Source organism: Ostrea edulis, chromosome 9 (assembly GCF_947568905.1).
Source record: "Ostrea edulis chromosome 9, xbOstEdul1.1, whole genome shotgun sequence".
NCBI classification, from domain to species: domain Eukaryota; kingdom Metazoa; phylum Mollusca; class Bivalvia; order Ostreida; family Ostreidae; genus Ostrea; species Ostrea edulis.
In genome coordinates this window covers 32,811,752-32,883,840 of record NC_079172.1, presented here as the reverse complement: position 1 = coordinate 32,883,840, position 72,089 = coordinate 32,811,752, and the positions used below count along the sequence as shown (strand labels likewise).

General features: G+C 34.7%; 3 protein-coding genes and 1 long non-coding RNA gene across 4 annotated transcripts; 1 reads left to right on the top strand and 3 right to left on the bottom strand.

The window, feature by feature from the left end:
- Positions 1 to 23,066: 23,066 nt before the first annotated feature.
- LOC125659692 (uncharacterized) lies at positions 23,067 to 25,980 on the bottom strand. Its single transcript, XM_048891434.2, has 4 exons — positions 25,452 to 25,980; positions 24,955 to 24,991; positions 24,600 to 24,668; positions 23,067 to 24,387 (listed from the first exon to the last, which is right to left on the bottom strand). The coding sequence occupies exons 1-4, from the start codon at positions 25,932 to 25,934 to the stop codon at positions 24,002 to 24,004; spliced, it is 975 nt and encodes a 324-aa protein (XP_048747391.1). The 5' UTR covers positions 25,935 to 25,980; the 3' UTR covers positions 23,067 to 24,001.
- Positions 25,981 to 26,204: 224 nt separating this feature from the next.
- LOC125659691 (uncharacterized) lies at positions 26,205 to 27,567 on the top strand. Its single transcript, XR_007364163.2, has 2 exons — positions 26,205 to 27,152; positions 27,249 to 27,567. It is a non-coding gene; the product is annotated as an uncharacterized LOC125659691 (long non-coding RNA).
- A 9,220-nt stretch (positions 27,568 to 36,787) lies between these two features.
- On the bottom strand, positions 36,788 to 39,607 carry LOC125659720 (uncharacterized). The gene is made up of 4 exons (XM_048891488.2): positions 38,887 to 39,607; positions 37,813 to 37,873; positions 37,661 to 37,720; positions 36,788 to 37,328 (listed from the first exon to the last, which is right to left on the bottom strand). The coding sequence occupies exons 1-4, from the start codon at positions 39,436 to 39,438 to the stop codon at positions 36,919 to 36,921; spliced, it is 1,083 nt and encodes a 360-aa protein (XP_048747445.2). The 5' UTR covers positions 39,439 to 39,607; the 3' UTR covers positions 36,788 to 36,918.
- A 14,402-nt stretch (positions 39,608 to 54,009) lies between these two features.
- On the bottom strand, positions 54,010 to 56,853 carry LOC125658880 (uncharacterized). Its single transcript, XM_048890317.2, has 4 exons — positions 56,440 to 56,853; positions 55,516 to 55,561; positions 55,338 to 55,394; positions 54,010 to 55,123 (listed from the first exon to the last, which is right to left on the bottom strand). Exons 1-4 carry the CDS (start codon positions 56,809 to 56,811, stop codon positions 54,741 to 54,743), a joined length of 858 nt encoding a protein of 285 aa, XP_048746274.2. The 5' UTR covers positions 56,812 to 56,853; the 3' UTR covers positions 54,010 to 54,740.
- Positions 56,854 to 72,089: the final 15,236 nt, after the last annotated feature.

Sequence of the window (72,089 nt, the reverse complement as noted above, 5' to 3'; positions counted from 1 at the left end):
TCTGTGCAGTTTTGATTGAGATAAGTATAAAACTGTCTTGATTTTTTGCATCGTATAGAAGAGTATATATACTCGACATAATCAGAGGGTTTGTTAATTTAAATTTTATTTTTTTTTTATCAAACTTGACTTTTCTCATCCATGCTTTAATAGCATTTATAACACTCATATATTCTATAAAAAAAAATTAATTTTCACTTTTGGATAAATGTTACAGAAAGATTCATAAGTCAGGAACAAACCCTATTCATCAATAAGGTCATTTAAGTATTTAATATTATTGTGAAACATGGATTTATTAAGAAATGCTTTCCCACCCACTAGAAAGTTAGCATTGTAAAATATTGGAGTATCTGCTGTTACTGTAAATGGATTTTGTTAATGCTGTAGTTCAATCCAAGAATGAAACACATCAACCCAAAAATTTTATTTTTAGCGATGTCTTTATTTTTTTGTGTATGTATTCTATTCCACATGTAGTAACTTTATTCAAATCTTTTTGCAAACTCCTATCTGAAAATAGGAGTTGTCTCATCCAAAACAATTTCAAAGAGGCTATAAAAGCCTTTACATTGATCATTTTTAACTCACCATTCTCATATTGCTTTACGATTACCTCTATTTTTTAATTCTATGTTGAGAATGACTCCACAAGAAAGAAAATAATAGTTTATCTAATTCTTTACAATAGGTGTCATCGGGATTTGGAATTGCCATAAAAATATGATTTAATAGAAGCAAGACCAGAGTTTTGTAATTTTTCGAGGTGACGTAAGTCAGCCTCGTATGTCAGACCCCAGCTTCAATGGCGCCCTGTTTTAATCACTACCATTTGCGAAATCACTTTGATTTTTAATATAAAAAATTTGTTGTCACATATGCTAATGCAACGTAAAAGCTGTCACAATTCACTTTGAGATTGATATAGGATCCATATGTTTACCCTCTACGATAAGCGAGTTAAATAAGAATTTATGAAATCGCAATTTTTATCCCTTCGATATGAAACAAAGTCCACACATCAAAAGGAATCGCGAATTAGTGTTTTGGTTTGTAAACAAGATCAAAATTATTTGTCGTTTGCCAACATTTTATTCCACGATCTTAGAAAAACAGAATTGGACTGTAGGAAACGATTTGCATTGCTTCTGTATTCATTCGCATTTTCACATATAGACGGGGAAAACATGGTCTATTTTTCTCTAGGAATTCTGGGTAAACAGCTGTCTCCTCTTATGTCTGAAAATTATGTTAATTAGCCGATTTATCGCCTATCAAAAAATAGTTCACATTGATACTATGTTCCATTTTTACTAAATTGTTATATATAAATTCTGTTTTATGTCAGATTGAAGAAGTCTTCCTTGTATGTGATCTGTTGTATTTATCAAGCAGAAATTGTGTGTAGTTAGAATTTTAATATTAAACTCTGCACTATTTCTCTGTATCCATACGCGCCACGCTATCCTGTTTATCAACAAGGAGAAAACGTCTTGCCTGAGAGAACTGATATATTCTTGCCAACGCATTAACTCAAAGTAATTATCTGAAACCCAATGTGTTAATTTCGTACAATTTTACCAAAATATTTCTTTTGGACGCATTTTTTGAGATTTTAATACTAAATCTGGGTGTAAACATGTAATCTTCGATCGAAAGGGCCGAGCGCCATTTCCCGCGCTCTTTCATGGTCAAGTCAGATAACTGTACACATTGATTAAGAAATATAAATGAACATGTTTTTGTGAATATATTTGTTATTCAAGAAAAGAACTCCATTGGAAGTAATATATTGGAAATCAAGTTTACATTTCTTTGTCACGAAATATGATTTATCTCAAGAGTTGAATGAATTATCTCAAGAGTTGACACTTGTTTTCAAGAGTTGATATTTCAAGAGTGGAAATTTTCTTGGACTGGTTTAACTTTGACTCAAGAATTGAATGAGTTATTTCAAGAGCTGACAGTTGTTGTCGTCATCAGATATGAAGGGTAGCAAAAAAAGAAAAAATCATGATTTTGATAGTCATCAAAGGGAGAGCCCAAAATCTGTCAAAAAAAAAAAGAAAAAGTCACAATGTAAGAAAAGATCCCATAATTTTGAAATGCTTGTCTGCCAACTTTCATCAAGGGTCAGAAACTTTCTCAGAATATAGCAGAGGTAAACAATGTGTAGCAAATTCACTTGTGTGCATTGCATTTAATGCAGTTAACCAAAAATTGTTTGGAGATTGGGATGCGAATGATATTCATTTTGTTCTCGAAAAAGGTGATGTTTTATACAAGCATGCAAGACAGGCCTGTCCACATGAACATCTTAACCCAGAGGACTTGCCCAAAAATGTTTGCATTCAAAATCAGTTGCTTCATGTGTCTGCTTTACCAGTTTATGCAGGGGAAATACAATCCACTTTTAAAGATAACGGCCCTTTCCTCTCTCTTGCTACAGCACTGAATTTATGCTTTGCAAATACCAAAGATGGAGGTATATTTATATGCAATGGCAGTTCTGTTGCTGTATTCTGCTCAGGCAATCTGTTCCATGTTTTCGATCCACATGGACGTGATGCAAACTCAAATGTTAAGGCAGACGGTTGCTCTGTTTTGTTGACAGTCAGTGGTTTTTCAAATTTACAAGCTCTTTTGAGAAAGCTCTTTGGGCGTGAAGAGGGTGCAGCTTTTGAATTGTATGTAGTTTCAATGACAAATGTAGAAATGATGCCTCTTGTCCAAAGACAAGCTGAAGTCACTGCCAAACGTCACCTCGTTTCAGTACCTTCAGTACTTTGATTCCTATTGGTGTCAAATGTCTTTTCTCCCATTGATTTAAGATTGATTTTATTCTGCTTAATTTTGGCTGATAATTTAGTTTTGACATGTTCTGTAACTCTACATCAAAATTAATTCCACGTAGAGTAAACTTACAAGTCCCCCAATTCAGATGAAAGTCTTTAGAAAGAGTACCCTGACTATATTTTTGATCCAAATCCATACTGTATTGGTTTTTGAAAAATTAACTTTTAGTCCTGACATTTCAGAGAAGTGTTGCAATACTTTTAATGTTTCTAGAAGGGATTCCTTGTTACCATCAAGTATAATTGATGTATCATCGGCTAGTTGTGAAATTTTCTTTTCATTATTATTTATAGTTATACCCTTAATACGTTTATTTCTCTTATTTGTATAGCTAAAATTTCTGCACAAAGAAGAAAAATATAAGATGATAAAGGATCACCTTGTCTACATCCTCTTTGAATGTTAAAAAATGCTGAGAGATTGTGTTAATGGTAGGTATGATGTTGTGATAGAATACATGGAATTTCATCCATTTATGAATATCAGGTCCAAACTTAAAATAAGTTAAGGTCTTTTGTATAAAATTCCATGAGAGGGTATCGAAGGTTTTCTCAAAGTTAATAAGTTGTAAAAGACCTGGGATTTTTTTTTCTTCAGTACACTCTAAAAATGGTGTTTAGATCCTAAACACATTTCTTGTGTACAGTTTTGAACGCGTTCTAAATCTAAACATGTTTAACACTTTCTGTGTTTAGGTTTTAAACATGTTTAATCCAATGTGTTTAGGTTTTGAACATGTTTAATTCTTTTAATGTTTAGGTGTAGAACATGTTTAACCCTTATTATGTTTAGGTTTTGAACATGTTTACCCTTATTGTGTTTAGGTTTTGAACACGTTTACCTCTTTTGTATTTAGGTTTTGAACATGTTTAGTTCTCCTTGTATTTAGGTTTTGACTTTGTCTCAATTACAAAATGATTTGCTAACCTTCTATTTAAAACTCAATCCACAGCATTAAAGAGTCTTAAATAGTAGCTTTCTCTTCTATTATAGGAGAATAACATTGCAAAATCTAGCAAGAATATCCCTTGCATTACAAACTGTGTCTATGGGATCCATGATGTTTCAAATCGAACAATGCGGGTAAAGTGATTTCCTACACACAAAGAACACCGGAAAACACTTATAAACAGATATATTCACAAATACACAGAACAACTTGCAAGGGGTTAACAAATACAATAACTACACTGCTGCACTTTCTAAAACACGTCCGATTGCCTAGAGTTCGCGGGTAAGAGAGAGAGAAAATCACGTGCAGGCTCAGAGGACTCCGAGCCCGACCAGAAATACTAAAAATCCACCCACCCCCCCAAAATCACTACACGGGTTTGGGCGGTTCTTCTCAAATTACATTGCAAGTCTATTTCTATATTCTAATTGCCGAAACAACACGGTTGACATTTCCGCGATACATGTTAAAGACAAAACCATTAAAAATCACTTATGCACATATAAGAAGTAAACTATACATGGTTAAATATCACCCGGCAAGTACAACTTCAACAATTTTTTTGTCTTTGATATGCTAGTTTTCGCATAACAGGCACTGTCACATGTTGAATTAAAAAAAAAGGGGGGGGCATCAATTGCAACTGATGTTCTCTTTCACAAGATTTAAATGAATTTTGTTCCAATGCAAAGTAAGAGTGATGCATTGGTTTAAATTAACACTAAAGCCACGTCTAATACCAGAGACAATGAATTACACTATTTTTTAAAATTCAATATGTATGTGTCCAGACCTGTTCAAGTTGAAATGGAATTCCAGATAAAATTTTCTGGATACTCCTAAACTCTGCTCATTTCCAACAGGAAAGGGTTGAAGCCCATAGACGGCTCTTCTAATGGTTCCATCAATTTTGGATATCGACCTCGACAGTGTATACTTGCAATACGGCGTATGATGTACACTATGGTCACTATCGGGACCTGGTACACTATAGCAGTTTGAAGTATGGCAATTCTGACATGCAATTTTTTCTGCAATTCGAATTTCATTTACAGAAGACAGGAATATTCTACATGAAGACTGTAAAACTAATGTCAACAATGTTACTAAGCTTATCATGTTCAAAACCTAAACGCATAGACGTTTAGGATTGTGTTTAGACGTTTAGGAATGTGTTTAGCAAGTGTTTAGCATGTTATTTTGTGTTTAGATACTGTATTTTTGCATAGCTAAACATGTTCTCAGTCTGAACATGTTTAGGGTAGAACATGTTTATTACACTTCGCGTTTAGGATATAAGCACAATCCTAAACACGTTTAGACCTAAACACGTTTAAAAAGTGTTCCAAACCTAAACATTGTTTTTAGAGTGTACACTGCATAATATCATGAATTAGTCGAATATTTCTTCTATACACCTGTTAGAAATGAAACCAGTTTGATCAGGATTGATAAGTTATGGCTGTTCATCATACGAAGAAGAAAAACAAAAAGTTTAATTACCCATAGCTAGGCATGGCCGCCAGAGAATCAATTTACCTTGGAACATTTTGGGAACCTTTAAGAAAAGCAAAGTCAAGTGGCAAAAATGACTACTATGTCTAGAATCTATGCAAGTATCACACCTATATACGTATTTACAAATTACAATATCTTAAACAAATTAAAGTCGATATATTATCCCTACATGCTGATTGTAAGTATTCAATGTCATTTGTACCAGATGCTGTTCGAAAATGGAATATATCAAAAGAAGCAATGACTGTACGCTCTGTTCAATTAAAACATTTTTGTTACACACTCCGTTGTCTTTTAAGGCTTTTATATAGAAGAAAGTCCATTTGTAGTTAAAAGGTTACCTGTAGGTGCCCAATAAGTTGACAATTGATGTTCATTATTTTTAATAAAGGACAGATACTGTGTCCGTTCTTAGAAATAATGCACAGTAATTTTCAACTTATTGGACAGTGCCAGGTAAACCCAATAACTTATTAGACGTCTACAAGTAGGCTGAAAATAAGAGAAAGACAATACATTTGTCAAAGAGATACAAATTTAATTTTAAATTCCCTACAAGTAATAATCAACACAGATATCAGAAAAATTATTGAAACACCTTTTAAAAAACGATATTTCCCCTTAGTAGAATTCTCTGCTCCAACTTTAAGAATCACAATTCTTTTTTAATTCATTTGGCCATTATTATATCGCATCAAAACTTAAATTTCAAAAACATATTCCCATGCTGTATTTGAATTTCGCGGGATCCAGAGGCACATTCCGAAACTTCTTCACAACGCTTTTTCATGGTTTCTTTATCAGCATATCCTTTAATTCTGCATTATTGTTTCTGCTTTCATGAATAATTTCATTTCACGAGATGGACGTACTGGGGTTTTTTTGGCTGGCGTTAATTATTTCCTCATCTAATATTTTCGAAAACACAATGCTTTTCAGATCAAAATTTGGTTCCACAGTTTTCTCACTCTCCATATCCAGAATATGACACTAATTAAGATAGTATTCTCAGTACTTTCATTAAAATCCTTAAATTTTTATTGTGCTATGAAAATGTTCCCTCCATCCGAGGACGACATGTTGACATGGCTCAGTACTACATAGTGAGTGAATATAAAACACTTTCCAATAAGTGGACAAAAGAAACAGACTTCTACACAAGACTGGTTTATATTGTCACACTATTCAAAAATAGCTTTATTCATAATTATCATTGTCAATGGGTTTACCTGAGCCTGTCCATTCTTAGAGCAAAAGATGTATTGTTTTAAGTAGGATATAAGACTCAAACTGTCCATTCTGTGAGAGAAAGAACACGCCTCGATCAGTTCTTTCTCTTACAGAATGGACAGTTTTTGGCTTATATCATTTACTTAATTTCGATAGACCATATCTACAGAAGTTTCAAAACCACCATCATGTTTTATATTTGGTAAACGGTATTCCAATATTAGTCGCTCTAAACTTAGACACAACTGCTTATTTGATTACGATTTATTCAGATGTAACATTATGGAATACACTCTCTGCTCATGTTGGGAAAAGAGAGGATGCATGTCATCTAATCATGTTCTGACGATGCGTGTCATCTAATCATGTTCTAACGATGCGTGTCATCTAATCATGTTCTAATGATGCGTGTCATCTAATCATGTTTTAACAATGCCGGTCATATAATCATGTTCTAACGTTGCATGTCATCTAATCATGTTCTAACGATGCGTGTCATCTAATCATGTTCTAACGACGCGTGTCATCTAATCATGTTCTAACGGATCCTGTCATCTAATCATGTTCTAACGTTGCGTGTCATCTAATCATGTTCTAACGATGCATGCCATCCAATCATGGTCTATCGATGCCTGTCATCTAATCATGTTCTAACGATGCATGTCATCTAATCATGTTCTAACGTTGCGTGTCATCTAATCATATTCTAACGATGCGTGTCATCTAATCATGTTCTAACGATGCATGTTATCCAATCATGTTCTAACGACGCATGTCATCTAATCATGTTCTAACGTTGCGTGTCATCTAATCATATTCTAACGATGCGTGTCATCTAATCATGTTCTAACGATGCGTGTCATCTAATCATATTCTAACGATGCGTGTCATCTAATCATATTCTAACGATGCGTGTCATCTAATCATATTCTAACGATACATGTTATCCAATCATATTCTAACGATGCGTGTCATCTAATCATATTCTAAGGATGCGTGTCATCTAATCATGTTCTAACGATGTGTGTCATCTAATCATGTTCTAACGATGCGTGTCATCTAATCATATTCTAACGTTCGAAACAATCTTTTTAATAGTCTCTTTAAAATTTGACTTTTAAATATACTGTACGTTGTGGTGATGAACATTTGTCCTTAGACCTTAATTGTAAATGTTTTGCTCTTCTTTACAAATTCTTAGATGAAACATACAGGTTCAAATAGTGTATATATTGCACAAAATTCTGTAAAACAACCTGATTTATAATCTAGGGACTATGGACTTTCAAAAAATAGTTGTTTGCAAAAATCCCTAGGGGGGTCCCCCATTACCTTTACTAGCCCATGGTTGTTTGACATTTCTACGTGGGGGCGTTTACGAGTTTTGGGGCAAAAAACATGAAATTTGCAAAAATGATAGCCAAAAACTGGAAAAACTCTTCAGATCCGATATAGATGTCATTGACATTTGCAAACAAGTATTTTGTTAACGAATATAACCCTTTGTTTATATAAAAAGTTGTTTGACATAAATATGTGAGGGCATTTACGAGTTTTGGGGCTAAAACATGATTTTTTTTTCTTTCAAAATCGGCGAAAAATAGAAAAATCCTTCAAATCCTATACAGATGACATGGACGTTTGAAAACAATTAATTTCTGAAAGTCTGTAACCCTTTAACTATAAATCAGATTGTTAACATTGAGGCCTTTTAGATTTTGGGGGCAAAAACCAAAAATTGTGTAAAAATAATAGCCGAAAACTGAAGAAGAAAAAAACCTCTTCACATCCGATATAAATGTCATTGACATTTACAAACAAGTATTATGTAAATTTATGTAACCCTTTGATTGACAAAATGTTTGACATAAATAATTGGGGTCGTTTACGACTTCTGGGGCTAAAACATGATTTTTTTTCTTTAAAAATCGCCGAAAATGGAAAAGTTCTTTAGATCATTTATAAATGATATGGACCTTTGAAAACAATTATTTTTTGAAAGTATGTAACCCTTGAATTGTGAAAAAGATTGTTTGAATTAATGCAGGGGGACCTTTTCAAATGTTGGGGCAAACTCATGATATTTGTAATTAAAGGAAGTGAACATGAAAAAAATAGTTGTTGCATAATAAACTTAAAAGACCTCCTGAAACTGAATAGTGTGGCCTAAATCTAATTTGCTTGTTTCTATTACGAGATTTGATCAATTAAACACTCCAAGTTAAAGGTTTATGGAGGTCATCCATTATTTCCCAGTATGCATCTGTGCTCTGACGTAGATGAGACACATTGCTGTTGTTGACTGGGTCACTATTATACAGCAGAAATTTATGGATTCATATTAGAATTGATGGATAAGGTTTTGGAGCAAAAAGAATTGAAATCAAATCTAATTACAAGCATTAAGAAAAAGAAGAAAACACTAGTACTCCCACAAAATATCTCCAGCTCCTCCAACTTCTGAACTTACTCAGAAGCACTACCGGTAGTACTGTTATATTTCAAGATTCCAAATCAATTAATTTTATTAGATTTTAAAATATTTGGAGATAATTAAGGTGACTATCATAAATTAAAAGTACTGCAATATAGGCATATAGTTTATATATTTGATAATAATTGATGTACATGGACCACAGATAAATTTCGGAGATGCAATTTACAGGTATATTATTTATTTACACTAATAAAAATTACTTATTCAGAATCTGTATCAAAGTCTGAGGTTTCAAGAAATCCTTTAGAATTGCAGTGCTTTTAGGAAATGCTCCCTTAATTTGTGTCACAATAAATGAGGGTAAAACTACTCTGATTTTCCCCCAAGAGCTGACCGCGTCTGACTTAGTTGATAAACTGTCTGTAAGCCATAAATCTTGATAGCATGCCTGCAACAGAATTGTTACTGTATTCTATCACGTGTGTGTGTAATTGGAAATATTTACACACAAATGCCATGTTATGTTTAGATTTTTTAAAATACATGTGAATACAGAAGGTATTTTTCATTTTCGTGTTTTTCTTACTTGTTTAACAAGTTGTTATCCAAGTCCTCTGAGACCCTTCCTCTCTGGATACATAAATCCATGGATAAATGTAAGCTGTATCAATTAAAACAGGACTTAATAGACATACCATGTCAAAATATGGGTGTAGAGAACTGCACTTTATGTGTATATCCATGTGATCTGAAACAAAATGTTCAAACTCATGACAACAAAGACACCCCTTGAATGTACATAATTCCTCTCTCATTAAAATAAATAGCTGGTAAAGAAGAATTAATCTGAGAAATAATTTCTTCCTCTGTAACATCAGGGTCAAACTGATATCCCATATTTAATTCACTTTCTGCTGATATTTTAACGTTGATGCTTGCAATGTGCCAAAAATACACAAAGTGTCCTACTGACATCAGCATCAGTGCTGCCCTCTAGTGGATGCTAGGAGATAACCCAGCAGGGAGGTAATATTTTTTTCATTATGGCAGCTCCCAAGGATTGAAAAGATTAGTTAATCTTTATGAAATATCTCCCTACTAAAGAAAACTACATCTTAATGATTTTCAGAATTCATTATATACATCAAAATGACAAATTTAAACCCTTTTTCACATTTTCATGTCCACTTCCTTTAAAGTATTGTTTAAAAATGGAAAAACTTCGAGAATCTTACAAACACAATATGGACATTTGCAAAAATGTATTTTGCATTATAGAACTTAACCCCTTGCTTATATATCAAGTTGTTTGACATTAAGGCGAGGTATATGAATTACTGAGTTATTAGTAAGAGATATTCTTGCATGCAATATTAATCCAGAATTTGTAATCACATTGCAAATAGTAGTTTCAAACTCTTGAGTCTGTGAGTAACTTCTACAACCGGCCGTGACAAACCTAAGTTAAAACAGGTATTGACAGTTTCATCGCCACACGCTCGGCATCAGGTGTGAATGTCACGGGTCCTCGGAGATGACCTTAAAAACGGATGTCCCGTGTCGCAGTAGGTGTGACACGCTAAAGAACCCTCAGTGCTCAATGGCCGTAATGTGAAGCCCTTCATCGGTCTTGGTGACGTCTCCATAGGAGTGAAATATTATCGAGAGGGACGTTAAACAAGATACAATCAATCAATCTACAGTGACATAACATGTTTGATAGTGTAATTAACTTAGTACTTCTCGTCAGATGGTGCATAGTCATTTTAAACATGAGGTGCTTAGGTAATATCCATTTGCCATATATAGCTGAGACAGATTTGTCCTGAGAGTACGATTTGGGAAACCTTTTTGCCATTGAAAATAAGATGGGTTGTCTGATATGACTTGAGAGAGACATGCAATGATATATTATATACACATGTATTCAGAGATGATGGAGAGGTGACCATGGTAAGTTATTGCATGGCAATTTTGTGGCAGTCAGAAATCTGCCTTTTGATAATCATATCAGATTCTTGGACTTGAAAGGGCTAACGCAAATGCAGACTCAATTCAGTAGCAACACATATGCAGATTATATAAGTTCGCCTTTGGAGTTTTCCGAAATTCAATTTTGCTACCAAATTTTCTTTGTGTTTTTTATTTAGGTTTCAAGTTTTGTAATCACTGTTATATGAATAGTGATAAATGACAAGTATCTTTCTCTGAGGTTTGTCATACTTTCAACCACAATTCTACATGATATTTATCTCCATATACATGTACATATATTCTGATAAAGTCAAATGCCTTTCCATGTTGCTCAAGAATTATATCAATTTTAGGTTCTGACTTATTTAGATCATCGGACTTAGTGTACGTTTTTCTACAGGTTGGATAAAACATTCCCCCCTTTAGCAACCAAATCAATATACTGAACTTTACTTATAGTTGCCTCGTGGGTATCTGGGTTAGGTCCTCAGTACCTTTTGCTTTTCGTAAGAGGCGAATAATGGGGCAAGAAAACCATTGTCCCGTGGGAATCCAGGTTAGAATAGGTCCTCAGTACCCCTTTGCTTATCGTAATAGGTGACTAAATGGGGTGGTCATTTGGATGAAATCGCAAAAACCGAGGTCTCGTTTCACAACAGGTGTGGCATGATAAAGATCCCTCCCTGCTCAATGGCCGAAAGCGCTGAGCATATAGGCCTAAATTTTGCAGCCCTTCATCGGCAATGGTGACGCTTCCATATGAGTGAAAAATTCTCGAGCAGTACGTTAAACAATATACAATCAACCAACTAATTTATTGTGTTATAGTCACTTTTATTGTATACAGAGTTTTTTTAATGGCTTCTGCTGTTTTTGCCACACACTTAACAAGTTTTTGTTTTTTCCTTGTACTTGAATTTCTTCATTACAGAACAGACATTCATGGGCGGGGAAAGTGTCGATAGTGAACACAGGTTGAGTGAACGTCTCTTAGTCTTACAGTTCACTTGACTCGGCACAACTTCGTCAATGCTCAAGATATACTTCTAGTAACTAATTAGTATTTGTAAATTATTATAACACCAGCGATAGAAACCATGCAAGGCACCATTTAAAGCTAGTAAACAATGTATGCCTTTATTATTCTTGGGACTCTGTCTTATGTGACATCTTTATAAGTAAGCTGAAAATTGAAAAGGTGTTCAATATTACATGTGACAATATATTTATCTATTTTGCAATTGTAGATTAATACAATTCATTAATCTAAATTATTTATAAATTAGTTTATTGTTTGTAATATGTCATATTCTCAATAGTCGAGCCATTATTCATCAGGGTTTCCCCCATTTTGGCATTGTATACTCAAAAGTAATCCATGTGCTTTCTTTTTCTTGATTATAAACATTTATGGGCTTCCAGAAATGTGGACAACGATTTTTATGTTGAAAGTTATATTTATAAACTCAAGATTGTATATATACCATATAAAGATAGGGTCTATGGATTATAGTATCTAGGAATGAACTGTTTTTCATACTGTTTATTTAGTTTTGAACATGTTAATTGGTACATGTTATTTTGGGAATGTAGTACAATGTCTATACACTGTATAATTTCGTAAGACATAAATTTGTAGACATTTAAAAATATGTACCACTTTCCATAATACACCGTCTTCTATTTTTATACGTATTTCTCACAGAAGTCCCTATCCCGTTGTTTGTGTTTACAATGTGTCGTCTTTTGATGCGGTATGGAACACCGTAACAGCCATGTTGAATTTGCCAAAAATTGTACAAGTCGACTTCGAGATACATCCGAGTTATTTCTATTATATTATAGTAAGCCGTGAAACAATGGGCACACTTGTTTCATCACCCGGGTCAAGCCTGTTGTATTAATTAATATGTATACGGTGTGACCGTTGGACCGAGCGAAGCATGTAATGGTCATTGGAGTGTCCCAAGTGGTAATCATAATTCCGTTAAGTACAGTAGATTATGATTCATTTAAAAATATATATTTTTAATGAAATTTTCCTTGCGCTAAAAACCCAGTAAGATCTCAATATTCAAGGGGTTTATATGGGGAGATAAGTTTTACAGGATCCGCCTATTCATTGAACGCGGGAAATAAAACGTCAACTGTGCATTGTGACGTCACATTCAGCCTCGACTTCTTTTCTCTTTTTCAAAGCAAACAATTATAAACAACAATAATACATTCCGTATGCAATGAAAAAGACCGTTATAAAACTAAACAAAATTAACCAATAAATTCAAAATGGTAAAAAACTAACCGTAATTTTAACGTATATTCTTATTCAAAGAAACTCATGAACTCGTTCATCTATTTAGTCGTATTACGGTGTTATATGTAATTATTTGCTAAAACCTGTTATAATGATAATTATACTATTCATTTTGAACAAATTGGGTGTTTGAATCACGAATTGCACGTCAGAGTCTTCTATTAGAGGGCGAAGCCCTCTCAGGGCCCGAAGGGCCGTGAGAGCGGAGCTCTCCCTATAGGTAACACGTATATACATGTTTAAAAGGAAAATAATGAAAAACTAGAGCAAAGCTCGTTGCAAAGCAACGAGAGGTCTTCCGTCGGAGCTGCGTGACATAAAAACCTTGAACTTGACCATATGTCCTTGGGTCAGGTCCTAATGCAGCCTCAATTAACATGAACATCTGTTGTAAGTATGAAATCTAAATGTTTCTTCATTACAGCATATGGTCAGGACAGGGTTTGTATTTTCAAAAAAGTGAACTTGACAATATGAGCATGGGTCAAGGCCAGGACACTTTCTTTGATCATATGGAAACTTTTCTTTCAGTATTAATTAAAATTTGCCATTAGTTAGATCTATTAAGACTCTAATCAATTTTTAACTTTTAGACCTTTAGAAATGGTGCAAATGACCTTACATCAAGATTATTTATGTTATTGTCATTAATAATCTTTATGTGAAGATTGAGCTTACGGTGTATTTTTAAAAGTTACGGTCTGGGCACATTTGCACGGATAGGCGGACTTGGTGATATCTTAAACTTTGTTTGCTGGAACTGTAATTAGTGTTCGGTAATATTGCTATCTGTTCTTCCGGCTCGAAGAGACAGTCTCTTTTGTTAGATTGTCAGATATTCTTCTTGGTGAGAAATTAATATTTTTACAACTAAGATTTGGCAAGGCATCTTAAATTTGGGCTGTGCCATGAGTTAATTTTTCTTGTAACGAATTTTTCCCTTTATTTGGAGATTTGTGCTGCTTGAGAAAGTTTTCTATAGCGATTCATGAGTGTTTTTCTTTAATTTCATCATCATTTGACTTTTTTTTATACGCAAGATTGATAAGTTACATGTATTTTTATGATTCTTGACACCTGCGCTTGAAAGGGAGGGGGTGTTCTGTTTTTATAGATGGGGTAACGGATCCAGGAATTCTTTTCGGGGGGGGGGGGGGGGTCACCCTGTCAAAAAGGAAAATTCCAGTTTAATAGACAAGCAGAGAAAATGCCTACACTCTTTTTCAAATGTGAAAATCTTGGGGATTCGGGGGTTGTGTTGAGACACTTTTCTCATTCTTAAGCATTATATCTGGCTCTTCTAATAACTTTACTTGGGTCAGCGTTTTAACTGTATTAGATGCCCAAAATCAATATAATACAACACAAGAAACAAATTTTCAATCACCAAAAATGTTAATTTCCCCAAAGTGGTTAATTTTCGTTCATTTTGTTCACATCGTTTATGAAAAGTAAGGGCTAGCCAGAAAATCATTGACATGCAAAAAAATTTACAAAAAGGCTTCCCAGAGTCTAGTGTATGTGTGAGTGTATGTGTGTGTGGGGGGGGGGGGTCGATTTACTACTTTGTGACCAGAAAAGAATTCTTTACGTTAACCGCAATGGTACATTTCAAAAAAGTGGGGGACTGGACTGTCAATGAACATCTTCCTAGTAGAATAACAGTAATATTTATGTTTGAAAAAAAAGCAGAGGGGACAGGCCTCCCCTCTGACACCCCCACTCCCAACACTACGTGCCCGCATCCTTCAAGAACACATATTTTCGACATCATCGACAATGCAAAAAAAAAAAATTAATTAAAAGGCTTCCCAGAGTATAGTGTATGTGTGATTGTATGTGTGTGTGTGTGTGGAGGGGGGGTCATTAAATAAGGAAAATGTCCGTCATTCAAATCGTAATTAAAAAAGCGTAGGGGACAAGCTTCTCCTCTCACACCCCACCCCCTTCCCCCGATACTACGTGCGTACATCCTTCTAGAACACATATTTTCATTTCATTAGTATCAGAAAAGTGTCTGTCATTCAAATCGTAAGTAACACGTTTTTTATTTTGATATACAGTGCTTATGACCTATAGGTCTAAAGAATGTAATTTACAATATAATAGCACCTTTTTTCACTGACCCTATAGTTCTCACACTTTTAAAAAAATATCTAAAGGAAATTATCTTTCCCGCCAGATGACCGAAAATTGAAACTCTAATTATTGTTTTGAACATATTGACACAATCAATAGATCTATCAACTTACGAGTTCCACACTTTAATTGTGAGTGTGTTTTGGAGGTCCTCCCCCTCCCCCCCCCCCCCCCCCCCCCCCCCCCCCCCCCCTCGAACTTTGATAAGTAACAATTGCTTTTTTTCTCATTGAGTTCATCCCAGTGATTATATGATCTATTGTATATGTTTTACGTCCTATACAGGTCTTTGAAAATGTCGACATCTTTGTTGTTGAACTGCTCTGGCCTTGAATCTCGAAGCCCAGGAAGCAGGTTTTTTGAATTACTATAAATTAAAGTAATACATGTATGCAATTCAGAATCTGTGTTCAAATTTTCATGTTTCAACAGGAAAATATGATTAATCAATTCTTTAATAAGTAAATCTTAATAAGGTTTTTTCATATATAAAATGATGTATCAATTTAAAGTCCTATCTCAATTTTTATTTCTAAAAAATCTAAATCCAAACCTTTCATTGACCGGCAAGTGTATTCATTTTCAACACCGAAATGAACGCGCAAAGACATTTTCATCAGCGTACTATCATTATAAGAGTCACGAGTCAAGTCCGTAGAAAGCAATATAGTTAGAGGCAGGCAACCAAACAGAAAATCCTCAATAGGTAAAAACAAAAGAGGTAGACATAAGGCAGATTGAAAGCAGGCACGTAACATCGTTTTTGAAAGTGGGGGGGGGGGGGGGGGGGGGGGCAGCCAGAAAAAAAAATTCCACTTACCAAAAAATCTTTGACAAGCAAAAAAAAAAGAAAAGAAAGAAAACGGACAATTTCCCAAAGTCAAAAATCCTATTTCGGGGGGGTGGGGGCTGGGGTGGGGTGGGGGTAGGTTCCAACTTTTCTGTACACCAAAAAATTTGTTCTTTACATAACATTAGCGCATTTCACTACAAAAGTGGGGGGGGGGGGCAACAGGCCTTCCAATGACCATTTTCATAGTAAATTAACAGTAAAACGTTAGGTTTCCTGCCCCCCCCCCCCCCCCCCCGGGTTTTACGTGCCTGGAAAGGGCATGACCGTAAATTAACGATCTGTATTGTATACTGTCAAGCATATGTTGGCAAAAATATTGGAGGGTGGGAACTGGAACTTCCTGTCCTTCCACCAATCATTTGAAAAATCCGATTTTATTAAAAACATAATTTTCTGTAAATCGTTGTGTTTGCAAATTACATTAAAACGGTAATGTTTTTGTGTGTACATGTATTGCCGCTGATCGCTGGTACACATGCGATGGCTCCGAACTCGGGCAATCGAGCCATGGGTTACGTAATTGTAAACAAGAACAAACCCCGGTGTGTATGTAAAATGCTTGCAGTTAATGACTGAATGAAATGAGACTGATTCGATGTGGATTTCTGATGATTTTCTATACATGTTTAGAGTTGGTATAATCATGATAAGAACCCGTGATTTAAAAAATAAAGTTTATAAATTATTTGTTATGCTTACAAAAAGGATGCATTTTTTTCACTTTGTAGAGAATGCAGAAAGCTTGTGTATCAACTGGCTAAAGTAGAGTTAAATCACAGATTGCTTGTCCACATGTGATGAATCTCCAAAATTAAACACAATAAGACGCTTGAGATGTATATATATATTTGGGGCGCTCTTGTCTTTTTCATTTCACTTATAAAAACCGCATCTACTTGCACGCATGATTGTATTTAGATGAAATGAAATGAACCGACAAATAAATCCTTCTGTATGCAGACAATTATAAGTTAATAAAACTTAAAACTACTTCATTTTATTTAGTACGATTTTTTCTGACAATTAGAAACATTCATTCAATCTTTATTTATTTCCCCCTTGCGGAGATTTCATGTTGTAACATTTACATATATTTAGAATACATAAAGAAAATCAAAATGATAATATATATATATATATAAAAAAGACCAGAGATAGAAAATTATAACAAAGAAAACGTATGTACATGGATAATACCCTTACCGTAAACTTATTGTGAGGAAAATGACAACCCGATAAATGATCAGGAAAATTGTGTAGGTTTTTTTAAATGTATGTATAACTTGACACAAATATTATGAGGTCCATTGATCACTAACTCAAAATGTTTGCGGTAGCATCTTTACAATTACTTTATAATTGAAATAAAACATAATATAATTGTTAATTAAGTATGATATAATGTAAAAGGATTCAAAATGATTTCAAACATAATTTTCCAGTAATTGATGTGTTTATTTATGCGATGGACGAAAGCCGAGTTAGCTTCGATGTTTTTGTTTTGATTATGCAAGCTTGTCACTCTGGCCACCTGCGAGCGAGGCGAGAGTTGGGTTACATAACTATACAAAGAACGCGGAGCTCTCCCTATAGGTAACACGTATATACATGTTTAAAAGGAAAATATAGGAAAACAATGAAAAACTAAACCATACCTATGGAACTTGAAACTTTTGGTACTAATGGCGTCGATTCGAATACTATCGCGTGGACATGTATTTCTCCATTTTGAATCTCGTCTACCCTAGTTCACGTCGTTCTGAGATGTTACATAAAATTCGTAAAAGCATGTAAATCTTATTTTCTTAATCATATATAATCACTCCACCATTAACGCCATATTTGTTGTTGTGGTTCAAACGCTATGTTTGTAAATTTGCTAAATAACGACGCTGAATATGACGTCACAATGTACTGTTTCCATGATTGCGTTATATTTCCCGCGTTCAATATATAGGCGGATCAAATATCCAAAATTAGGATGTTTTGATACAGCTCCGTCCTCGTGCTAACTTCGGGTTGTTTTTGTTCTGTTTTGGATATAGATACCAATGCCAAAATTTGTTGGCTTCGTCCTCAAACACGGTCACGCCGTAAAACATATTATAACACAAGATTCGAACAAAATAACAATTTCATGAGATAAATAAGATGTTAAAGAATAACTTTTCTATCGGAAGCCATATCGAATTCTTTGCCGTTTTTGAGCTATAAAGCGAAAACTTTTAGGGCCGTAGATCCCCAATTTAAGGGGCCAGCCCCTGTTTACTGGTGTCAAATAAAAGCTCTTGAAATTCTACACAACTTTTATTCTACATGTCTTAACAAAATATTTTTAGTTTAAAAGATACAAAGGAAATTATGTGCAAATTTTCGCTCTTTCAGGCGTCCTGATTTTTGACCCCTCTCTATCGCCATTTTAAATGGCGAAATCAAAAAACAAAATATGATGTGCACAACTACAATGCTTCTACTTTACCAATTCAGTGTTTTCTCTGCTCCAATTATTATAGTCTCGGAGCCTTTATCTGGAAACCAAAGCCCCTAAAATTTCACTAAAAGGGAAATAACTCGCAAGCGGAAGAGAATATCCAAAATGTTTAAAAGTATTTTGAAAGTCTTTAGTAAACTGTATTAAAGCTAAAAATTTGAGCAAAATCGGTTGAGGAATGAGCGAGATATGAAGCTTCAAAGTTAGCGTCTAGGAAAAAAAAAAAAAAAGAATAATAAGAATAATCTTAACCAGCACAATAAGTAGAAGGTCTTCCGTTGCTACGGAAGACCTTAATTAAACCATACCTATGGAACTTGAAAAGTTTGGTACCAATGGCGTCGATTCGAATATTAGCGCGTGGACATGTATTTCTCCATTTTGAATCTCGTCTATCCTAGTTCACGTCGTTCTGAGATGTTACACATAAAATCCGTAAAAGCGTGTGAATCTTATTTTCTTAATCACATATAATCACTCCACGATTAACGCCATGTTTTTTGTTGTGATTCAAACGCTATGTTTGTAAATTTGCTAAATAACGACGCTGAATATGACATCACAATGTACTGTTTACATTAATTTGCGTTCTATTTCCCGCGTTCAATATATAGGCGGATCAAATGTCCGAAATTAGGATGCTTTGATACAGCTCCGTCCGCGTGCTAACTTCGGGTTGTTTTTGTCCTGTTATGGATATAGATACTAATGCCATTTTTTTTTTTTTTTTTTTTTTTTTTTTTTTTTTTTTTTTTTTGCTTCGCCCTCAAACACGGTCACACCGTAAAACATATTATTGGCATTCAAAATAAAACATGAATAATTGTTGAAGCAGGTAATGAAAAAATAAATGGCGGCGCCCATATGGATCACGAAAATTTAAGTGAACGTATATAGAGATTATCTCTTTTTCTTTTGCTGAATTTGACTTTTTTCTTTTACATACGTGTTACCTTTAGAGCCTTGCTTCGCGGACGGGCCTTCGGCCCGTCCGAGCTTCGCTCGGTATAATTATTTGTATCACTGTATGTATTAGTTATAATCATCTGTACCACTGTATGTAATATAATTATATGTACCACAGTATGTAATATGATTATCTGTACCACTGTGTCTGTTAGTCATAATCATCTGTACCACTGTATGTAATATAATTATCTGTACCACAGTATGTAATATAATTATCTGTACCACTGTGTGTGTTAGTCATAATTATCTGTATCATTGTATGTATTAGTTATAATCATCTGTACCACTGTCTATGTATTATAATTATATGTACCACAATAAGTATTATAATTATCTGTACCACTGTATGTATTATAATTATATGTACCACATTATGTATTATAATTATCTGTACCACTGTGTCTGTTAGTCATAATTATCTGTACCACTGTATGTATTATAATTATCTGTACCACTGTGTGTGTTAGTCATAATTATCTGTACCACTGTATGTAATATAATTATCTGTACCACTGTATGTATTATAATTATCTGTACCACTGTATGTATTAGTGACAATTATTTGTACCTTATTATGTATTATAATTATCTGTACCACTGTGTGTGTTAGTCATTATTATCTGTATCATTGTATGTATTAGTTATAATTATTTGTACCACTGTGTATGTACATGTATTAGTTAAATCATTTGTAACACTGTGTGTACATACATCGGTTATAATTAGGCTACAATTGTTTATAACACTGCTATATTACAATTAGGAAAGGAACAAGTAAGTTTTAAGATTTTTAAAAAAAATAATAATTTCATTGTTCAAAACAATACCTCTTTCTATAGATATACGAAAAGAAGTAGTAAATATTTGTTTCAAAATAAAGTTGTTCCTAGGGGGGAGGGCATACGTATACATGTACAAGTGAATTAACAGACTAATTAAAACCACCCACACCCCTTTCTTCTTAATCGGAAGTGTACAGGGAGAAGAAAGGGACATAATTCATAGAAGTGTAAGAAAATTTCCGTAGCATGCCCAGGGATACAACCTCAATTTCTTATTTCGTATTGGTTCATTGTTTTCAACATGCCGATCACTTTCTTTAAGGTATTCCATGTATAATGAAAGGATAATGAACAATTTTGAAGGATTTAGATCAACATAAATGTTTATTGTTAAATAAGGTTGAAAGTGAAGCAGATGAAATTCACATGATTGGTAAATGATTAGAAGCTGACCTTTTTGCACTTAAGACTTTTTGGAAGAGTTGTCTGCCCTTTGTAAAAATAAGAAAAATCTAATTTTCTAAAAAAAAAAATATTGTGGTCAATGATTAATTTTATTTCATATTTTCATTAAGAGAAAGTATATGTAACTTTCTACCAAGAGATTTGTATGAAAATACTATTTCTTCTTTAAAAAATATTGTAATAAAACATGCTTTTCCCATATACCTCAATGTTAAATTCTAGGTGAAATAAATCTAGCAGTAAACAAAATTTTGAAAATTCCTATGGTGGATTATTTTTATTTGATGAACCCTTCAAAATGATACCATGATTACAAAAATTCCACCATCCATTTATTAGATATGAAATATGGTCATTATACATTGAATTTTCTATGTTGTTTGTGATTAAAGTTCATTTTCTTGTTGCATACGTATTATCGTAGAGCTCGTTATTGAAAATAATAAGTGTCAACATCCGTGGTACATGTAGTAATATTTGTTTTTTTATCAAATGACTGCACTCCCAGCCCTATCATCCACCTTAATATGTGCATGTCTCACAATTCGGTGGATAGATTTATAGGGCACTGTGGTACATGTACTGCAATTAAGTTAATGGGGGTCAACTACTAGTTTTACTGCACCAATGACCTACATTGTAGAATACAATATCGACCAGGGACGAATTATTTTTCAAATACGAGATTTATATGATTGTATATGTGATATGTTATACGTAATTTTGTAATCTGGTATAATTTTTACCAATAGATAATCAAGAAAATAATAAATGCATCCTGTAATCCTATAATTCCAAAATAGTTAGATTATTTATCTGTATTTTTTTCGTAAATTGCTGGGTTACTTATACTACCATTTTTGAGATCCACCTTTAATAGACTGACAAGTCACCGAGTCGACTTGAGGCATATCAAAGAGAGATAACTCTGCTTGCCTTGTTCATGTTAACTCCAAAACGCATATCGTACGCAAGTAGCAATCGATAGAAATACGATTTCGTCGAATCTTGCACACTGTTGCAACATCCTACTGGTTTATGAAAAAAGGAAATCATGTTTTGTAATGTTGCAATATATTCAAATTAAGAATCGAACATATTTGGTATTGCTCAATTTGTAATGTTTTTTTGTTGTTTGTTTGGTTTTTTTTCCGTTTATCCCAAAAACAATCCATTGCAAAATAGTGCAATACTTAATGGGTGACCTTGTATTGGTGAGTTGCACTATAATGAGTTTCAGTACTTAACTTTTCGTTACATATATCAGCCGGATGATTAGAAATTCAACATTCCCTTTCTAAACAATATATCATACAACCAAATATATATGGAGTAACCAGTCAGATAAAATTCGGATATTTTTCCCCGAATCATCTATTCTCACGGTGTGACTCATATTAAACTACACAGGTAAACAATGGGAATTTTTACCGCCAGAAAATTTCACACCTCGGGCATTTTCAATCGCATTCTACTTAAATTGATTTCCATGCTTTCTGAGTCATTATATCTATATAACCGGAACTATTTGGACTTCTTGACATCCGGAGTCCTTTTATCAGGTGTTCCTTGTCATTTCCCAACCATGCCGTCATTGTATCACCTTGCTATGGAGACAGCTGTCGCTAGCGCAAAGAAGCAAACTTAAGTAAACAATGATCGAGAAATTTCAAGAAAAAAATTAGGACATTACGGCCCGCGTTCTGAGAGTAGACTTTCAAATTGATCTACAGAATTTACAAAATATAGTTACCAAACAATAAAATTCATTTCGAAATCAAATTTTTAAATATGGTTCAAAATGCCAATAAATACGTAATTTTAACAAACCAAAGAAGTAGTATATACAAAATCTCAATTTTGACTTCATTAAGATTATTATCAGCTTATAGTCATAAAGGAATGCACATTAGGAGCCTGACCTTGGATATATCGATACACGATATCTCAGTTCGATTGTACACTAATATTGTACTGACACACTGAACCTTTTCTAGAGATGCTTTTCTAGAGGCTCTGTGTTTGTCCAAATCGTATTACGTACATTACATAATACAATATTGTTTAAATTCAAATAAACAGAAACCAGATTTCATTGTTTTTATTGTTAAAATACAAATATATATTTCATTCAATATCAAACATACGGTAACAACCACTGAAAAAATAATAAACTTTGAAATAAATTAACAAGTATTTTGATAATACATGGTTGAGCCATTCACCAGTCTGGATAACCTGAAGTCATGTACTTGCAAACACATGAGCAATTTAAACAAAGCACTTATATTTTTGGCCATACACATGTTGTGTAATAATATACATGTAACGTAAATAAAGGATTGGACAAAAATTTGGAGCTGCCCTCTCCCCTAACAATATACATGTATGACAATAACGCACATACAATTGTATCTATACATGACTCAAATTTAAGAAACATGTGGGGGGGGGGGGGGGGGGGGGGGGGGGTTACGGAAATCGCAACCCCTCTTTTGGTTGAACATCTTTTAAACTGGGGTGTTTTGTTGGGGTTTTTGTTGTTGTCATTTTGGGGACTTCACAACACCTCCTTTTATTGGGCGTAGAAGGTACAAACTTAGGTTGCAAGCCCCCCTCCCCCTAAAAAATTGTCTGAATCCGCCCCTGATTCATATTATATATCATTTATGTCCTTATGGAAGACTATTATAACAAAAGCAGCGTGCCAGCACACCAGCAATGATTACAAAAAATTGGAGTTTCTTACTCGGTTATCACTGTAAGTAAGAGTTTGAGACTGAGTCTCAGATTGGATTTCCTTCAACGTGCAGATACACTGTAGTTTTGTCATAACATGTAGTAAATGCATCCAAACAAATAAGAAGTAAACAATAAATTCAAATATCATTGAAATCATGAAATGCAATGCTACCATTACAAATCTTGCATTATAATGCTTGGAATTATTTGTGGGGGTTTTATACAGACATCAAATGCCAAATGTTTGTCAAGAATTCCGCGAAATTCGTCCATTATGAATTAGCAGAACTTTTTTATGATAGTTAGTATGTTTCCGTTTGGATCCGGAAACAGCATCCTACGGTTTACCACAAAAACTGACAGTCTCTGTCCAGGATGCGCTTGGAAATCAGCGTTGACTCTGAGTGACATTCTCATCCATCTGTGCATGATAAGAGGGCGACAGACCTGAGATCTTCCCGTGATACTCAGACACACGGACTGCTGGTATGGGCGGTCATCAGAGAAACTGTCCAGGCTGTAGGTGTCCATTATAAAATCCACGTCAATGTCGTAGTGTCCCGGATTGTTGAAGATGACGGTCCGTCCATCCTCCGTCAGATTCACGCCCATATCTGTGGAGTTTACTAGCGTAAAGGGAACATTGGGTTGCTGGCTGGAGCCGACTGAAAGAAGACAATTCACGCTATATAAAGTCTTATGCCAATGTGGTAGTGTTAAATTCAAGATGCTTCTACTAGATTTGGCTAGTGTGTTATTAATCCTTTAGGTCAGCTGATAGTCTGATTAAAACTAGAGATTCAGTGTTGGATGCCAAAATGTAGTATATGTTGTATGTCTGATTAAATAGATTAATAGCAAGATCATAGTATCTAACCTCCAAGCTTTGAGGAGTCCACGACAAACACACTTTGTGACATGCAGGGATGTCCATGATTGGGTACCCCTGGAACGAATGAGATAATGACAACATATAAGTAAACATATGTAAATATTTTCATGTACAAATTTGATAATAAAATATGACAATAAAAGATTAAAATATTTTTCTGAACAAAACTGATATTAAATCATGATAATAAAAGATTACATCTATATGGGGCAGTATGTGTGTTATAGGATTTGATTTGCAAGATAATCAAGTCTGCACTTCCGTAAACTCAAGGTTGTAAACTGTGGTTAGCGATTACTCATAGCTAAATGTGTATCTAAATCATGAATGAACTGCTTACCTGTCACATTCCTGGGAGGGTTAAAGTTCAGGGGACGCTAAAAAAAAGAAAGAAAATCATTGGTTAATGATAACCTTTGCACTAGATTTCGGGGAATCAAGTTAAAAATAGTCATTACAAAATTACCAATGAATGGGACGAAAATATTTTACACTGTAACACTTTCATATGAAAACAATCGCGAACGGCGTCTTATCTATGGTGGGTTTCATCGCTTGAACTTGAAATGACATGTAATAGAATATGTTTATTCATCAATCAAGGACAGTTTCAACAATTTTAACAAAGTGCTATTGTGATCAATTTTAAATATATTCTGATACAAAATATGTTGCGCAATAAGTTTCAACATTGCTTTGAAATTGAATGATGGAAAAACTGAAAATATACAATACTGCAGAAGATGCAATTTGGAAAGACATACATGCAAGACACTTATATGTATACATTATATAATCATATGTTGTATAAAATTTCATTAAAATTCCTACACTTACCGAGGAATGGTGCGTGTGGTCCTCATCATTTGGAGAGTGTTTTACAAATAATATATATAGCAGCACGACCAGTATCAGAACCAGCACCAAACAGAGGATTACATTGAAAATAGTTTGCTTGCTAACCCGACCAGCGGGTTGCCTCGGAAACACCTCACTTGCATCAGTGTCAATGTCAATTTTTACATCATCCATGGAATCGTTTGCGTCATTTTCTTTATCCTCCTCTTGTGTCAGAAAGTCTATCACATTTTCACCCTCCGGCAGATAGGTCACTACAGAAACTTTGGATCCGGCTGGGCACGATGCACTTCGATTAAATTGAGGTCTATGAGAGGACGGGATATCGACGAAAGTTTTCTGGAGCTTCCTGCAGTACTGACATGCATTGTTTACAATTAAGAGTTGTTCGGACTCGGGTACAGGTGTCAGGGTTTGTTTTCTTCGACAGGCCGGACATCGAGGTACATCTTCCGCCGCCATTTTAACTGCGCCCACGGCTTGCTATATTTAGACTCTGGGTTTTTCCTCTGACGTGGGTGTTGGTCATTAAAATAACTGCACCGGTGTATCAATTTAGGAATCTCATCAATTAGTATGTAAGCTCAGTCCACGTGTGTAAAAAGTGCTTCTAGAATCAAATAGTGCAATTCTTCAATACATAATTAAATGTTTAATTAATGTGGACTCAGTTTTTGTGGGAATGTCCCTTTCGTTTCTGGGGTATTTAAATTTAGATGTTTTGAACCAAAATAATTCCCAGATAGCATGACTACGTTGGCCCAACGTTGGCTAATGGTTGGACCGTTGGCCGATGGTTGGCGTTGGCTAAACAACGTTGGCCCAACATCGGACCAATGTCAACATATCACGTTCATACTCTGATGCCGGGGTTAGTCGGGAATACAACATTGGCCCAACATTGGGCCAACGTTGTAATATTGTGACTAATTAATTGCCGGAGTATGTTGTCAACACAATGCTGGCCCAACATTGGGCCAATGTCAACTTATCACTTTCATACTGGTACCGAGGTTAGTTGGGAATACAACATTGGCTCAACATTGTAAGATTGTGATGAAATTCGACTAAAAAATAGATTTTGATATCTATATTTATGACACACGCACACACAAATGCGCATGACTCGCATGTTTTGAAGAAGAGGATGATGAGTTAATTAAAATAAGCTACGTATATATAGAATGTATAATTGATTTGAAATATTTATAATTTTTGTAAAATATATGCATACATAATTGATTTCTTTTTTAGAAAACATATTAAAAAATTAACATACATTCAATTATCATTTGTGCAGGGATGAAAATTAACCTTGCATATCAAAAGAATGAACTCAAAAGAGAAAGGTTTAACACATGCAAAGATTACATAAATGCTCTAAAGTGTTGGATTTAGGAAGCAGATTCTAAGATAAGAGCACATTTACTGACCAAGCAATTAGGACAGAGTTTTTCACAGCTTGAGACTGGCCAGTTTCCATGGTAATCTTGATATCTGATATGTTGGGATGGTCAATCCTGTATCTATTTTACGCGTCCAGCATTCTAGCTAATCTCGGAGTTTTACTGAGGAATAACGTGAAACAAGGCAACTGAAAAAGGAAAACTTATTCCGGGGAATCGTTTTTATTGTGAATTCAGATTAAAGTAATACGTCCTGGCATACGTATACGGAAATGTAAGTACATTATATATGTATATCTATCTCAAATCAGTTAAATATTTCAGATTTCAAAGCAGAGCCACAGGTTAATACTTTGACTTTTATTGAAAGGAGCTGCTCGAGCAAACCGATTATGTGCAGACGCAACACACAATGAGATAAACAATGTTATCAAAGAGTGGTTCCGGTACGCATGTGACCGTGAAGGAGGTCGAAAAGAAAGAGAGGAAAGAAAAAAAGAAAAAGAGAGAAACCAAAGCTCCCAGAATGCAACAGAGGACAGTGATTCATAATTGTGGAAGAATTAAAGTGTATGCACATGTATCAGACAAAGAGACAAAGTTAACTTGTTTACACTGGAATGCATTTATTGTTTTAATCATATTTTCATTTGACCAGTTGTTAACACAAATTAAATTCATTAGATGTCTTTTATTTTGTTTTGATAATGTGTAGAAGTTGAATAATCCTTATGTCTCTGGTGGAGATTTAAAAAAAAAATGGATAGATTTTCTACTGAGCTCTAACAGTGGTTAACCTTATATTGTAATTGAAGGAGGATTATGAGATTAGTTAATTCATCTGCAAATTGGAATCATTTCTAAAATTTGAATACAATATTTTATTGCTTAAATGAAAAAACAAAACAAATAACCAAATGTGTATATGATGTTCGGCAAACATTGGGCCAATTTTATTTCAGTGATTGGTCAATATCATTAGAAAATGCACACAACATTAAGCCAACCTGTGTATGATGTTGGGCCAATGATGGCCCAATATCACACACATTGGGCCAACGTTGATTCAATGTTGGGCCAATGTCATGAGAAAACTTGCATTACATTGGGCCAACGTTGGCCCAACTCGTTGGGCCAACATTGGGCCGATGAGCAAAATTACATTGGGCCAACGTCATTTGCCAACATTGGCCCAATGTAACTGATTACGTTGGCCCAACGTTGGGCCAATGTTAGCTTGCTATCTGGGTTTCTGGATGCTCTCTAGTTTAGTAAAACTACATATTAATTAATTTATAAATTGTGTGGCAGTAAAACACAAAGTGTCTCAAATCCTAGCGCAGAACAGGCTCTGGAGTTGTTGAAACTTAGACGAGCTCACTTTTAATCGCAGTCTCACCTACCCGTATCTAAGTCTCAGCCTTGCGCTATATACAAATGTATATTATGTTCCTTCTATAAAAATTAGACTGAGATCAAAGGTGAAGTCGTTAATGGACACTGAGCCAGAATAAGCGAAAACCATACTGTTAATTGTAATTCAGGGGCCCGTTTTTTTTTGTTTTTTTTTACAAAAGAACTTGCGACAAAGTCGCAAGTCTTAAATTGTATTACATTTGTACACAGTTATTAGTTTGAATGAAGGAATTCAAACGTTTCTGAAACTTGATTTTCAACATCATTTCTTCACTATTTTAAATTGGAGTGAATTATATTACAATAAGCGGAGAATTCCAATATGTAAAGTTGATCGTAAGTCGTAAGTTCTTTTGTAAAATGCACCCCAGACCCTTTACTGTGTGAAAAGACATTTCCTGGGCCTGATGGTCTTTCATGTAGTGGTAGTAGATACATGTAAATAGATAGATTATGAATGGATTCACAAGGAAATAATATTATGTACACTAGTATATTCACATGACTGTAATTCATATTATACACAGTAACTGTGCAGGTCGACCACACCACTTGTCACGTGACCAGCAGTCTCCTGGACCTACACATGCACATCGGTTTTAATATCACTATATGATACCTTTATACCTCTTTATCAACGCTTTCCTGTTTCAGATTTACTTTTAAAATCCATTATTCTAAATAGGCTTGGTTGCTAGGGAAAGTTTACAAGGATAAGTTTTGATGGTAGCCATGACCTACATGTATATATCGTTCATCTTGGATCTATTAACCATTAAATTATAGCACAATACAATTGTATGGTGTAACCAGGGACTCTTGATAAGTTGGCATAGTTGCGCGTTGTGCTTTTTTATGACTAATTTCGATACAAGTACAGTTTTGAATCAACAAAGGTTCAGATTTGAAACGTCCAAAGAATAAAAGCAAAGAACGAAATTACTTTCAAAAGTTTAATTTACATTCACTGAATCTTTTCTCTTATATCTCTTTTGAAATTGAGATTTGCTTTCATCATTAAATAAATACATGGTTGCAAACTAGTTCGATTCGGTTTTCTAGTACCACCTGTCTGCAAAGGCATTACCAAATATGGAGTGTCATCAAGGTCAAAGGGTGCATTGGCTGTCCCATTTAACGTAACAAATGGGTCAACCATATGATATTTTAAATCTTGATTCTAGATTATATTTTGAATAATACTTAAAAATATAAATATAAACAATAAAATGTCTTTCTTTGTTGTTACATCGAGTGATGAAAGTAGCAATCATTGCAGAAAAAAATTGCATAACCCGCGTAAAATAAAGCATTTTATTTTCTTAACACGCAGAGATTTTTAATCTATGTGGAGACGTTTCCTTTATATATATATATATAGAGAGAGAGAGAGAGAGAGAGAGAGAGAGAGAGAGAGAGAGAGAGAGAGAGAGAGAGATCATATATATATATATATATATATATATATATATATATATATATATATATATTGGAACAACGATGGCAAGACAATGATAACAAGAAAAGTCATTTACTATTGTCAATGAAGAGAGATATTGAAAACAATATATTTTGTGAAGAGGAAAAATTAACATAATTTTCTCCCTGAAGTATCGATCTATTTTTAGCAGAATACTGTTATCAAATCCCGATCTACGCAATCTATTTCCTATCCAATTCAAATAATGACTTTATTTCCATTATGTAACAAATTTCCTCATCAAAAAATGTAACAATGCGCGTAGTGAAACTACCTACATATAGATCCATCTGACGTCAAAACATACTAATGCTCTGGTACGTATGGAGATTTGCTTTATGCCCGGGGCTTTAGTCGGTAATATTTATCACCACTACCTGCCCACCCACTCCTGTTATCCATAAAAAACGTCATTCTAGTTATATATACATAGGGAATGTTAAATACCTCAGTTAAATATGTTGGTGTCTGCGTGGTAATACAGAGATGGTTAATTGAAATTTGTACGAGTTGCCACTGTTAGTTGATGATGTTTTCCGCCACACTCAACAATTTTTCAGTTATCTGGTGGCGCTCAGTTTTTATTGGTGGAAGAGAGAACCCAGGTACAATGTACCTGGGAAGAGACCACCGACCTTCCGAAAGTAAACTGGGAAACTTTCTCACTTACCGGCGCGAGCGGGATTCGAACCCGCCACACAGAGAGAGGTGAGAGGCTGTGTGATTTTGAGCGCGATGCTGTAACTACACGGCCACGGAGGCCCTCTAGTTGAGGCTTTGTAATGCATTATGATTTGTAATACATCATTGTTATTTTTTCTTTGCAATTCATATATACACTAACATGTATTTCTCTCTTTTTCTGCAGGGAATTATCAGATTAAACAAACCAAAAACTAAACAAACAAGAGCAACGCTCCTGCTGCGATATACATATTTAGTAATGCAGTAGCAATCAAAGAAAGCACCGACATCCAAATAAACCATTCTTAGGTGTAAAAAAACAAACAAACAAAAACAAAAAAAAAAACGGCTCTGACACGACACAGTAGGTGTGACACGATAAAGATCCCTCCCTGCTCCAAAAGTCGTAAGTGCCGAGCATAAGCCTCAATTTTCCAGTCCTTCACCGGAAATGGTGACGTCTCCATATCCGTGAGGGATTCTCGAGAGGGACGTTAAACAAAGTAGAATCAATCAATCATATCCTTCCATCAAGGCATTAATGGATGTTTACAAAGACATACAATAGACACACAAAGACGCTGCACCGTATAAACTCTTCATCCATTTATGTTTGATACATAATAAAATAGGCTGAATATAGCCTTGTTAGTAGTGTTTTTGTGCCTACTTGTACACTGTAAGTTTGACCTTGACTTACGACCTTGTAAAATAATAGGCTTCTTTCTCTAATCATGTGGACGTGTACCTCGTTTGATGATCCTGACCTTATGCGCACTCACAGGGGCTAAGCCCGTTCTGGGCACTGTTTTAATCTGTCACACAAGCTGCTGACAGATGGACACTGCGCCAGTACCATAATACGATCCGCCAAATGGTATGACGGGCGTGTAAAACCCGGAAATCGTAAAAATGACATGAGCAACATCCATGAAATGAAACATTGTACAAAACTCTTGGCAATGCAGTATCAATTTCTTTTACTTATCTCCTTTGTCTATTTCAACTATAAAACTTAGCTGCTGTTCTGTAGAGCTACCCAGTCGTAGATACAGGAGAGACATTCCAATCTCTACGACCGGAAAGCCACAGCTCTGTAGTTAGGGCCTACATATGTTTGTGCAGAACTTTGTCGAAAAATATTGATCAACGAAAACGACGCGCTACAAAACAAGCCACCACTGGGTACCATCAGTCACACACACAACAAACAACAAAGGAAGCATTTAAATGAATATATATATATATATATATATATATATATATATATATACATATACATACAAAGTACTAAAATGACCAACGTCACGAACAACTAGAATAGATTGTTCATTTTCAAAAAAAAATCAAGGACAGAATGTTCATTTTCAAAAATCGGAAGACTCCCACTCAAAATCCAAAGTTCGTCCCCTAACAACTGCATGAACCCTCTGTTCAATAATTAATCTCGCTCCCTGGCTATGTTGCTATGACGGCACTTCCGGTTTAAATAGATAAACCATAATAACGACAGCATTAATTGCTCTCTCAAATGTGACAATTGAACTCTCTCTACATGTTCATGTAAATCTGATTAACAAGCACGAGGATACACCATCCACTTAGCTCCTTGTCTGAGTGTTAACTCGACAGAATACAATACCCCTACATTACTATGTAGTTTTGCCTTCGATATCTTTACCATCATAGTCCTTTCGTCATGAATGTGAACAATGTGCGTATGAATCTTCTTCTTTTATGTTTTATTTTTGTATTTTCAACTGTACAATGTACATACAAACTGTAATCTACACTCGCTCATTCACACTTGCAATTACTCTGTGCACCTTCTGTATCAACAATAACATTGAATTGTAACAGTATATATTATAATACATACACACACATAAATATATATACACACATAAACATACATATATGCACATACACATTCAAAGATAAAGGTAATTATTTTATTTTTCATATAAATGTATTGTTATTTTCAACAAACTATACTTGTCCATTATATTATCATACAATGCCCATTTACCAAGCATTTTGGATTTGCTATGAAATACATTTTGACAATATTTTTCTAAATTTCGATAGTATTTAAACAAATTAATTGCATTTGACAATTTGGGTCTTGAGCCCTGTGATCTGGAGAAATAAATGTGCTTTTTTGCTAACAAAAGAAGAAAACTTTCCAAACAACTTCCATCAATATTGCCTAGTAACACACTTCTTTTTGTGATTTTGTAATCTTTTTCAAATGCATTGTACCATTTCACAAAATATCTCCAAAAGGCAGATACATACACCCAGTCATAAAAATATGAGTGACTGTTTCTCTTTCACTTTTGCAAAATGAACACAAGTCATTATCTACAAGTTTAAGTTTGTGAAGGAAAGAGTATGTAGCTATATATAACACATAAGAATACGGTATTGAAAATAAATTAATTTTGTTTCTTTTGTGCATAATGATGCATTCATATAATAAAATTCCCAACATTTTTCTGAAATAGTTTCACTGAGACAAGTTTCCCACTTCTCTCTTTTGAGTTGTAAGGCTATGAACTCCTTTTCCTTCAAAACTTGATATAAAAATTTAGCATTAAAACTAGAGTTCATTTTCTGTAGAATACACTGATTTGGACTCAACAATTCATGATGTACTTTGTTTTTAAAATCAGCAATTTGTCTTTTAATCTTTTTTGGGTACTTTTGAAATAAGACAATAATAGCTCAAAAGGTTCTTTGTACCAACCACATCTTTTACATCAGTAAAACATTTGAATGTTCCATTCTGCAAAACTAAGTCATTCAAGGTCTTAATGCCTCTGTTAACCTAATTTGTATAAAAATTCCATTTTTTAACATCAACAAAGTTTCATATATCTAAATTCAAATAATCTGTAACACAAAGAGAGCTTTCTTAACTCTTGATAGAGCTTTAAACACATCTTTTCAAAACACATCGTCAATATGTTTTACAAATTCAGTAAGTTTTTCTTTGGATAGATGAAAAATGAAATCAACATGTCTAAGATTTAAAATACTATGCAACACATGTTGCCATATACCCTCATTATCTGCAAGGTACCTTTTGACTCATTTCAGCTTAATATAAGATGTAAAAGATGCCAAATGTACCATATTTAGTCCCCCTTCACCATAATTACCCACAACTGTATTTCTTTTCAGCTTTTCTACCTTGTATCCCCAAATAAATTTTAAAAATATTTTATTCAACTCTTTCTGAAAATGTTTAGGTGGGTCAGGCAATGCTGAAAATAAGTGTATGAGCTTTGGGAGTGTTAAAGTTTGATAATTGTGACTTTACCTATTGGAGTTAAATCTCGTTTAGTCCACAAACCTAGCAATTTTTTAATGGCATTGATTTTAGATTGATAATTACATAAAGTCATGTCTTCCAGATGTTTTGTAAATACTATTCCGAGGAGCTTAAAATTGCTATTTCCCCATTTTATTTTCAGATCATTACACAAATTTTCAGCCGAACCTGATTTGCTCCCCAACCAAATTGCTTGTGATTTTGAAATATTTAAACGTAGTCCAGAAATCATTCTAAACATCTAAATATCAATAACTCTCATAGATTCTCTATAGTGATTTTTCACTGCCATCTAACGTTAAAAAAGAGTCGTCCGCATGCTGGCCTAATTTGTTTTCTCTTCCAGCCACAGTTATACCCTTATTATTTCGATTTTCTTTAAGTGCTATTGCCAACAATTCTACAGTAATGATAAAGATATATGACGCCAATGGATCTCCTTGTCTACAGCCTCGTTCAAGACTGAAGAATTTAGAAAAGTTTCCATTGTTAATGATACAACTGGTACTAGAGGTGTATCATCGTCGGAAACCCACGGTTGATTACACTTCGTTCCTCTCTCCATCGTCGGAAACCCACGGTTGATTACACTTCGTTTCTCTCTCCATCGCCCGTGGGTCCATTCATTCCTACTCGTTCGTTCTCATGAATAATTAATGAGGCGATTTGATTGGGCGCTCATCGTAAATTTGTCCAATCAACAAGACGCTTACAGCCCAATTTTGTGATAGCAAAGCAATCGGAACTCCTCGAATGTCTCGCGCACTCGACATAGATCTCGGATGTAATATGATGGCATCCATGAGCGAATTTGATGCATTGTCAATTGTGACGTCACAGCAATGCATCAAATTCGCTCATGGATGCCATCATATTACATCCGAGATCTATGTTGAGTGCGCGAGACATTCGAGGAGTTCCGATTGATAGCAAAGTTAAGTTGATGCTACCTTTAAAAACAGAAGAGTTCCATTACCATAACGATTACTTTGATTAGAGGATATTTTTAGAAAAATATTCATGAGAACGAGCGAGTAGGAATGAATGGACCCACGGATGATGGAAAGAAGAACGAAGCGTAATCAACCGTGGGTTTCCGACGATGGAGGTGTATAGAGTAAGAAGCCATTTTACAATAGATTCCCCAGATTTGAAGGACCTGAGTGCCTTTACAATAAAATCCCATTCCAATGAATCAAATGCTTTTTCAAAATCTAATAATAATAACAATCCTGGCTGATTTTGCTTTATTTAGATAGTCAATCAAATCATACAAAAAAACGAGTGTTGTCACCAGTAAACCTTCCCTTTATAAAACCCTTCTGAGTGTCACTTATGATACTTGTTAGTACTTCCTGAGCGCCACTTATGATACTTGATAGTTCTTTCTTTAAACGATTTGTTATGGCACTAGAACCAATTTTGTAATCAACATTTAATAATGATATGAGTCGCCAATTTTTTATATAGCGTCTATCTTTTTCTTCTTTGAGAATACAAGTTATTACACCTTGGGATTGAATTTGTGACAAATTTCCAATCTGGTATCCCTCATTTAATGAACGAATCACAAACGCAGCAATGTCTTTCCAGAAAAATTTGTAAAACTTAACTGTAAAATCGTCCGAACCTGGTGATTTTTTATTTTTCATATTCGTGAATGCTTCACTGCACTCCTGTAGTTTCAGTACACCTTCACAATTTTCTTTCTGTGAATTTGTTAATTTAACACTGTGTTTTAAAAAACTATCCTCACAGAATGCTGCTTGACTATTATCTCTTAAACTTTTGCAGAGATCCGAGTAAAAATTGACTTCTGCTAAAATCTGCGTATGTTCTGTAATATGGTTTCCATCTGAGCCAATGAGCTCGGATATAGTTTTATTTACAAAGTTTCTTTTTTCCAATTTACAAAAATATTCCGAACTTTTCCCCCCATTTCATACCAAGTAGCCTTTGACCATAACATTAAACCTTCAACATAGTTAGCCCTTGAATTTTGTAATGCTTGCTGCTTTTCTTCAAGTAATTTTAAAATATCTGCCTTTCCTGATGTATTTACTGCAGACTCCAATTCCAAAATTTCTTTTTCTAATAACTTATGAATCTTGATAGATTTAGTACGAGTATTCTGATGGCTGAGAATCCGAGAGAAATGAAAGCAAAATGTAATATTATACAAAAATTAAATTCCTTAAATATGTACATCTCCAATGTCTTTACCTTAGATATCGTTACAAATTGTAATTATTGTCATTTAACCAATAAAATGCTTCCATTGTTGTTTTATCGGGTGATGAAGGTAGCAAGCATTGCAGAAAAAAAAATATCACCCAGTAAAACAAGAAAGAAAGACATTTTATTGTATATATTTATATTTTTTAAAATATAAACTAGGTTTAACTACTAAAATATCATGTCGTTGGCCTATTCGTTACATTGACAAAACAGCCCACATTCATTATCACAAATGATATTTCCTCATGAATGCGCTGCAGTTGTGAACAATACGCGTGTGAATCTTGATAAATATAGTTTATCTATTTCACTGCTGCGAATTCCGACAGAAATGAAAGTAGCTCGTAAAGGTAAAAACTGCAATGCTTCACATCGGCATACTTGTCATGAAGCGCTTTATCTTGAATTAATAAAATGTCAACGTCCTTCGATGATTTACATTCTGCAACAACTGATTTTCTTCTTACACGACAAAATGTCGGATAAGAACAGATATTTTGTGAAAGACTACGCACACACGAGCTATCATTTCAAAGTACTGTGGAAATACAAGTTTTTCCTTATGTATGTACAGTATACATTTTTTATAAGAGATATCCGGAGTGGGTGTTCGATTCCCAAATTCATGGAAATAATAAAGAAGTTCTGAAAAATGGCGCCGATAGAGCAAATATGGCGCTAGAACAGGAAAATGAACTCAAAGGAATGAAAGTCTCTTCATATTTAGCTTGTCAAATATGTGTTGAAGTCCATAAAAACTGAATATTTTTATTAAAAACATAATAAACTATACAAAAAAATAAATAATATCAAATATATACATCAATATAACTGTAAAACAAAATCTTAAAATTTCATGTAAATCAATCTAATTCTGTACATTGACTAGCATCTCTTAGATGTGATTTCTATGATGTTGTTTTGTTCTGTAGGGAGTTGATAAATCATATCCAAAGTGTTCACTTCAATAGTCAGGTAAAATGTCTCCCCCTTTTTTAAGTACACGTCTTTGTACAACTGTTGTGCCCGCACAGTACGTGCAATGTATTTAGAAGTGTTACATTTCTTTGAATTGGGAAGCTGGATACACAATATGGAGGAAAATGTCTTTTTAAGGTCTTTACCACTGATCCAAAAATTTGTGTCGATGTGAACATCAGCGTGGATGGTGAAGAATCCGGATTTTATAACGTTAAACGTCATTGCTTTCGGAGTATACACTATGGCGTTGCTTGTTGGTAATGAAGATAACGATCTCCATGGAAGTGTATATGATTGAAAACTGTTTGGAGTATCTAAAAGATAAAACAAAAACAAAAATAAATGTGTCTGCTGATACTTACTTCTGTACCGGCTTTTTTTTTTTTAATTTAGACACTTATGATCAGAAGATTGAATGGTTAAAATTTTAGAGCCACGATGGCATCCAAATCACTGTTTTGTAACTTTTAAAATATAAAAATGCCCATTTGGGAAGATTAAACCGGAACAGCTCAGCTATATTTAAACTTGTTGCCTGTAAATAATTTAGTTTCAACTAAAGAGGAAGGATTCACAAATTATATCGCCAAAGGTCGAGAGCTTGGTGAGATCGTGTTTAGATGACAGGTATGGGAATGAAACCTACCAGTGTGAATGTTGTCTTTATCCAATTCCATCACTAATGAACAGTTACGTGTGGGGAATTCTGAAATAAAAAGGACAGTTGAATTTATCAGGTTCTGGCTTATACCGTAGGAAGCAGTGCAATTTATTCAGTGATAATTTTCCAGAACCTACCTGTGACGGTGGGCCCAGTGGAGGGTTTTTGTAATTTTTGTGTAACTGGCAGGTGCTCTTCCTGTTAAAAACAAAAACCAAAATAAACGTCACTCAGGTGGCAGAAATGCATCTCTGAATGAGATGAAATGATAGTGAAGAGATCGAAATCACAAATTAAATCATATATCAAATACACCGTCCTGTGTGACAGTAATAGTACATATTGTGGAGCGCGCGCGCGCGCGCGCGCACACACACACACACACACACACACTTGTAAAAACAAGAGAAACCTAATAAAACTGTTAGATGACCGCTTTTAGTGTATAGAAATATATAAGGAAGAATTATTGTCTTGCAAGACAGTAATCATTTAATCAATAAAATTGCATATTCATGTGCCTGCTTTGAGGTTAAAAAGTGTTTGACATAATTAAATGCTGGTATTACTGAAATGTATTATTATATAGAGCAATTTTCATTGAATTCAATTTTTGGTGACAAAATGCCAGATTTATGCCCCTTTATATTGATTATTACTAAATTGTTATTACAAATTCAATATTCGGTCCTGTCAATGACGCCGCCTGAAAGGAACCTACATGTAATTGAAAACAAAACACTCCCCCCCCCCCCCCCCCCCCCCCAGAAAACGAAATATAAATGGACTAGCATCTCAAAGGAGTATATCTATCTATCTATATAAAAATATCTGGGTAAAGTAAATCCCCAAAAGACTACTGGGCATTTAAATTTGACGTCAAACAATTTGGGGTATCCCCACAATACCCTGCATATTTCTAGCCAATCCTTGTGCGACACCACGTTTAAATGGTATACCTGCATCTGACATATACGTTAAATGCATATTCATGTCTGATCACCCATTTATAGAATTTACAACCACATTTATTTTGTCAACCTGCTGATGTATTGCGAAATCCATGCACCGGTAAACAGGGGGCATGATCAGATGATGGTGTTATTATGGGCACTAATTAAATCACCAAGGAAGACGATTTATTCTCATATATATGCTATTACTCAATTTTGACATAAGTGATGTTGTCATTACAATTTACACAAACTTACCTTGGATTTGTTATTGATTACACCAAGGACCACCCCTGCAATTGCCATAGCGATGACAATAAACAATACAGTGATTTTGAGAGTTAATTTCCTCCGGGTCCACGGTTTTCGTGTCCGAGGCACGGGGCCCTTTTCTAGGTCACAGTTCTTTGGTTTCCCGCGTTCATTATTTGTGTCATTTTCACTTTGTTCATTGTCGGTGTTGAGCAGTTTTAGTTTCGCTTCTCCATCCGTGTCGTCCATCAACTTGGTTCCTCCCACTCTATTTTCCAAAATCGTACTAACCCCAATACGACTCCCATCCTCTTCTTCAGAAATTTTCTCATAATTGCACTGAGTTCTCCATTTATTTTTCTCTTTGTGACACTCGGCACAGCGATTAAAAAGTTGTGGGTCTAACGATATTGTTCTCCCGAACTGCCTCCCACTTGGAGCAACATGACATGAACATTTCTCGTGAATGGCGTCTTGAGATAAAAGTCTATTCATAGGGTCGAACGTGGAATTAAAATTCACAGCTGAGGTTCCCGATTCTTCGCACACTGTAGGCATGATCGTAGCTCAGCTCGGTGTGAACATCAAAACTAACACGCCGATCTGTTCTTTCAGTATTGGGACTTCCCCATTCTGTAAGGGTAATTCCAGCTTATAGAAGCACAGTGCGCATGTCAGAGTTAATTGACCCAAATCTGAGGAAATCGACAAATAGATAGCAACTTCCACAAGTCTCGATTTAAATTACGTTATAATATAACATCTTATTAATGAAATTTAAGATATCAAATTCAAAACTTTCAAGTCCTATCACTAAAACATTTAAGATAAAATATTTTAAGATGTTAACTTATTCAGGCGGTACAGTCATCATAGGCGGATCCAGAAATTTGTGAAGGGGGCGGGTGGGGTGGGTTCCAGCACTTGATCTTCTCGGTCTTTTTCACAATCTCCACCCCATCCCATTTACACCTTTCTGCTTGTGTTCATAACGTCTTAGGGAGATCTTAAAGTTCTAGTCATTGTTATCGCCATACTCAAATCTGATTTTCGATACTAAAAACTTTAAAGGGTTACTCCCAATAGACCGGGGGTCTGGTGGCCTAGCCCCCCCCTCCCCCCCCTTCCCCCAGAAGCTCTGCGGAAAATGTTGCAAAATCCTGCATTCTTAGCATTTTCTGACACTTCTTTTCACTTTTAAATTGTCAGCTTTTATGTCACATACACTTTTTAAGAATTATTAAGTCATACTTGTATCTGACGAAATTATCGTAAATATATATCAGTGTTTTGTCTTATTTATCCTTGAATTAAATGATATCCTGGTGTCAATGAATTCGAATGATGCAATTACATGTAAGTATCCACCTTTCATATCATTTTGACTCAAAGTCTCGTTAAAATTGAATAACTTAAATTCTTTTGGTCCGCAAAGGGGGGGGGGGGGGATCCGGACCCTCTAGATCCGCCCTTGGTCATGAACTCCGCAAGATTTCAGAAAATGTTTGCGATTTGACTAGTTTTGTGTTAAAATTATATTTATTGATCATCAAATCATTTCAAAACTTATTACGTTCGATTCCAATTTATAACAGAAATGAAATAAACTTAAATCAACATCCATTTATCAAACTAATAAATAGGAATTAACAATTTGTATAGAAAGGACGGCACACGGTAAGTTGCATATCACTGTTATCTATGTGTTTGACTTATATAATGAATTGAACCCATGCATTGAAGGACGAAGGATCCCCCCCCCCCCCCCCCCCCCCCATTTTGAAGTTTGGGCCGAGACACTTTTCCTATAAGATGCATATGGGCTTTGTTTTTCTTCTTATTTTGCTGGTAAAGAATTTTAGGCCAAGTAAACTTATTCGACTGACCCCATCCCCTTCAAAAACGACGATGCTATACGTACGTGCCTGCTATATTTGCATGTACATGTATATTGGAAATAAATACGTGTCTAATTTCAATGCTAACTGTCTTACTTTGATAATACAGTAATAAAGAATTTGATTTACCATTTTAAAAAAAAAAAAACCTTTGATACATGTACATGTACTTTGATTCACAAGCGAAGATAACAAAAACTTTGTGTAACTGAGTGAAAACTTTATATATATATATATATATATATATATATATATATATATATATATATATATATATATATATATATCTGCAAGCTCTCGAACCTTTGCCTCAAGTGAGCAGGGTTTCTTTTTCAATTCCGACCGGCTCACGACTTTTATTTTCGTTTTGCTGCAGGTAGATTCCAGACTCTATACTGAGACTATGTATAATACAAGCTACTGAAAAACCAGTGACTAAAAATAGTTCAGTTATAATTAACCTTTCGGTATAGGGACTGTTTTCAAAAAGTTTTTGCCATCATAAATAGTTTCTAATATATGGACAATGTGACCTGGTACCTGCTCTTGTGTCTGTGATGAATCTTCTTTTTTATATACATATATACAATTCTTTATTCTGTTTGATACATTAGAATTTATACAATATATAAAAGTGACTATATATCGCGGATCAAAACATGTTTGAGAAAAAGAGGATGTAATTATTAAAACAGTCCGTGTAACGCATGTACATGTATATTTACGTGTTGTAGCAGGGTTTTCTTCTTTGGTTTCTCCATTTTTGTGTGCCCTTTTATTTGTTTGTTTGTTGTTGTGGTTTTTGTTTGTTTGTTGTTGGGTTTTTTTTTGGTTTTGTTTGTTTGTTTTGTTTTTGGTTTTTTGGTTGTTGTTTTTTTTTTGGGGGGGTGGGGGTGGTGGGGTGGTGGGGGGGGGGGGGGTTGTTGGTTTTTTTTGTTTTGTTTTTTTTGTTGTTGGGTTTTTTTTTGGGGGGGGGGGTTCTTTCTAGTTACAGCCTGATTAAAATCAGCTCAAAGTATCTGATTTTAATCAGATTGATTCGTTGGCCGATCTAGAGGGAGTATGGAGTTTGCACCCTTATTTGGTTAAACAATTTTAATACAGAAAAGGAACCTAAGCCAAACCCCTAACCCCAATTTTGGGGGAGTACTATAACTATCTCGGGGCACACCCCTCACATTTGAAAATTTTCTGAATCCGTCACTGAGCTAGCATTTTTATTTGTGTGTGCATATTTTACCTCTATTTTCCCCATTTGCAAAATAATTGTAGGGTCGATATACTGGTGCTGCATCACAGAAACATATATCGAGTCCCCTACCTCCAATCGGAAAAGTGTGGGCCCTAACTGGATCCCCCACTTTTCTTTGGGTCTGAGTGTCGTCCTTTCAGACATCAGGTTACTTCCGGACCAATAGATTTATGTAATTGATATTTCATTGTTGATATTGAAATAGGAAATCCTCTCTCATGGAATATACATGTATATTTTATCCTGAAACAACATTGTTATTTCCGATTAGATATTCACTTTTTTAAAAGTTCATGTGAAATTCCACGTTTCTATATATATATAACCTATAACACGAGTGTAGCGATCAAACTAATTTTAAATCGCACATTGAGGAACCATAATTCTATAACAATTGTTAGGTGGCATGATGCTAGCGAATGATAATCAATACTTAGTATGTCATTTGTACAAATATGTTGTTAAGATATCCTTCCTTACGTGCATGCCACTGTTGTTATTTCCTTTTCAAATATTACGATTTTCGTTCCTCTTGTCCAATAGTACACATTTAATATGGCTTAGTTCCGGTGTGTCATCTAGCATTGAAACTGGTCGATATCGAAACGACGCTCTATATAAGAACGTATATACAAGAATACAATTATTGATCATACATATATGTATATATAAGCATGTCAAGATAATTCAAGATTACTTACTCTTAATAAGCTTCATTCTTTAAAATACACGAGCTGTGATACTTTATGACAGCATGCTTCGCGTTAGCGGCACTTCTTGAAAAATACAGTGTATATTGATGTAAAGCGCTGTAATTCATACCCTCGTGAATTTTCAAATCGTATATCTAAATTCTATTTTGGCTTGTTTCTCAATCTATTACATGTATAAGACATTGTTTGTAAACATTATTATCGGATTATTTACGAAAAAATATTGTTTAAACTAAACTAAACTCTATTTTCATTTCCGTCGGAATTCTCAGTCGTTAAAATGGACGTACTATATTTATCAAGATTCATACGCACACATCGTATTTGTGAGGAGATGGCTATCATTACAATCAGTACAGTATCAAAGGCAAAAACATTGGAAATGTATATATTACAAAATATATGTAACACCTGTTTTCTATTCAAGACACTCCACACTCCATATACACATTAAATTTACCTGTAGGTCGGAAGATTTATTTTTAAAAATGCAGTTTCTTCTCAAAACGAAAATTATCAAAGGCTTCACCCTTTTCATACATACTGTAGTATATACATGTACCAAAGTGTCCGGTAATATCAACATACTGTAGTATATACATGTACCACAGTGTCCGGTAATATCAACATACTGTAGTATATACATGTACCAATGTGTGTCCGGTAATATCAACATACTGTAGTATATACATGTACCACAGTGTCCGGTAATATCAACATACTGTAGTATATACATGTACCACAGTGTCCGGTAATATCAACATACTGTAGTATATACATGTACCACAGTGTCCGGTAATATCAACATACTGTAGTATATACATGTACCAATGTGTGTCCGGTAATATCAACAAAAAGTAAGGAAATAATGACAACACTAGTATTTAACGTATTTTCATTGTTTTAAAGGAAGTCAGACTTTATGACAATGAAGAGTACCTCCTCAAAAACAAATCCGTTTATCGTCGTATTCATTTATCGGGACGGCTTTAAATCAACATTACCCATGTGTGAGAGCAAGTAGTCCTACACGACATCACTTGCCATTTGATTAAAAATACGCTTACATCGTTCTATAATAATTACATATATACACAATGTTTAAAGATCTGTTAGTGATGACTACTTTGTCTGACGCCTTTCACTGATTACAACTTGAATCTTCTTATTAGTCTTGGAGAAATCGTCTCTGCCTTCTGTATTTCAACATAACTAATAGAACTTTGGCCTTTGTATAGTCAGCAGATGATTGAAGGTTATATCTACTGTCGGTCCTTAAAAACAGAAAACAGTGTCACCTTTGGTGACGCCGAAACAAAAGGGGATAAAAGATGTTAGTCCAATAGAGATTATTTGAGACAGGGTAAATAAGATATCAAACTTTGGACACCAACCAACAACTCCATGAAGAATAAACTGTGTGTAAACAGCCTTATGCCCTTTCTGTTATATCATATTTTATCAAATAAATATACAATATACGCCCTTTTTATTACTATTTTATGAAAAGGATCATGGTTATATTGGGTTGTTTTTTTTAAATAGAGATTTATACATGTAGTGTATTTTTATCGTATTTGTATATATAGACAACTTAATATATAATGAAAGATCAAATACTAAAGTTTTAGATTACATCATGTAATATTACACTTCAGGGTTTTTTATTACATCATGTAATATTACACTTCAGGGTTTTTTATTACATCATGTAATATTACACTTCAGTTTTTATTACATCATGTAATATTACACTTCAGTTTTTTATTACATCATGTAATATTACACTTCAGGGTTTTTTATTACATCATGTAATATTACACTTCAGTTTTTTATTACATCATGTAACATTACACTTCAGTTTTTATTACATCATGTAATATTACACTTCAGTTTTTTATTACATCATGTAATATTACACTTCAGGGTTTTTTATTACATCATGTAATATTACACTTCAGTTTTTTATTACATCATGTAATATTACACTTCAGGGTTTTTTATTACATCATGTAATATTACACTTCAGTTTTTATTACATCATGTAACATTACACTTCAGTTTTTATTACATCATGTAATATTACACTTCAGTTTTTTATTACATCATGTAATATTACACTTCAGTTTTAGATTACATCATGTAATATTACACTTCAGTTTTAGATTACATCATGTAATATTACACTTCAGGGTTTTTATTACATCATGTAATATTACACTTCAGTTTTAGATTACATCATGTAATATTACACTTCAGGGTTTTTATTACATCATGTAATATTACACTTTAGTTGTCAGCGCAACAGAACATGGTTTTAAACATGAAAAATAGTTACTTTTGGTGTCTTCCTTTTATAAGAAAATAACCAACAATGACAAAATAATTTAAGATTTCTAAATTTAATTTGTTCTCTATTATCATGGAATGCGATTTTGAGTTACATTAATCTTCTAAACGAAGAAATGCAAGAACGGACTTTGACACCAGAAGAAGTTTATGAGATGGAGTTGTTCCTGACTTTGACACCTGAAGAAGTTTATGAGATGGAGTTGTTCCTGACTTTGACACCTGAAGAAGTTTATGAGATGGAGTTGTTCCTGACTTTGATACCTGAAGAAGTTTATGAGATGGAGTTGTTCCTGACTTTGACACCTGAAGAAGTTTATGAGATGGAGTTGTTCCTGACTTTGACACCTGAAGAAGTTTATGAGATGGAGTTGTTCCTGACTTTGACACCTAAAGAAGTTTATGAGATGGAGTTGTTCATGACTTTGACACCTAAAGAAGTTTATGAGATGGAGTTGTTCCTGACTTTGACACCTGAAGAAGTTTATGAGATGGAGTTGTTCCTGACTTTGATACCTAAAGAAGTTTATGAGATGGAGTTGTTCCTGACTTTGATACCTAAAGAAGTTTATGAGATGGAGTTGTTCCTGACTTTGACACCTGAAGAAATTTATGAGATGGAGTTGTTCCTGACTTTGACACCTAAAGAAGTTTATGAGATGGAGTTGTTCCTGACTTTGACACCTGAAGAAGTTTATGAGATGGAGTTGTTCCTGACTTTGACACCTGAAGAAGTTTATGAGATGGAGTTGTTCTTGACTTTGACACCTGAAGAAATTTATGAGATGGAGTTGTTCCTGACTTTGACACCTAAAGAAGTTTATGAGATGGAGTTGTTCCTGACTTTAATACCTAAAGAAGTTTATGAGATGGAGTTGTTCCTGACTTTGACACCTGAAGAAGTTTATGAGATGGAGTTGTTCCTGACTTTGACACCTGAAGAAGTTTATGAGATGGAGTTGTTCCTGACTTTGACACCTGAAGAAGTTTATGAGATGGAGTTGTTCCTGACTTTGACACCTGAAGAAGTTTATGAGATGGAGTTGTTCCTGACTTTGATACCTGAAGAAGTTTATGAGATGGAGTTGTGCGGACTTTGATTTTGCACTTTTTTATTATTATTATTATTACAATTTATAAAACGCACAATTTTACAATAAAAGCAATCAAAGGCGCTGTAAATAAGTAAGACATTATAGAAGTAAAAACGTTAAAATCATAATAATTAAACTGTAGTGAAATTGACATGTGTGTAATGGGGTTTATCCAATGTGGATAAACCTGGTTATTTTGTGCAGGTCATATTCAAAGCTCCATTTAAATTCTTGCTGTTTTAATTAATTTAAATCGGGTTCAGTAGGTATACTAGCTTTCACTTCCTTTAATCTGCGCATGTCTTCTAGATTATTCCTTTCCATTTCGTAGTTTGAAAGGTGCAGACGCACAATTATTTTTTCAATGCTTTCCATCCATTATTCAAATGTCTCAAGAATAATGCTAATTCAGCGGAAGAAGTTAACGGCGGGGTGTAATAAATCTAATTATCTCATGATATTACAAAGCCCATTTCATTGTGTTTGTTGTCAAAAATTATTAATTTGTTGCCTCATTGGTGTTGTTCAGCTTAGAGTTTTAGTCTGCTTTACAAGGGCAATTTTTACACGAGTTACAGTGAGCGAGGCGGTGGGATAAGTCCGATTAGGTGTTGATCATGTTACTGCATCTTGAGATACTATTCAGTTTTTATATCAACTTCAAAAACTGACCAATCTGGTTTGGGGGCAGTACAGGTCTGAAGATCAAATCATACAGCATCAGGACTCGAAATTAACATATGCCCGTCAGTACATGACTGGTTAGAAGTGTGACGAACTCGTTGACATTTGTTCCAGTCAGTCCGATGGGTCTGGTCCATTTTTTAAATCGTTATTCTGGGAAATATACTTCTGAATCTTAAACGCGCATTTGACATTCCTCTGTAAATATCAGGTGAACCCGATTAGTAAATATCAATCTCGCTTAAATATTATATTAAATATTGTCTGAGGCATGTTGAGTTAAACTATGTATTTCAATTTAATAATATTTGTGGCGGATCTGATTTTTTTTTTTTATTACACAAGTGCATTTATTTCAAGCCCTGATTGTTGTAAAATCAATTTCTTATTACATTTCAAGTTCATTTACTTATTATCAGTGAGTCATTTTTTTTTTTTTTTTAGTACTTTCATGTTTAGATAGACACATTCCGCATGTTTTTTTGGTTTTTTTTTTTTAGATTCCTTTTCTCTTATTCTGAGCAACAAAAGCATCAAGGCATTAAAGCTCTGAATATACATGTAGTCACTAGCATGAAATAAGTATAATTTTGTAAGAATAGGTGTTAGGAACTGCAAAAAACCTTAATGTTTTACTGCAGACTTTGGGTGTTATTTTGTTAGGATAATACTGGGAGTTAGTATGTGGTTTGTTGTTATAGGCTTTTCCTTTCCAAGTCCTGTTTCAAGGTGTTGTAGACAGTAGTAGGAGGTTTTATACTTAGTGTATATATTTTTCAGGGTCAATCACTTTTGTATAGTTTATCTTTAAAAGTTATACTCTACGTAGATCAGGATGTAGCTCGTTCTTTTTCGAAATCAGTAGGGACATATTCAGATATTTTCATTCTGTCACATTTTCTTACCTCCCTTACAAACACTTCATTTTGTTGATTCATTTCAACTTTCATTCTATTTCACACTTTGTTATTTTCTTATTCAATTTGTTATTTGCCATCATTTACAATATTAATCAATCCTAAATCATTCATAAGTTGTAAATTACTGGTGTTTTCATTCGGATGTGTTGACCATAGTTCAGAAATAACGATATTTGGGTTGAATTTTACTAGAGCCAGTGTTACACTAGCAGGGCATTTAATCACCTGAGTAATTGTCCCTGATATACCGGTTCTGGTTATAGAATTTTTGGTTGTTGTGACCCTTACAACAGAATCTGGGTTCCTGTGGCCAAGATTCTCGTTAAACATTAATGAAATATGTTCAATTATTTCTGGAAAACTGGTGGACTGGTAAATATTTCTGCGGACTGGTTGAAATTATAAAAAGTCAGTTTCAAGTCCTGAGCATTGGTGTTTTAAGTTTGCAGAATTGTTCTGCTTTATCTAAACATATGCAGAAAATGTTTTTCTTTTCACGCCTGAACTCAAAACCCTTAACCCAATACCAATTTAACATATTCAGTCATCTGACTCTTCACTCCCATTCATTTCGGGGAGGGGGGGGGGGGGCAACCTGCTTCTATATCAAAGGAGGCAACTATTAGTTACCGAGTCATTAGTGCATTGCAAAAGGCTTTACTCAGGCAGGATGGGGTTCTTATAAATCACGTAATCAATACGTTCATCGGTGCATTGCGTCGCTGTTGGTGTGGCGTTTCTTTGCCTGCATTCCCCTGATGTTGGAAGTCGGCCCCGGGACGGTGTCTTCGGATTGTAGTTGATTGGGGTGGAATTCATCTTTTTCATTGTCAATGCTTGTCGTGTGTCATTTTGCAAGTGCAGTTTGTCATTCGGATTGCATTGGCAAAGTGGAAATTTAATGTTTTTCATCATTGTGCAGTCAGGCAAATCACTCGGTGTGGTACCATCTGTACTTCGGTGTTCTGAAGCGTTATCTGCGCTTTCATATATATCCTTTTATAGAGAGAGAGAGAGAATGAGGTACCATATGCTTCTTCTATATCAAGGAGGCATCTATTAGTTACCCAGACATTAATGCACAGCAAAGGGCTTTATCCAGGCAGGATGGGGTTCGTATATATCACGTTATCAATACATTCTCCAGTGCATTGCATCACTATTAGTGTAACATTTCTTTACCTACATTCTCCTGATATTAAAAATCAACCCCCAGACAGTATCTTCAAATTGTAGTTGAATGGGGTGGAATTCATCTTTTTCATCGTCAATGCTTGTCGTGTGTCATTTTGCAAGTGCAGTTTATCATTCAAATTGCATTGGCAAAATAGAAATTTAATGTTTTTCATCCATTGTGCAGTCAGACAAATTACTCAGTGTGCTACCATCTGTACTTCAGTGTTCTGAAGCGTTATCTGCGCTTTCATATGTATCCTATTATATAGAGAGAGAGAGAGAGAGAAAGAGAGAGTGAGGTACCATATGTACCAAAATATATCCTTATATATAGAGGGGTACCATCTGTACCAAAATATATCTATATGTATAAAGGGGTACCGTCTGTACCAAAATATATCTATATGTATAAAGGGGTACCATCTGTACCAAAATATATCTATATGTATAAAGGGGTACCATCTGTACCAAAATATATCTATATGTATAGACGGGTACCATCTGTACCAAAATATATCTATATGTATAGACGGGTACTGTACCAAAATATATCTGTATGTATAAAGGGGTACCATCTGTACCAAAATATATCTATATGTATAAAGGGGTACCATCTGTACCAAAATATATCTATATGTATAGACGGGTACCATCTGTACCAAAATATATCTATATGTATAGACGGGTACTGTACCAAAATATATCTGTATGTATAAAGGGGTACCATCTGTACCAAAATATATCTACATGTATAAAGGGGTACCATCTGTACCAAAATATATCTATATGTATAAAGGGGTACCATCTGTACCAAAATATATCTATATGTATAGAGGGGTACCATCTGTACTAAAATATATCTATATGTATAAAGGGGTACCATCTGTACCAAAATATATCTGTATGCATAAAGGGGTACCATCTGTACCAAAATCTACATATGGAGTGGTACCATCTGTACCAAAATTATCTGCTTTTCAAATTTAGTATGGAAGTACCAGCTGTGTTTCCGTATTTATATATATTATTGATACCATCTGTATCCAAAGTAGTTATGTATTTGTTTCGGGGCTGCAAAATTGCCGCCCACCTTGGTTGTGGCGGATGGATCTTGGGACGACGTCCCGTGACCCATTTGGCATAATTTTGCATAGATTGCTGTCTCCTGGGGGTACTGTTTTTTCCAGGCCCCCTGGATCAAGATGGTACTTCTATTGCTGAATGTTTATGCTGCCAAATATTTCTCATCGGCGCATACATTTGTTCATTATTTGTATTTTCCTGATGTATTTTATTTCTATTAAATGCATGGCCATGACAAACACGCCAAAACACAATTTTGCTTATTCAATTGTTATCAACTTTAAGGGTGTTTTTGATCAATGTGTTCTGTCGTTGTTTATATTGAAACTGTCACAAAATAACAGTTATTAAAATAAATGTTTTCAGATGGCGTTTTAAAAAATGGTATATTCATTAAATTGTCCTAATATTGTATGGCAGCTCATTCCACACGGTTGGTCCTGCTATCAAGAAAGATCTTGATGCGAACGTTTTTCGTTTAACGGCCGGGATAGTGAGTGTTTTGGTTCCAGCGTCAACAGATCGGGTGTTATAGTCTGACCTTCTCACGCTCAACATATGTTTAAGATATAAAGGACTGTGACATTTCCCATTGTCATGTTGGACTGATGTAATGAAGTAAGTATTGGGAGGAGGAACACTTAAACCACTGCACACTGATAGGGAGCCGTGATGCGACTCTATTGTTGTTTCAGCATTGTTTTCGTGATTATTCAAGTGATGAACAAAGTTCAAGTTTTGTTGCTCATAAGGAATGTTCTTACAGCAGCTTTTCACAAAGTTAATTTTCAGTGAAACCATTTGGGACAAATCCATGAAACAGGATTATGAACAAACAAATCTTCTGGATCAACTCTAGCTATAATCTCATTATCTACTCTAAGACATAAACTACGGAACATCCTGTGTTTTGGGGGGGGGGGGGGCGCTATTGCAATGATTTTGAATACAACTCGACGACTTCCGACAAATTAAGCATCTCATTCTGAGGTGATGTCTGTCGGTTTGTCGGTAAACTTTTCATACTTCGACTTCTTCTCAAGAACAACCGGGCTAATTTCAACGAAACTTGGTACAAAGCATCCTTGAGTAAATGGGATTCGCATTTAGTCAATCAAAGGGCCATTTAGTCTTCCAATTATTTAAAACAACAACAAAATTATTCATTCTCAAATAAATACAACACGTGTATTGTAGAGAAGTAATTCGTGATTTATAATACGATATTGTACATAGCATGCAGTTAACATAGAGGACATGCCTTATCTCTTATAACGTTTAGACTTATAATTATCTGATCTATCTGTATAATATCTATTTAAATTTCCAATCTTGATTTTTTCATAGTTTTCAATACATATAAATAAGTAATGAAACTCATCAGCAAAATTACTATGATTACACAAGGTGCATATTCTTTCTTAGTATGTTTTACTGTCATCCTGTCTCTACAGGTAATCTAAAATTTGATGCTCTAAATCTACAGAGTATTTTTTTTTTTTTTTTACTTTTAAAGAGTTCGAGTTCATCTTAAAAAAATTCAAAATTTGATTCATTTTTAAAAATCAAATAATTGATTGCTTTTGTCGAATTACATATATTGATTGATTGAATATTGTTAAAGTCCCTCTCGAGAATATTTCACTCATATGGCCGGTGAAGGGTTGGAAAATTTAGGCCTATGCTCGGCGCTTATGACCATTGAGCAGGGGGATCTTTATCGTGCCACACTTGCTGTGACACGGGACCTCGGGTTTTGCGGTCTCATCCGAAGGACCACCCCCTTTAGTCGCCTCTTACGACAAGCAAGGGGGTACTGAGGATCTATTCTAACCCGGATTCCCACAGGATACGAATCGATTACATATAAGATCATTCCATTTCTGTATTCTGTTTGTAGTTACGTTGTATAAGAAGATGAAAATAGGGCGTGGTGTTTTGACAAAAGTTTCCTTAAAAAACCCCCACAGGGAACCAGATCTATAGGAAAGCTGAAACCTTTATCAAATGAAGGTCAGGGCATGGCGAGCTATGTACAATAAAGAATCAATTTTATCGAAATTCTTTATAAATCTTTCAAGAAGACAGTAATATTTTAAATTATTAAGCATCTTCTTCGTGCATTGTAGATGTAAATCTGTTCACATTAGTAGGGGTCATATTAGAGGTTTCAATAAACCGTATAGTCCACAATAATATAATCTGTCAAATCGATATGCAACCATCCTTATCTACGTAGATACCACAACCCCCGGGGTCTGGGTGGAGTCGTGAGAGGGGTTTGAAGTGCTACACGTATAGATATCATAACCCCCAGGGTCTGGGTGGGGTCGCGAGAGGGGTTTGAAGTGCTACACGTATATATATCATAACCCCCGGGGTCTGGGTGGGGCCACGAGAAGGGTTTTAAACGCATAGAAGAAAATATCTTCTAAATCTTCTTCCAATAAAACATAAGAATTGAATATGTACACTATCTGTTGTATAGAGATCCCCATAAAGTAGAGGTTTATGTCCCAACATGACCTCAAGGTCTGGGTCAGGGGTTTGAATTATTTACCAAAGGGGTATAAAGATTGACCAAAAATATATACATGCATGCAGATGTTTTTTTCATAACAATCTTCTCAGGATTGTACCATAAGGAAACAGATACACCAAACTGCATCATGTAGTGCCCATCATAATACAGTTTTCATTGACAGTATGACCCCTCCCCCCAAAAAACCCCACATGGGAGAATGTAACAGCTGATGCGAGTCTATGTATACCTACTGTTATTACTGTGCTTTGACGTAACCATCCGTCCTGGTTCAACACGGCCTGTAGTGGCCCATTTAGCTGGCATACAGATTACTCTTGAATGATTAAGTGACGTTTCCCCCCTGTAAAAATAAGTTTCCTGTAATTAGTTGTGCCGTAAAATAACAGATTTTCATATATCAATTAAAAGTTAAAAATATCAAAAGTATGAATCAAGATAAAATGATAAACTCTATTTTAAGGTACAACAGAAATTTGAAATGCATGTACCAAAGAAACTCGAGGTAGGGACACTTCTGACTTTGTGGGATTTCAATGGAATTTAAATTTTCCAAAAAATCTTTATCTGTAGCTATGTTAGTTTTTTTTATTCTGCACGAATTTTAATCATGGGCCTCCTACGGATATTGTAAATATCATATGGATGGATGGATGCCTCTGTGAGGGGGTAGGGATATTAGACAACGTTCGGTCTATAGCTGCAAAACTGTAGTTCTCTGAGAGGAAACATGGGTTAGAACAGAGCGCTACAGATCCATCCGTTCCACTGTTTAAAAAAACACTCTGATTTACAGCGCAACCTTTTCTGCACACGACTTTCACATTTGTACATCGCCAACTAAATATTTTGATAATAGTGAAATCCTAACATATTTTCCCTCTACATTTGTGTCAAGATACACCTTCAAACTTAAATTAAATTTAGAATTGAATTCACAGCTTCTAAAACGTTCGCCTTCACCGAAGGCATCAGTCCAAATATTCAGCCAAGCCGAATCTCAGCCGAGATTATAGTCTACCCTACTGTTTCCCAGAGAGCTACGGTTCTGGCAACTGCACTCAGGCTGATTGTAATTATATCGAGAAATGTTTTGAAAATGGGCATGGTTTGTGATACCAGCAGGAATTCGATTGGGGGGGGGGGGGGGCGATATCAACCCATCGAAGTTCGAGTACGATATCCCTCTTATAAAATAGAAAATAATTCTTAGCTTACAGCCTACGACTGACTTTTAGCATCTCGTATTTCATTGTGGAACGTTCCGTAAGTCTCTCTCTCTCTCTCTCTCTCTCTCTCTCTCTCTCTCTCTCTCTCTCTCTCTCTCTCTCTCTCTCTCTCTCTCTCTCAGTCATAGTGGAAATCTTCAATGTGCTGTACATAAATATCTATTAAAGCAATTAAAAAATCACACATTGTATATTTGCAAAAACATGTTTTATTTGAACACTATGGCTATTCCTAATTTCCATTATATATTTGTACATGTATATATATAAAAGCATAACTCAATACATACTATATCAATACATGTATAATACAACATTAATATTTAAGATATCATATAAATAAACACACACTGCTGCCGTTGTGAAATTCTTTGAAAAAATGTAACTGGCGGGGAAATACATTAAAACATTTACGAAGAGCCGTGAAAACTACAACATTAATGCATCAGATATGTTTGGGGTTTTTTTTACCACAAAGGTAAACTCAGAACAACAAATGGAATGAATGAATTGATTACAGGGTCAAATTACCATGTACTGTCACTCGACCGTTTCACGATTTCATGAATGAAAATTTACAATCCGAATTAATCGTTTTGCTTTGAGCATAACACGATCAATACTCACACGTGGCCACATCTGTTACAGTAATAAATTAAACGAAAGTAAAAGTGTGAATACTATTTGACAAGTCTATGTAGATAACATATACCTCTAACAATACCTGGGCCTATTCAAAAGACACAGATATGCAGAATATGTAATTGGCATGCAGGACTTTCGATCAAAATAATTAGTTTCATAAACTCAGAAACTGGAACAATCTTTTATGCTTCATATATATCACCAGCGATCATTAGTCAGTCACACTGGCCAACTGCATGCATTACACAATCACACAGGTATATTTTTAAATAATGTCATTCAATTTTCCTCATGGCGAAATAATTGTCTATAGTGGGATACACATATTGGTGCCGCATCACAGAAACATACACCGAGTCCCCTACCTCCAGTCGGAAAACTGTGGGCCCTAACTGGATCCCCCGCCTTTCTCGGGGTCTGAGTGTCGCCTTTTCAGACATCAAGTTTTGGTTACTTTCGGGTCCCGTGCTTCTAATGATGGAGAATACAATATTAACATCGTTATTTGGAACTTCACCACTGTAAGTGTCAAACTGCAGACGACATTGCACCTCGTAATAGCCAGGGGAACTGACGTAATATCTTCTGTTTTTGTATGTGATATCACTTCCGATTATATAAGAAGCAGAAAAATTCTTCCATTCTATTTGCTCTGGATCTAAAATAAGAATATCATATATAAGATGTCATAACGAATCGTACATTTGATTCTGCTTTCATTTTAAATTCATATGGGAAGCGATCTCGTTTCTTGAAGAGATAAACTATCTTCCAGCTTTGTGAGCTTGTTCGGTTTTGGTTGTTTTTATATTTTCATAAGACAATTTAGCATTTATCATAGAAAACCTGTCACATGACTGGCATCTACGTACCTCTCAGTGGCTGATTGACATTGTATTGCAATAACGCTTTGGAGCTCTGAATTTGACCTGTACGTAAAAAACAAAAAATCCGATATGACAATGATTTGATACAGTGTTAAAAATACAATTTCTAAATAGATGTCTATACATTAGATACATTTTTATTCATTTTAAAAAAATCCTTTACCACTTTTTTCGTTGTCACTGGTCAAAGCAGATGCATATCCCGAGGCCTGCAAGGAGAATAAATTGCATTAGAATATTTTTCTGCATTAAATTCGATATAAATATGTTGTATTGTATATTTTGGCGTTTGTGAACTATTTGGTTTAAAATTAGTCTTTTTGTTCAAAATTTCAAATCGCCAACCAATGTACACCTCTCTCGGTTTCTACACAATTGTAAACATCTTAACTATCCCCGCCCCTAAACATCATGCTTGTCAGCAGTATCTTAATAAGCATGCAAAGATATTAAATTTCCGGATTTGACATAATGAACGGAAATATTAAGGTATTTTATTTATTTTAGTAGCTTTTGTGCACTTTCATATTTCATTTTCGGTATAAATGTCTAGGTTGTATGTATTGCGGGGAGAATCGGCATGACTAAATTGACCCATGATTCCCATAATACGAAACACCTAGGTCTTTATTCCTCATATTCATATTTTGTTGTAGGGGTTTGTATCAATTCAAAAAGTCAGTGAATTTATTGAGAAATATAATACATTGAAACATGATAGATTTTTCAGTAGATTTTATTTTATTCAGGATGGATGTATCACCGACATGACATTAGTAAACACTAAGTAAATAGAGACGTTGCTCTTCTATTTTATACAGTACCTGTCACACTAATGGGACAGATCAAAAAGTCGGTTACTGATGGATTTTAGTAAGAATTTTGAATGTTAATATCTTTAAGATTAACATAATACCAGAAACTGCAGGCATTTTGTTAAGTTGAATTACGAATTTGACCATTTAATAAAAAACACTTTCTGAATAAATGGTGCATCATGCTTTGACTGCAATAAATAGTCAAAGTTGACTCATATATCGCGGTACAGTGTTGTAATTTTATGCTTTGATTAGAGAAATTATTTTACCTGATAAGATGTTGTTCCTGAATCCTTTTCTTGAGATACTTTGTGTTGATGCAATGCCCAGAGGACGAGCAGCGTAATCAAAAACAAATACAGAATGGACGAGAACTTCAACCACAACTTCCATAAAGAACAGCGGCGCGATTTTTGCCGTGTTACGCTCCTGTCAGCATTGCTCAGTTTGGAGTCCAGCAATGCGTGCGTCCTTGTTTTGTAACTTGTCATGTCTTTGTTCATCCACATGTTTGATGTTGATATCATCTCTGGCACTTTCTGATAATAAAATCTTTCATTGTGATCATTGTCACCGACTGACTTTTCATCACCAGGACGAACACTTTCAACCATTTCTACTTCTCTTATTCTCTCTGGCATTTTCAAGACGTTATGTTCTGATCTTGCGACAAACACATATTTATATATGTGATACTACCCGAGTTATTTATAGACATTGCGAAAGATTCTGACATTACGCTGACGATTCAGACGGTTTCTAGAAACAAGCGAGGTAACTCGTAAAAACCCGACACACACGCCACTTCGTGATTTGCCGAGGCCCATCCGTCAAGGCCCGACACGACAGGCAAGTAAAATCTACTGAAACTGTGACGTCAGTTAAAAAAAAAATAAATTACCGCTGCCTCTGATGTGGTAGGACGGATATTTTAAGCTATCAGTCATCAATTAAAAATCAGCTGAAATATATTTTCCGATTGCACAACTTTTGGATAGGAAAGGCATTTGGACATCCGTTCATTTCTAAATTTCAATCAATAAAAATGCAACAATTAATATCCTTAGTAAATATCTGTGCATCAGTTGCTAAATACTGCTTCTTTATTCAGGATATGTATCATAGATCTTATTATTATTATCATTATTACTGTTGGGGTTTTTTCCATTATTTTTTTTGCTATAAATTTATTTATTCATTATTTATTGTTGTTTTTTTCCCCTCCATGTGTTCACCTTTTACCGTTACCATATGTAAGAAGATAAAGGTTTCAACAACATTCAAATTTCTGTTTCTTTTTTTTTTTTCTTTTCTTTTTTTTTTCGTCCAGAATTCATAAACGCCAAATATATTTTGCGAATAAAGAAACAGAACACAAGTCATAGTGTTAAAGTATATCTATATAAAATATATATATATATAGTATATCTATATAAAATATATATATTAAGTGTATCAATATTAAAATATATAAAGTATATCTATATAATATATATAAAAAGTATATCTATATAATATTTATATATAAAGTATATCTAAAATATATATAAATTATATCTATATAAAGTACATCTATACAAAAATATATATAAAGTGTATCTATATCAAAATATATAAAGTATATCTATATAAAATATATATATAAAGTATATCTATATAATATATATATATATAAAGTATATCTATATAAAAATATATATTAAGTATATCAATATCAAAATATATAAAGTATATCTATGTAATATATATAAAAAGTATATCTAAGTATATCTATAATATATATAAATTATATCTATATAAAGTATATCTATATAAAATATATATAAAGTATATCTATATAAAATATATATAAATTATATCTATATAAAATATATATGAAGTATACCTATATAGTCCCTCCGTTTCACAACACATTTAATTCTTCTTGCAGATTTTGAATTTTCGATATGATTTTGTCTTTAAAACAATGATATACTATCAATAATTTGATGCAGTTCAAGGTTCAATTGGAGATGATAGAACATGGAAAATATTAGGGATTGATGAAACGAGTACACACACACACACAGAGAGAGAGAGAGAGAGAGAGAGAGAGAGAGAGAGAGAGAGAGAGAGAGATGAAAAGTTGTGCATTATTGGGTTTTTTCTTCTTCTTTCTCTTTTCCATTTATGTTAATTGGTGCCTCCTGTAACACAGGGTCACTTATTGGACGAGGCATCGGTAAGTAATTAAACATGAACTATGTATGCTGTTTCGAATATCTACATATATATTATTAGATTCCTTGTTCAGCAGAAGCAGGATGGAAATTCTGTGGGATAGCAGCAGTTCCGGTTTCTAGGTGTAAATACATACATTGCACCCACGTGATAATTTTACAGACGTAAGGCATATCCTCATCTGATTTGAAGATTTTCAAAAAATAATATTTGCAAAGGATATCCCTCTATTTACTCCTAAAAACTTCAAATAAATCAAAAACTCGTTGTTTTCTTTAAAAGATTTTAATAATTAAAATAAAAATGCGTGGACATATCCAATGACTAATTGACTGGTCTTTTGGGTTGGTATTAAATGATAATTTACGACTTCGGAACATTACGAAAGGTTATCACCATTCTATTAAAGTTCACTTTTGGGAAATTCCCGCTTCTAAGAATACATTTCTGGATAGTAAGGACACGATGTACAGCCACGCTACGTCATCTAGTTGTTACGTGCCCCCACACAGTTGAAAGTGCCTAAGGTTTCTGTTGTACAGCTGTGCATCTCCCGCATTGTCACCTTCTAGGTAAGAGGGACAGGTGTGAATTAAGTGTGCCTTGTTCGAAGTAACTACTACATAAATGTACCTGCATTTATCATTAGTGTGGGGAATTGTTGGAATGTACATGCACGTATTCTCCCTTTTCGATACCTATGTCTGTAGTATTTTGAATTACGGATGTGAAGTGTGGGGATTACATAAAGCACCTGACATTGAAAAGGTTCATCTGGATTTTTTTTTAAATTTGCACTTGGTGTTCGTAAAAACACTAATACAACCATAGTATATGCTGAAACAGGGCGTTCACCATTGTATCATGTTCGTATTGTGAGAATGTTCAAGTTTCAAGTTTTGGTTTAAACTATTGCAGTCTGAAAATTGTATACTTAATGCTGCATATGAATGTTTATACAATATATGTGGAAATACAAAGCATACAAGTCGTAACTGGACTACTTTTATCAAGGAACAACTTGATTGTTTGGGACTTAGTTATATGTGGCATGATCAACATAACTTAAATAGCCATGTTTGTTTGCCAATAATACAACAAAGATTGAAGGATCATTTTATTCAAAATTTACATAGCAACATGCAGTATGAATCAAAATGCACTATTTACAAACATTTGGTTGATAATTTTTGCTTGCAATATTACCTAGAAAAATCTATTCCTAAATTGTACAAAAAGGGTATCTCCAAAATAAGGCTATCATCACATAATTTATCCATAGAAACTGGCAGACATAAAAATGTACCATGTGAAAAAAGGTTTTGTAAAACATGTACCACTGAAATTGAGGATGAATACCACTTTTTGTTAGTATGTCCTGTATATTGCCAGATTAGAGCTAAATTAGTGAAAAAGTATTACTGGAGTAAACCCTTCACGTTCAAATTTATACAACTATTAAGTGTGAACAATGTTAAAATACTCTGTAACTTGGGAAAATTTATTTGTAAAGCTCTTGAACTAAGAACAGTCCATAATATGTAATTTGTATCGTCATTTTCCTTTTTTACTATCATTATACTATTGTATTTACTATATATATACTATGGTATGCTAGATATCTTTGTAAGAATTGGCCGTTTATTTTCAGCTTTGTAATTATTATCCATGTTCAATTTTGTTATAATGCTATAAGATGTATGTCTTTCGCAATAAAGTTATTATATTGAACTGTACATCTTCGCTAGCCAAGGGTTTATGATGGGCTCTGCTTCTCTGTAGCGAAGATGATACACGTATGACTTTCAGAAACTTTTAATTTGTATTACCCTAGTAGGAAGATTTAATTTCCCAATGACATGCCCTAGGAGCAGATCAAAAATATTTCGAGATCACATTTTAGTATTGTCCTTTGTGACGTCATGATAAATTACAACGGTAGCGATCAAACTTCCACCAGAGTTCGTTTGCTCACAAACCAATTCGTAGGTGACGTAATGAGGCCTCGACGGAGAGTTTGCAGCTGAAAAATGATGGGGACTACCCATTCGGTGGAAGTTTGTTTTCAGCTGATGAAGAGCAAACCACGTGACTCAATTGCGTAATCATTGGAGCGAGCTCGCTATTACGTTTTCAGATTTGCATGTCATGTTAGAATTTGGTGTTAATTTTTTGCCGCATTTTTTTTCTCTGCCTTCCTCCAGATGATTACATGTACCGCAACGTGAATCCCCCACATTTTCCCCACGGATTTGGAATTTTGTGTAGTAAATCGGGTGCGCGTTAAAATTCTCTTCAGCCTGTTCTCAGTTGTTTTTCCGCTCGCGACGGTAAGTGAGAAAGTTTCTCAGTTTACTTTCGGAAGGTCGGTGGTCTCTTCCCAGGTACATTGTATCTGGGTTTTCTCTTCCACCAATAAAAACTGGGCGCCACCAGATAACTGAAAAATTGTTGAGTGTGGCGGAAAACATCAATCAATCAATCACTCAATCAGCTGTTTTTTATTTGAGATTCTTTTATCAGGTTTTTGAGATTTTAGGACTGTTCAAATACAGAAAACAAGAGATGTTTGTAAAACACATATGCCCCCCATGGTGCAAAATTGAAAAGGGTTATATATCATTTAATTGATAGTAGTATCATTAATTCAAAATATTGAGCAGACAATATCTTCCTATGTCAAGAGTGAATTGACCATGTGACCTAAATATCAATATGGGTCATCTACTCCTTATGCTGTACCAGTGTACCAAGTTTGGTGTCAATCAAGCAAATAATTCTTAAAATATAGGAGACAATATATTACTATGTCCAGTTCAACAATTGACTTTTGACCTCAAAATCAATATGGGTCATCTTCTCCTGAAGATGTACCAGTGTACTAAGTTTTATGTCCGTCAAGCAAAAGGGTTATCAAGATATTGAGTGGACAGTATATTACTATGTTCAGTTTGACCTTTGACCATGTGACCTCAAAATCAATAGGAGTCATCTCCTCCTGAATATACACCACTGTACTAAGTTTGATGTCTGTCAAGCAAAGGGTTCTCAAGATATTGAGCGGACAGTATATTCCAATGTCCAGGTTGACCCTTGACATTTAAACATGTGAAATCAAAATCAATAGGGATCATCTTCTCCTGAAGATGTACCAGTGTACCAAGTTTGATGTCTGTTAAGCAAAGGGTTCTCAAGATATTGAGTGGACAGTATATTTCCATGTCTAGTTTGACCTTTGACCTTTGATCATGTGACTTCAAAATCAATAGGAGTCATCTTCCCCTGAAGATATACCAGTGTACTAAGTTTGATGTCTGTCAAGCAAAGGGTTCTCAAGATATTGAGTGGACAGTATATTCCTATGTCCAGTTTGACCCTTGACCTTTGACCATGTGACCTCAAAATCAATAGGAGTCATCTACTCCTTAGGATGTACCAGTGTGCTAAGTTTGATGTCTGTCAAGCAAAGGGTTCTCAAGATATTGAGTGGACAGTATATTTCCATGTCTAGTTTGACCCTTGACCTTTGATCATGTGACTTCAAAATCAATAGGAGTCATCTTCCCCTGAAGATATACCAGTGTACTAAGTTTGATGTCTGTCAAGCAAAGGGTTCTCAAGATATTGAGCGGACAGTATATTCTTAAGTCCAGTTTGACCCTTGACCTTTGACCATGTGACCTGAAAATCAATAGGGGTCATCTTCTCCTGAAGATGTACCAGTGTACCAAGTTTGATGTCTGTCAAGCAAAGGGTTCTCAAGATATTGAGCGGACAGTATATTCTAATGTCCTGTTTGACCCTTGACCATATGACCTCAAAATCAATAGGGCTCATCTTCTCCTGAAAATGTACTGGTATACCAAGTTTGATGTCTGTCAAGCAAAGGGTTCTCTAGAAATTGAATGGTCAGTATATTCCTATGCCCAATTTGACCCTTGACCTTTGACCATATGACCTCAAAATCAATAGAAGTCATCTACTCCTTAGGATGTACCAGTGTGCTAAGTTTTATGTCTGTCAAGCTAAGGGTTCTCAAGATATTGAGCGGACATTATATTCCTATGTCCAGAGTAGATTGACCCTTGACCTTTGACCTGAAAAACAATAGGGGTCCTCTTCTACTCATAACCAACCCACATATGAAATATCATTATCATCAAGTGAAAGGTTCTCAAGATATTGAGCGGACAACATGTGGTCTACAGACCGACCGACCGACCGACCGACAGTTGCAAAACAATATGCCCCCTCTTTTTCAAAGGGGGGCATAAAAATGTTCTAGGCCCTGACTGTTCCAAAAATATTGTGGTTGCGTGGGTTATGCGTAATTACAAATGGAATTATATCGTTGTTTACGTCGTTGTCTTCGTGACGGGAGTTTCGGAAGATAGCCTAGATATTGGTGTGTTCCATGCTTTCGTAATCCCGTTTTCTGGATAATGTTGTCGCCGAAGGTATACTTTCAATTCCTCCAGTCTTTTTTACTGTAATGAAGTATCCGTAATTATTATATACTTTCAATTTCATCTCTTCTTTTTTCTTTAAAAGTTTGCGGGCATATATCACACGATATATGCCCGGAAACATTCCGGCCCGCAAACATTACGTCACAATCAAATTTCTACGCCGTTAATTTTCTAATTTTTCGTGTTTTTCATCTTTTACTCAGTTAAACCGATAAAGTTATTGTTAAAAATAAAATTATTGTTAGTTTCTAAATGAAATTGAAAGTATATAATAAAAAGGTTATAGACTTTGTATGGGAAATATGACGAACTCGTTTTTTGTCGCGAACGAACCTCGCAAGCTCGGTCCGTCTACGCGCCAAAAAACTCGGTCGTCATATTTTCCCATACAAAGTCTATAACCTATTATTATTGTACATCTCCGTCTAGCCATGTGGTATGGAATGTTACGTTTAGTATGGGAAGGGTGACATGGACGGAAATCCAAATATTGATGTGAACCTGTTTCTTTACAAATAAAGATACGTTATTATATTGGTATCATCCGATCCAAAAATGGCAGTTCGTAATCACTCACATCCATAGTAAATTGAATCGATTGATGTAATTGATTTATTTCAGCACGGAATTTTTGTAAATCATCTGCAGTTTTATTCCAAAAATGGAAAATATCATCGAGGTATCCTTTCCAATTATGGCGAATATATTGTGCAAAATGTGTATCAAATATCTCATGAAGTTTATTCTCTAGTTGTTCATCCAGGTAACCCATTACTTATTTAAACAATATTTTATTTAAAAATGAATAGGATTGGTCAGCAGGCACAGCCTATTTTAGCCCTCACCCTAAGGTTCATGTAACCCATTATTAAGGTGGTATAGGTAGGAGCCACTTTCGTTCCCATAGCTGTGCCTTTTATTTGAAGATATAATTGATCATCAAATTGAAAGTGGTTATTTTCTAAAACTACTCGAAGAGCTTTAAGTATGAAATATTTAGAAAACCTTTCGCTAATTTCTGTTGGATATAAAATTTCTCAATCCAACATTTCACAGCTTCTAGTCCCAAGACATGTGGTATGTTGGTTATATATACCCTAGTCCGCTGATATCAATATACTTTTGTGTTTGTTTGATAGAATCATTGTTTGTTTCTGGTTTGTTTGGGGTTTTTTTTTTTGGGGGGGGGGGGTGTTTGGTTTGTTTTCTTTTTAAAATAAATGTTACAATTATCTTCTTTTTTTTTTATATATGTTATCCATGAACCAGGAGCCGGGTATTCCATATGTTTAGGTTCCAGATTTTATGAATAAGTGTTTCATTGGTTTGTGAGCGTTTAAAAAGAACAAAAATTCAGTTTCCTACATTTTGAATTTATTACAAAGTTTGTACACAATTTTTGATGCCATATCTAAATTTGTAAATTATGATATAGGTGGCATAATTTTGTAATTAGATCTATGGCATTCAATCATTGTTGACATCTTGTCCTCCCCTTTCATGTCTTACCGGTGATTCCACGAGAGATGACGCAAAATGCAGGATAAAAAACTTTCGTAAATTTCAACGCTATTTTGAATTATCTTGTATGGTTAATGTATATTTCATTGTCTTTCGGAACAGTTTTAATAAGCTTGGAATGCCTGCCGAAGACTATCATAAAATAGAAAGCTGCAGGCATGTTTACGAAGCTGTCTGGGACTAAGAAACGTCTTATTGTAATACATGCACTTAGCACTCATTTTGATCCCTAGTGTGTTTTTTTAGAGTCCTAACTTGGGAAAATTCCCGAGAATGCATTGTCTTTATCTTAGGAGAGCTCTTTTAAGTTTTCTTAGCTGATCTTAAGATAGTTGCAACCATGTTGCTTGTGGCTTGTAGAAATCGCCGTGTTAAACATAATAGAGTTTTCAGAGAAATTGATAAACTTTTTTATTATTCTAATGACACCGCTATTATCATCATATACTACATGTACATTGTAAATCAAATCACTCATCCATGACTTACGCGAACAGTTTCAAGATCACCTCCAGTGCCAACTATGAGGTTTCGTGTATGATGGAAAACCATGGGTTTATATATATATATATATATATATATATATATATATATATATACTAGCGAGAAATCTAGTATAATTTTTCTATATTTATTGTTTATATTTTTAAAATCTAAACAATCGATAAAGGTGATGTTTTTGAATTTTGAACAATATCGGATAGTACCCAACTCAAATGCACGGACTTTTTCATGGTTACTTAGGGAACACATGTTGTTTATTGAAGTGTTCGTACGCACGAGTTTTACTGGCCACTACTGTTTGGAGTAAGAAGTGTAAAAGGTTGTTTGGACACTATTCATTAAGGAAATCACTTTAGTTTTGACAAAATTTACCCTTCTGTCATGCCACGACTCAACGAAAACCAACGTAATGGTGCTGTTGGGATATTTCAAGCTGGAATGCCACAAAATATCGTAGCAAGACACTTTGGAGTTCATCGGAACACCATCCAGTCATTATGAAGACGTTTCCAACAATCTGGTAACACTCGGGATCGACCACGTTCTGGGCGTCCTCGTGTGACGTCGCGTCGACAGGACAACCACATTAGGCTTGTGCACCTGAGAAATCGTTTCCAGACAGCAAGTTTGACTGCTCGTAGCATTCCTGGATTTCGACCAATCAGACCAAGAAATGTGCGTAATCGTCTGCGCGAGCACAACACCAGACCAAGACGTCCAGCGGTGCGCCCAATACTGCTTCAACGTCATCGTATCGCTAGACTAGCGTGGTGCAGACGACATCTACGATTCAGAATACAGGACTGGGCCAATATTCTGTTCACTGATGAATCCAGATTTCATTTGGATAGCAGTGACGATCGTTGTAGAGTGTATCGTCGCGTTGGGGAACGGTACCAGGACGCTTGTGTTGTGCAACGTCGACATTTCGGTGGAGGTAGCGTTATGGTGTGGGGTGGAATAACAGCACGTGGAAGGACCCCTCTACAAATTGTCAATGGAAACCTCACCGGCGTAGGATATCGAGACGAAATTATTCAGCGCCATGTGATACCCTTCATACAGAGACAGCAAAATCACATCACTCTGCAGCAAGGCAACGCAAGGCCACATGTTACACGTGTAGTCAGGGACTTCTTTATTCAACAAAATGTCGATGTCTTGCCTTGGCCAACTGTTTCCCCCGCTTTATCGCCGATCGAGCACGTCTGGGATGAAATCAAACGACGTCTACGCCGTTTACCAAATCAGCCAATGACATTGGCTGATTTAGGCCAGGCTTTTACCAACATCTGGAACAACATCCCTCAAGCATTTCTGAACACTTTAGTGACATCAATGAGGCGCCGTTGTCAAGCATGCGTGAATGCAAATGGTGGTCACACGCGTTATTGACTTTGTTAATTCAAGTTCGAATACCAGTGTCTTTCGAGTGTGCTGAAATTGACGTTATTCGACGCTAACATTAATGGATTATGAAATGTTGTAACGAATACATTTGTTAACAGTATTACAAAAAATAAAATTTGTTCATTGTTATTTCTTATAATTATTTTTTTTATATATTAATTAATGCAATTTCTTTTTCCCGCTAGTATACACACACACACACACACACACACATTCGAATATTTGCTAATCAACACGTCTTTGCTATTCCTATTTCCGATCATCATACATCATGGCAGATCCAAGATTTTTCGGGGGGGGGGGGGGTATAACTATTGGCAAGAAGAAAACCCAATACCCTTGAAAAATAACAGATCATAGTCTATTCAATTCATTGGTTCAACTACCATTTACATGTGTGCTAAGTTTACTAATTGCCGAAAAAGGGGATGGGGCAGCCAGTCAATCAAACTTTGCATGTAATATATATATATATATATATATATATATATATATATATATATAACGGTCTTTGCATGTAAAAATGACGGGGAAATTATATTTTCTAAAACAGTGGGAACGGGGGGACCCCCCACCCCCACCCCCGGGTGGTCTCCTCCTGCTACGTGTCTGATTTGACCAAAGAGACTTTCAAACTTGAAATAATCTTCAGTTTCCCTGCCTGAAAATGATAGTACAATTTCTTTTTTTTGGTCAATTTTTAATGACAAACGAAGTATTGACAGTCCAAACTCTACCAAAGTCAGTAATTTTATGCAGTAGTATATAATACCGTCAAAGGTTTTCATTGTCCAGAAGTTTGTTGTAGACAAAATAGTGAAAGGTGTACATATCAATACATATCCTCGAATCATAACCTAGGGTTAAACATCGGGTATTAATAAAAGTGTTACAAAAATCATAGTAATTATGTAAATTGTAAATGAAAAAAGGATACTAACAAGTTGTTCCGGTATATATTCCTTCCTGGATTCTTTTGAGAACCTTATGTACATAATCATTTCGTGATAATTTTGTATTTACTTAGCGCACAAATGTAATAACTTATTTTTTTATACCATAAATCATGATGGTATATGCTTTGCAAATCCAGGGGGAACCCCCCACTCCGCTCAAGATCCGCGCATGATGCATCCACGAATGTACGTTTGTGATTTAATCGAGTTAAGAGATGGTCATTTTCACGGAAAAAGTTCGCGCACTTTTCATGTTAAGAAATTCTGAATGATTGATATTCCATAAAAGTGCCTTGTAAATTGCAACCCCGTCAGTTTTCATTATTCCTGAAAATTCCCCTTCCTTGTAAACTTTCATTCAAATTTATTTGTGCATTGTAATGTTGGGTTGCTTTCCATTGAAGGAAACTTTTTGAAAGTCACCTACGTCTAATGTATCATCATTTCACAGTCACATAGGGTACATGTATATCTTGATTTAGGACAATCAGCTTTGATTGACATTCCTAGGTTTGTCCTGGAATTGTCTTAAAATTTTCCTGAGATGCTTCCTAGGAACTTTCCTAGGGCACTTCTTAGGAATGTTTGTTAAACATGCATGGTTTTCATATATTTAACTTTATCTGAAGGAATTAAAGAATAATTTGCTTTAAAACATCATCGTTTTAAAAACTATACCTTTTTAAATTCAATTTCGCCAAAACATACATTTGTTAGTGTTTGCTCCATCATAAACTTCCCACGGGGCTGTGGCGGGTTGTGCATGACTCAATTTATTCCTATGGGTTATAAGCGTATTTATTTTTCTGAAGTTTTCTCTAATGTTCTTTTTTCTCTAGATAATTTACCAGAAAATGAAATCGAAATACGGATGTGTTCTCTCCATCTATCTCCAGCACGTGATGTTAACTTGAGAAGGTTTACTCATTGACTATTAATATCAGGTGCAAATGGGTGCTAATGTAAAAGTTTTCAACAATCAACTTATAATTCAATTCATATAATTAACCAATTAATTGCAGATATAAATAATTCATATCATTAAAACCACTATCTTTTTTATTTTGAAAGCAGGGTGTCACAACCTGTGTTGGGGAACCGCCCGTGTACTAAGAAGCTGGACATGTTGTTTCTATATCATATTCTTTATTCTCATATACCAATAATTACATGGTATTTTTGCAATAAATTATACAAACATTTTTTTTTTTGTTCATGGCAAGGTGTTCATTAAAAAAATATATGGAAACACAATAAACAATGCACAAAGTGTCATTCGGTAGGACAAACTTTTGTATTAATAATTTGTATTAATTTGCACAAATTTATCAAATGCAGATTAATAGAGGACCATTTTAAAAATTATATTCAGTTTCACGAAGGTTAATTAACTTTAACTGATAGTTAACTTGCCTTTAACTTGTCAGTTAAACTTAACTTTTGTGCAACTGGACCCTGGTCGGTGATTTGCCCCCTGTGCCACGCCCATTTTATAGTTATAGAAGTTCGAGATTATTATACATGTTGGACAAAGCACACTGTTTGGTCATAATGACATACGGAATCATTATGTCAAGTATGATCTTTTACATGGCTTGTTATTACAAACAAATATTTGTAATTTTTGTTTATACTCTAGACCTTGACCTCGGTTTCTGAGCTGGGTACGTACCTGGCCCCGGGGCCATAAAACTTAGATTAACTCATACTTTATCTCACTTTTTCATTACAGATTTATATGTGTTCCTATTTTAAAAGTTAGAATAAAGCTTTGTTTATATGGCGAGAAATTTATTCATGAGTACACTCTAAAAACAATGTTTAGGTTTGGAACACTTTTTAAACGTGTTTAGGTCTAAACGTGTTTAGGATTGTGCTTATATCCTAAACGCGAAGTGTAATAAACATGTTCTACCCTAAACATGTTCAGACTGAGAACATGTTTAGCTATGCAAAAATACAGTATCTAAACACAAAATAACATGCTAAACACTTGCTAAACACATTCCTAAACGTCTAAACACAATCCTAAACGTCTATGCGTTTAGGTTTTGAACATAATAAGCTTAGTAACATTGTTGACATTAGTTTTACAGTCTTCATGTAGAATATTCCTGTCTTCTGTAAATGAAATTCGAATTGCAGAAAAAATTGCATGTCAGAATTGCCATACTTCAAACTGCTATAGTGTACCAGGTCCCGATAGTGACCATAGTGTACATCATACGCCGTATTGCAAGTATACACTGTCGAGGTCGATATCCAAAATTGATGGAACCATTAGAAGAGCCGTCTATGGGCTTCAACCCTTTCCTGTTGGAAATGAGCAGAGTTTAGGAGTATCCAGAAAATTTTAATCTGGAATTCCATTTCAACTTGAACAGGTCTGGACACATACATATTGAATTTTAAAAAATAGTGTAATTCATTGTCTCTGGTATTAGACGTGCCTTTAGTGTTAATTTAAACCAATGCATCACTCTTACTTTGCATTGGAACAAAATTCATTTAAATCTTGTGAAAGAGAACATCAGTTGCAATTGATGCCCCCCCCCCTTTTTTTAATTCAACATGTGACAGTGCCTGTTATGCGAAAACTAGCATATCAAAGACAAAAAAATTGTTGAAGTTGTACTTGCCGGATGATATTTAACCATGTATAGTTTACTTCTTATATGTGCATAAGTGATTTTTAATGGTTTTGTCTTTAACATGTATCGCGGAAATGTCAACCGTGTTGTTTCGGCAATTAGAATATAGAAATAGACTTGCAATGTAATTTGAGAAGAACCGCCTAAACCCGTGTAGTGATTTTGGGGGGTGGATTTTTAGTATTTCTGGTCGGGCTCGGAGTCCTCTGAGCCTGCACGTGATTTTCTCTCTCTCTTACCCGCGAAATCTAGGCAATCGGACGTGTTTTAGAAAGTGCAGCAGTGTAGTTATTGTATTTCTTAACCCCTTGTAAGTTGTTCTGTGTATTTGTGAATATATCTGTTTATAAGTGTTTTCCGGTGTTCTTTGTGTGTAGGAAATCACTTTACCCGCATTGTTCGATTTGAAACATCATGGATCCCATAGACACAGTTTGTAATGCAAGGGATATTCTTGCTAGATTTTGCAATGTTATTCTCCTATAATAGAAGAGAAAGCTACTATTTGAGACTCTTTAATGCTGTGGATTGAGTTTTAAATAGAAGGTTAGCAAATCATTTTGTAATTGAGACAAAGTCAAAACCTAAATACAAGGAGAACTAAACATGTTCAAAACCTAAACACAAAAGAGGTAAACGTGTTCAAAACCTAAACACAATAAGGGTTAACATGTTCAAAACCTAAACACAATAAGGGTTAACATGTTCAAAACCTAAACATAAGGGTTAAACATGTTCTACACCTAAACATAAAAAGAATTAAACATGTTCAAAACCTAAACACAATTAGTTAGACGTGCTCCAAACCTAAACACAAAAGAGATTTAAACATGTTCAAAACCTAAACACATTGGGTTGAACATGTTCAAAACCTAAACGTAAAAAGTGTCAAACATGTTTAAAACCTAAACACAGAAAGTGTTAAACATGTTTAGATTTAGAACGCGTTCAAAACTGTACACAAGAAATGTGTTTAACTTTGTGTTTAGGATCTAAACACCATTTTTAGAGTGTATATTTACTCATGAGCAAAATTGGTCCTGTGTGCAAAAGTAAATTTACAACGCATTCCCGTGTGATTTTAGGTACCGTGAGTAAATCACTGTGTAATCTATTATTATATTCATTTGTAATCATGACTTCCATAATTAGAATGGCTTCATTTAGGAGAAAGGGTATTCTTCCATTTGAATCAAGAATTGGAATAGGTATTTTACGTCGTTTGCAAACTTTTATGTCAAATGCAGTATTATTGAAAATTTATAACGCTGTTATATTATTGTTGCAGCTTGGTGCTCAGCCAAAAACAGGGTTTTTATTGACAGACTTTTTAAATTACAGAAAAGGGCAGCCAGAATTATATTAAATGTGAAAGTAACTCAGACTTCTACGGTTGATATTTTTATTCCCTATTCATGGTTAGTATATATATATATATATATATATATATATATATATATATCATTATTAGTGTTTTAGTTGTATATTGGCTGGGATCAATCTGTGTAATATATATATGTTTATTTGCGCAGTTGCAAATCTAGTTCTATTTTTTATATTAAGTGGTCCCAGCCAATTAATTTTGTAAAAAATTGAACTATGATATATTTTTTCTCTGTCGTCATTTGTTTCAATAAATGACATAATTACTCAACAATATTGTTATTTCATCATAATAATAGTCAGCTGTGACAAAAAAACGAGCTTCGGAATGCCAGAGGTCCTTCCAATATTATACATTGCTTATCTTCAAAATTGTTGAATATATATATATATATATATATATACAGAGAGAGAGAGAGAGAGAGAGAGAGCTACTGCTTGCTTTCAAGGTTCTTTAAAATATGACACCAGAATACATGAACGTTTTTAGTTTTGTCAGCCAAGTTAGTTCTAGAACAAGAAGTAGCGATATCATAGTGGCATTTGATATTTACCAAAAACATCGAACTGTATATTATAAACGGTCTTTTAAGGTATCCTCCATAATTTTATGGGATCAGTTTCCTGAGTCTGTCAGAAGCTGTAGTTGTATTACATCTTTTAAATCAGCATATTTGCAGCATTATAACTCAAATAAGTGATACATGGATACGTATGTTTATCCCCCCCCCCCCCCCCCCCCCCCCCCCCCCCAGTGATATCGTGTGTATATTTTATGTATACATTCTATTTTATGCTATCTATT

Excerpts from the sequence above, each read along its gene's own strand:
- LOC125659720 (XM_048891488.2), bottom strand. The coding sequence starts at position 39,438 with ATGCCTACAGTGTGCGAAGAATCGGGAACCTCAGCTGTGAATTTTAAT. Across the intron at positions 37,874-38,886 it reads TAATCAATAACAAATCCAAG|GAAGAGCACCTGCCAGTTAC; the intron begins GTAAGTTTGTGT and ends TGTTTTTAACAG. Across the intron at positions 37,721-37,812 it reads CACTGGGCCCACCGTCACAG|AATTCCCCACACGTAACTGT; the intron begins GTAGGTTCTGGA and ends TTTTTATTTCAG.
- LOC125658880 (XM_048890317.2), bottom strand. The coding sequence starts at position 56,811 with ATGCCAGAGAGAATAAGAGAAGTAGAAATGGTTGAAAGTGTTCGTCCT. Across the intron at positions 55,562-56,439 it reads CAGGAACAACATCTTATCAG|GCCTCGGGATATGCATCTGC; the intron begins GTAAAATAATTT and ends TTCTCCTTGCAG. Across the intron at positions 55,395-55,515 it reads CAGTGACAACGAAAAAAGTG|GTCAAATTCAGAGCTCCAAA; the intron begins GTAAAGGATTTT and ends TTTTACGTACAG.
- LOC125659692 (XM_048891434.2), bottom strand. The coding sequence starts at position 25,934 with ATGGCGGCGGAAGATGTACCTCGATGTCCGGCCTGTCGAAGAAAACAA. Across the intron at positions 24,669-24,954 it reads CCCTCCCAGGAATGTGACAG|GGGTACCCAATCATGGACAT; the intron begins GTAAGCAGTTCA and ends CATTCGTTCCAG. Across the intron at positions 24,388-24,599 it reads GGACTCCTCAAAGCTTGGAG|TCGGCTCCAGCCAGCAACCC; the intron begins GTTAGATACTAT and ends GTCTTCTTTCAG.